Source organism: Zea mays, chromosome 7, assembly GCF_902167145.1.
Source record: "Zea mays cultivar B73 chromosome 7, Zm-B73-REFERENCE-NAM-5.0, whole genome shotgun sequence".
Taxonomy (NCBI): Eukaryota; Viridiplantae; Streptophyta; class Magnoliopsida; order Poales; family Poaceae; genus Zea; species Zea mays.
The window spans coordinates 18,502,515-18,574,603 of record NC_050102.1 but is presented as its reverse complement, the minus strand read 5'-3'; the positions used below and the strand labels follow the sequence as shown (position 1 = coordinate 18,574,603).

The 72,089-nt window shown below is 42.3% G+C and overlaps 2 long non-coding RNA genes across 3 annotated transcripts; both read right to left on the bottom strand.

Moving 5' to 3' along the window:
* Positions 1 to 43,422: 43,422 nt before the first annotated feature.
* Positions 43,423 to 46,788, bottom strand: LOC103632108 (uncharacterized). 2 transcript variants are annotated; one of them, XR_002263576.1, is made up of 4 exons: positions 46,413 to 46,788; positions 46,208 to 46,304; positions 44,843 to 45,692; positions 43,423 to 44,414 (listed from the first exon to the last, which is right to left on the bottom strand). It is a non-coding gene; the product is annotated as an uncharacterized lncRNA (long non-coding RNA). The 2 variants fall into 2 exon arrangements; XR_002263575.1 differs by having other exon boundaries at positions 43,423 to 45,692.
* Positions 46,789 to 48,652: 1,864 nt separating this feature from the next.
* On the bottom strand, positions 48,653 to 49,933 carry LOC109940991 (uncharacterized). Its single transcript, XR_002263816.2, has 3 exons — positions 49,235 to 49,933; positions 49,020 to 49,144; positions 48,653 to 48,902 (listed from the first exon to the last, which is right to left on the bottom strand). It is a non-coding gene; the product is annotated as an uncharacterized lncRNA (long non-coding RNA).
* Between the last annotated feature and the right edge of the window lie 22,156 nt (positions 49,934 to 72,089).

Here is a 72,089-nt window from a genome sequence, read left to right as displayed (position 1 = left end):
TGCTCTTGGATTCCCCTTCTTACCCTGAAAAAGCAGGGTCACTTTGTGTCCTTAAATCTATAACCATCTTTCGGCTAACCTAGCATCCTTCGTCCCTCCGTACCAACAAGGGGTAGTACAGGAATATTGACCTGTTATCCATCGACTACGCCTTTCGGCCTGATCTTAGGCCCTGACTCACCCTCTGTGGACGAACCTTGCGGAGGAAACCTTGGGTTTTCGGGGCATTGGATTCTCACCAATGTTTTCATTCCATTTTCCCATTGAGGATGAACCTCAGCCTGTGCTCGAGAGATAGCTCTCCATACACTGATAATGGATGTATGGATTCTCGAGAAGAGAGGAGCCGTGGTGGCCCCCCCCCCCCCCCGGACCGCCCGGATCCCACGAGTGAATAGAAAGTTCTATCTACATGGGATCTCACCTGAATCGCCCCATCTATCCTCCTGAGGAGAAGTTTGTTGGTTTCAAACTCCGATTCAAACAGGAAAAGTACGCCATGCTAATGTGCCTTGGATGATCCACATCTTCGGGTCAGGTTTATTTACAATTATAACTTCCACACCTATTCACTTATCATTTGGGATCATTTCCCATACAAAAAAAGAAAAAGAGTCAAAGAAAGGACAGGAGATGTTCCTCATGTCAAATCAAACAAAAAATGGACGTGAAAGATACCATAGCAATGTGGTATCAGGCTGCCTATCTCCTTGTAGTTGGATCTCCAACTTTTTGGAATGTTCCAAATTCCACTTGAGCACAGTTTAAGTTATGGAAAATTCATAATTCATCAGTTATTTTAGATAATACTAAAAACAAGATAGAGTGAGATACAGAAGTGTAAAAAAAGAGAAAATCGATTCATCAGACGGAACATGAGTCCCTAATTCCGAATCAAGAGATTTGTTGTGGAATCTGTCAGTTAAGTAAACTAATAATATTAAGAACTAGATCATCTAACCCCATTGAAAAATGAAATTGGATTTTCGGGAGAATTTTGGAGGTACAAACTATCAATTCTTTTTCGAAATCAGAATTATTTAAAGAAATCTACGAACTTATATGGATTCTACCCATTTTTAGCCTCCTACTGGGAATCACAATATAAGTACTCGTAATTGTGTGGTTAGAAAGAGAAATATCCACATCAATACAACAACGTATTGGTCCTGAATATGCTGGCCCCCTGGGACTGCTTCAAGCTATAGCAGATGGAACTAAAGTACTTTTAAAAGAGGATATCCTCCCATTTGAAGACAAGAGATTTGATTCAACGATGCCCCAACTGCTTTAGTTGATGTAGCATACGAGCCAGATCAGAACCAGAACTTGATTTGTCCTAGATAGGAGACTGAATGAACTATATGAAGACTTCCTTCCGGCATCCCTCATACGCCGATCTACTTTGATTGGTTTGCGGGCCCATTGATGTGCTGGTTGTGGGTGCTGTTCTTATTTTGCCCGAGGGATTCGAATTAGCGCCACCCGACCGTATTTCTCCTGAGTTGAAAGAAAAGATAGAAAATCTCTCTTTTTAGAGTTATCGTCCCAATAAAAAAATATTCTTGTGATAGGCCCTGTTCCTGGTAAGAAATATAGTGAAATTGTCTTTCCCATTCTTTCCCCGGATCCTGCTACAAAAAAGACGTCCATTTCTTAAAATATCCCATATATGTAGGGGGAGACCGAGGAAGGGGATAGATCTTTCCTGACGGTAGCAAGAGTAACAATACGGTCCATAATGCTACATCAACAGGTATAATAAAAAAATACTACGTAAAGAAAAGGGGATATGAAATATCCATAGTGGATGCATCGGATGGACGCCAAGTGATTGATATTTGAAAGTCGCCTAGAGGGGGGGGGTGAATAGGCGTAATCTGAAATTTACAACTTAAAACACAATCTACAAGCCGGGGTTAGCGTTAGAATAAAATCCGAGTCCACGAGAGAGGGGGAAAACAAATCAAAAGCAAATGAAGTGGATGACACAGTGATTTGTTTTACCGAGGTTCGGTTCTTGAGAACCTAGTCCCCGTTGAGGTGGTCACAAAGACCAGGTCTCTTTCAACCCTTTCCCTCTCTCAAACGATCACCTAGACCGAGTGAGCTTTCTTCTTAATCAAACGGGTCAATTAGACCCCTACAAGGACCACCACAACTTGGTGTCTCTTGCTTTGATTACAAATGTCTTGAGAACAAGAATGGGGAAGAAGAAAGCCAAGCCAAGCAAACAAGAGCACAAGAAAACACAAATGATTCTCTCACAAGTCTAAATGCGCTAGAGTGGATTTTGAGACTTTGAGCGGACCGATCTCTTGAATTGTGTCTTTGGAGTGGTGTCTATTGCTCTTGTATTGAATGTGAAGGAGTGAATGCTTGGATGGTTGGAGTGGAGGTGGTTGGGGGGTATTTATAGCCCCAACCACCAATTCAACCGTTAGGGAGGCTGTCTGTCGATGGGCGCACCGGACAGTTCGGTGCGCCACCGAACACTGCCCGGTGCGCCAGCCACGTCACCCAACTGTTAGAGTTCTGACGGTTTCGACCGCTGGAGCTCTGACTTCTTGGTGCATCGGACAAGTACTGTTCATTGTCCAGTGCGCCTTTTGGCGCTGCTCTAACTCTACGCGAACTGTCCGCGCACTGTTCACGTTTGTAGGCGACCGTATGAGTTGACCGTTGCGCTTCCCAGCCGTTGCTCCACTGGCACACCGGACATTCCGGTGAATTATAGCGGAGCGCGGCCTCAGAAACCCGAAGGTGAAGAGTTTGGAGTCGCTTGCCCCTGGTGCACTGGACAGGTACTGTTCACTGTCCGGTGCGCCTTCTGGCGCTGCTTTGACTCTGCGCGAACTGTCTGCAAACTGTTCACGTTTGCAAGCGACCGTTGGAGTTGACCGTTGCGCTGCCCAGCCGTTGCTCCGCTGGCACACCAGACAGTCCGGTGAATTATAGCGGAGCGAGGCCTCAGAAACCCAAAGGTGAAGAGTTTGGAGTCGCTTGCCCCTGGTGCACCGAACACTGTCTGGTGGCACACCGGACAGTCCGGTGCGCCAGACCAGGATGCTCTTCAGTTTCTTTTTGCTCCTTTCTTTTGAACCCTAACTTGAACTTTTTATTGGTTTGTGTTGAACCTTTAGCACCTGTAGAACATATAATCTAGAGCAAACTAGTTAGTCCAAATATTTGTGTTGGGCATTCAACCACCAAAATTATATCTAGGAAAAGGTTAAACCCTTTTTCCCTTTCAATCTCCTCCTTTTTGGTGATTGATGCCAACACAAACCAAAGCAAATATATACGTGCGGAATTGAACTAGTTTGCATAAGGTAAGTGCAAAGGTTACTTGGAATTAAACCAATTTATCATTTCAATAGATATGCATGGATTGCTTTCCTTTATATAACATTTTGGACCACGCTTGCACCACGATTTTGTTTTTTCAAATTCTTTTGGAAATTCTTTTGAAAGTCTTTTTGCAAATAGTCAAAGGGATATGAGTAAGATTGTAAGAAGCATTTTAAGATTTGAATTTTCTCCCCCTGTTTTAAATGCTTTTCCTTTGACTTTAAACAAAACTCCCCCTTAATTGAAATTCCCCTCTTAGTTTTCAAGAGGGTTTTGATAGATACCAATTGAAAATAACAAATACCAATTTGAAATATACCAATAAAAATTTTCGAAACATAATTTTAAAAATTAGGTGGTGGTGCGGTCCTTTTGCTTTGTGGTGGTGCAGTCCTTTTGCTTTGGGCTTAATATTTCTCCCCCTTTGGCATTAATCGCCAAAAACGGAGACTTTTATGAGCCCTTTAACATTTTTTCCCCCTTTGGTAAACAATATATGAGTGAAAGATTATACCAAATTGGAGTGATGTGAAGTAACGACGAAGTGTAAATGATACCGGTAGAGTGGAGTGGAAGCCTTGTCTTCGTCGAGTACTCCATTTCCCTTTCAATCTACGACTTAGCATATAAACACACATGGAAACACATTAGTCGTAGCAAATGAAAGAGATAAGATCAAAGGTATATAAATGAGCTATGTGTGCAATGTATCAATCAAAATTCCGAGAATCAAGAATATTTAGCTCATTCCTAAGTTTGCAAAAGGTCTTCTCATCTAATGGCTTGGTGAAGATATCAGCTAATTGATCTTTGGTGTTGATATAGGCTATCTCGATATCCCCCTTTGTTGGTGGTATCTCAAAAAGTGATACCGAATGTCTATGTGTTTAGTGCGGCTGTGTTCAACGGGATTCTCCGCCATGCGGATAGCACTCTCATTGTCACATAGGAGAGGGACTTTGCTCAATTTGTAGCCATAGTCCCTAAGGGTTTGCCTCATCCAAAGCAATTGCGCACAACAATGTCCTACGACAATGTACTCGGCTTCGGCGGTTGAAAGAGCTACGGAGTTTTGTTTCTTTGACGCCCAAGACACCAGGGATCTCCCTAGAAACTGACAAGTCCCTGATGTGCTCTTCCTATCAATTTTAAACCCTGCCCAATCGGCATCAGAATATCCTATTAAATCAAAGGATGATCCCCTGGGGTACCAAAGCCCAAACTTAGGAGTGTAAACTAAATATCTCATGATTCTTTTCACAGCCCTAAGATGAACTTCCTTAGGATCGACTTGGAACCTTGCACACATGCATACGGAAAGTATAATGTCCGGTCGAGATGCACATAAATAGAGTAAAGATCCTATCATCGATCGGTATACCTTTTGATCTACGGATTTACCTCCTGTGTCGAGGTCGAGATGCCCATTGGTTCCCCTGGGTGTCTTGATGGGCTTGGCATCCTTCATTCCAAACTTCTTAAGAATGTCTTGAATGTATTTGGTTTGGCTGATGAAGGTGCCATCTTGGAGTTGCATGATTTGAAATCCTAAGAAATATCTCAACTCCCCCATCATTGACATCTCGAATTTATGGATCATGATCCTACTAAACTCTTCACAAGTAGATTTGTTAGTAGACCCAAATATAATATCATCAACATAAATTTGGCATACAAACAAATCATTTGCAACAGTTTTAGTAAAGAGCGTAGGATCGGCTTTTCCGACTTTGAAGCCATTAGTGATAAGGAAATCTCGCAGGCATTCATACCATGCTCTTGGGACTTGCTTAAGCCCATATAGCGCCTTTGAGAGTTTATAAACATGGTTAGAATACTCACTATCTTCAAAGCTGGGAGGTTGCTCAACATAGATCTCTTCCTTGATTGGTCCATTGAGGAAGGCACTCTTCACGTCCATTTGATAAAGCTTGAAGCCATGGTAAGTAGCATAGGCAAGTAACATGCGAATTGACTCAAGCCTAGCTACGGGTGCATAAGTTTCATTGAAATCCAAACCTTCGATTTGTGAATAACCTTTGGCCACAAGTCGGGCTTTGTTCCTTATCACCACACCATGCTCATCTTGCTTGTTGTGGAATACCCATTTGGTACCTACAACATTTTGATTAGGACGTGGAACTAAATGACATACCTCATTCCTCATGAAGTTGTTGAGCTCCTCTTGCATTGCCAACACCCAATCCGAATCTCTTAGTGCATCCTCCACCTTGTATGGCTCAATAGAGGAGACAAAAGAGTAATGTTCACAAAAATGAGCAACACGAGATCTAGTGGTTACCCCCTTATGAATGTCGCCAAGGATGGAGTTCACGGGGTGATCTCGTTGGATTGCTTGGTGGACTCTTGGGTGTGGCGGTCTTTGACCCTAAATTTCTTGCTCATCTTCCTTGTCTTGATTATCTTCATCTCCCCCTTGATTATTGCCCTCTTCTTGAGGTGGCTCATCTTCTTGATCTTCTTCTTCATCACCTTGAGCATGTTCCTCATCTTGAGTTGCTGGAGATGCTTGTATGGAAGATGAAGGTTGATCTTGTGCTTGTGGAGGCTCTTTGGATTCTTTAGGACACACATCCCCAATGGACATGTTCCTTATCGCGACGCACATAGCCTCTTCATCATCTAATTCACCAAGGTCAACTTGCTCCACTTGGGAGCCATTAGTCTCATCAAACACAATGTCACAAGAAACCTCAACTAATCCAGTGAATTTGTTGAAGACTCTATATGCCCTTATGTTTGAGTCATAACCAAGTAAAAAGCCTTCTACAGCCTTAGGAGCAAATTTAGATTTTCTACCTCTTTTAACAAGAATAAAACATTTGCTACCAAAGACTCTAAAATATGAAACATTGGGCTTTTTACTGATGAGGAGTTCATAGGATGTCTTCTTGAGGATTCGGTGTAGATATAACCGGTTGATGGAGTAACAGGCGGTGTTAATCGCCTCGGCCCAAAACCGGTCTGGTGTGTTGTACTCATCAAGCATGGCCCTCGCCATGTCAAGTAGAGTTCTATTCTTCCTCTCCACTACACCATTTTGTTGAGGTGTGTAGGGAGAAGAGAACTCATGCTTGATGCCCTCCTCCTCAAGGAAGCCTTCAATTTGAGAGTTCTTGAACTCCGTCCCATTGTCGCTTCTAATCTTTTGGATCCTTGAGCCAAACTCATTTTGAGCTCATCTCAAGAATCCCTTTAATGTCTCTTGGGTTTGTGATTTATCCTGCAAAAAGAACACCCAAGTGAAGTGAGAATAATCATCCACAATTACTAGACAGTACTTACTCCCGCCGATGCTTATGTCCGTTGTCATGATGTTCTTGTGTGGATGATGGGCACCAACTTGCTTTCCTGCTTGACATGCGCTACAAACTTGTCTTTCTCAAAATGAACATTGGTTAGTCCTAAAATGTGCTCTCCCTTTAGAAGCTTGTGAAGATTCTTCATCCCAACATGGGCTAGTCGGCGATGCTAGAACCAACCCATATTAGTCTTAGCAATTAAGCAAGTGTCGAGTTCAGCTCTTTTGAAATCAACTAAGTATAGCTGACGCTCTAACACTCCCTTAAATGCTACTGAATCGTCACTTCTTCTAAAGACAGTAACACCTATATCCGTAAAAAGACAGTTGTAGCCCATATTGCATAATTGGGAAACTGAAAGCAAATTGTAATCTAAGGAGTCTACAAGTAAAACATTGGAAATGGAATGGTCAGGTGATATAGCAATTTTACCAAGTCCTTTGACCAAACCTTGATTTCCATCCCCGAATGTGATGGCTCTTTGGGAATCTTGGTTTTTCTCATAGGAGGAGAACATCCTTTTCTCCCCAGTCATATGGTTTGTGCATCCGCTATCAATGATCCAACTTGAGCCCCCGGATGCATAAACCCACAAAACAGTTTTAGGCCTTGTTTTTAGGTACCCAAACAATCTTGGGTCCTTTCATGTTAGAAACAAGCACCTTGGGTACCCAAACACAAGTCTTGGAGCCCTTGTGTTTGCCCCCAACATATTTGGCAACTACTTTGCCTGATTTGTTAGTTAATACATAAGAATCATCAAAAGTCTTAAATGAAATGTTAGATTCATTTGATGCAACAGGAGATTTCTTTTTAGGAAATTTAACATGTGTTGATTGCCTTGAACTAGATGCCTCATTCTTATACATAAAAGCATGATCAGATCTAGAATGAGACTTCCTAAAATGAATTCTCCTAATTTTATGCTCAGGATAACCAGTAGGATATAAAATGTAACCCTCGTTATCCTGAACCATGGGAGCTTTGCCCTTAACAAAGTTGGACAATTTCTTAGGGGCATTAAGCTTGACATTGCCTCCCTGTTGGAAGCCAATGACATCTTTAATGCCAGGGCGTCTTCCATTATAAAGCATGCTCCTAGCAAATTTAAAATTTTCATTTTATATTTCATGCTCATTAATTTTAGTAGTAAGTTGAGCTATGTGATCATTTTGTTGTTTAATCAAAGCTAGGTGATCATGGATAACATCAACATTAATATCTCTACATCTAGTACAAATAGATACATGATCGACAATAGATGTAGAGGGTTTGCAAGTGTTTAATTCATCAATCTTAGCATGTAACATAGCATTCTCACTTCTAAGACTGGAAATAGAATCATCGCAAACATTTAAATCTTTAGCCTTAGAAATTAATTTAGCATTCTTAGTTTTAAGACTAGAAAGAGATTCATTCAATTTATCAATCTTAGCATTTAAAATAACATTTTTATTTCTAAGATTGGTGATTGAATCATGGCAAACATTTTATTTTTCAACCTTAGCAATTAAATTAACATTCTCAGTTCTAAGGTTGGAAATAGTGTCATGGCATATGCTAAGCTCATTAGTCAATTTTTCACATTTTTCTATCTCCTGAGCATAAGCATTCTTTACCTTAACATGCTTCTTATTTTCCTTAATAAGGAATTCCTCTTGGCTATCCAAGAGTTCATCCTTCTCATGAATGGCTCCTACCAATTCATTTAATTTTTCCTTTTGTTGCATGTTAAGGTTCGCAAAAAGTGTGAGCAAATCATCCTCATCATCACTAGAGCTAGCCTCATCACTAGATGTTGTGTATTTTGTAGAGGCTCTAGATTTTACCTTCTTCCTTTTGCCGTCCTTTTCCATGAAGCACTTGTGGTCGATGTTGGGGAAGAGAAGTCCCTTGTTGACGGCGATGTTGGCGGCGTCCTCGTCGGAGGAGGAGTCGGTGGAGCTCTAATCGGAGTCCCATTCCCAACACACGTGGGCATCGTCGCCCTTCTTCTTGTAGTATCTATTCTTTTCCTTCCTCTTTCCCTTCTTGTCGTTGCCCCTATCACTATCACTAGATAATGGACATTTAGCAATAAAATGACCGGGCTTACCACATTTGTAGCACACCCTTTTGGAACGGGGCTTGTAGTCCTTCCCCTTCCTTTGTTTGAGGATTTGACAGAAACTCTTGATGATGAGTGCCATCTCCTCATTGTCAAGCTTGGAGGCATCGATGGGGATCCTACTTGGTGTAGAATCCTTCTTTTCTTCTTCTGTCACCTTGAATGCGACGGGTTGCACCTCGGGTGTGGAGGTGGCGCCTTGCTCCAAGTTGATGATTTGTTTGGAGTCTTTGATCATCAATTCAAAGCTCACAAATTTTCCTATCACTTCCTTGGGAGACATTAGGTTGTATCTAGGATCACCACGAATTAATTGAACTTGCGTAGGATTACAAAAAACGAGTGATCTTAGAATAACCTTGACCATTTCATGGTCATCCCATTTGGTGCTCCCGAGGTTGCGCACTTGGTTCACCAAGGTCTTGAGCCGGTTGTACATGGCTTGTGGCTGCTCTCCTTGGTTGAGGACGAATCGACCGAGCTCCCCCTCGATCGTCTCCCGCTTGGTGATCTTGGTCACCTCATCTCCCTCATGCGCGGTCTTTAGTACGTCCCAAATCTCCTTAGCACTTTTCAACCCTTGCACCTTATTATACTCCTCTCGACATAGAGAGGCGAGGAGTATAGTAGTTGCTTGGGAATCAAAGTGCTTGATTTGGGCGACCTCGTCCGAATCATAGCCTTCGTCCCCCGGTGATGGCACCTGCGCTCCAAACTCAACAATGTCCCATATGCTAGCATGGAGTGAGGTTAGGTGATGCCTCATTTTATCACTCCACATACAATAATCTTCACCATCAAAAACAGGTGGTTTGCCTAGTGGGACGGAAAGTAAAGGAGCGCGTCTAGAAATACGGGGATAACGAAGTGGCATCTTACTATACTTCTTGCGCTCATGGCGCTTAGAAGTGACGGATGGCGCGTCGGAGCCGGAGGTGGATGGCGACGAAGAGTCGGTCTCGTAGTAGACCACCTTCTTCATCTTCTTTTTCTTGTCGCCACTCTGATGCGATTTGTGAGGAGGTGATCCCTCCTTTAGCTTGTTGCCGGACTATCTTGATGGAGCCTTCCCGTGGCTTGTGGATTTGTCGCTGGTCACGATCTCCCTCTTGGTGTGATCTCCCGACATCACTTCGAGTGGTTAGACTCTAATGAAGTATCGGACTCTGATACCAATTGAAAGTCGCCTAGAGGGGGGGTTGAATAGGCGTAATCTGAAATTTACAACTTAAAACACAATCTACAAGCCGGGGTTAGCGTTAGAATAAAATCCGAGTCCGAGAGAGAGGGGGAAAACAAATCAAAAGCAAATGAAGCGGATGACACGGTGATTTGTTTTACCGAGGTTCAGTTCTTGAGAACCTAGTCCCCGTTGAGGTGGTCACAAAGACCGGGTCTCTTTCAACCCTTTCCCTCTCTCAAACGATCACCTAGACCGAGTGAGCTTTCTTCTTTATCAAACAGGTCACTTAGACCCCTACAAGGACCACCACAACTTGGTGTCTCTTTCTTTGATTACAAATGTCTTGAGAACAATAATGGGGAAGAAGAAAGCCAAGCCAAGCAAACAAGAGCACAAGAAAACACAAATGATCCTCTCACAAGTCTAAATGCGCTAGAGTGGATTTTGAGACTTTGAGCGGATCGATCCCTTGAATTGTGTCTTTGGAGTGGTGTCTATTGCTCTTGTATTGAATGTGAAGGAGTGAATGCTTGGATGGTTGGAGTGGAGGTGGTTGGGGGATATTTATAGCCCCAACCACCAATTCAACCGTTGGGGAGGCTGTCTGTCGATGGGCGCACCGGACAGTCCGGTGCGCCACCGAACACTGTCCGGTGCACCAGCCACGTCACCCAACCGTTAGGGTTTTGACGGTTTCGATCGTTGGAGCTCTGACTTCTTGGTGCATCGGACAGTCTGGTGCTGCACTGGACAGGTACTGTTCATTGTCCGGTGCGCCTTTTGGCGCTGCTCTAACTCTACGCGAACTGTCCGCACACTGTTCCCGTTTGCAGGCGACTGTTGGAGTTGACCGTTGCGCTTCCCAGCCGTTGCTCCGCTGGCAGACCGGACATTCCGGTGAATTATAGCGGAGCGCGGCCTCAGAAACCCGAAGGTGAAGAATTTGGAGTCGCTTGCCCCTGGTGCACCGGACACTGTCCGTGGTGCACCGGACAGTCCGGTGGTGCACCGGACAGTCCGGTGCGCCAGACCAGGATGCTCTTCAAGTTTATTTTTGCTCCTTTCTTTTGAACCCTAACTTGAACTTTTTATTGGTTTGTGTTGAATCTTTAGCACCTGTAGAACATATAATCTAGAACAAACTATTTAGTCCAAATATTTGTGTTGGGCATTCAACCACCAAAATTATATATAGGAAAAGGTTAAACCCTATTTTCCTTTCAATATTATACCTCCCGGGCCAGAACTTCTTGTTTCAGAGGGGGAATCAATCAAGCTTGATCAACCATTAACAAGCAATCCTAATGTTCTTAAGAACCTACCATTGGGAGGGGAACAACAACTGGAAACAGTTGCTAATACCCCGTAGGCTGAGGAGCAAAAGGAGAAATCCGCCCAAGGACGGGCTCGCGTCTGATTAGCTAGTTGGTGAGGCAATAGCTTACCAAGGCGATGATCAGTAGCTGGTCCGAGAGGATGATCAGCCACACTGGGACTGAGACACGGCCCAGACTCCTACGGGAGGCAGCAGTGGGGAATTTTCCGCAATGGGCAAAAGCCTGACGGAGCAATGCCACGTGGAGGTGGAAGGCCTACGAGTCGTCAACTTATTTTCTCGGAGAAGAAACAATGATGGTATCTGAGGAATAAGCATCGGCGTATTTCCTTAGACTTAGATCACGCAAGGCAAGAATTTTTCGCTATTTACGATTTCATATTCTTGTTACTAGATGTTCTATAGGAATAAGAAGAAATTGCAACTCTTTTCCGTTACACATAATAAATAAAGGGTTTCAAAAGTCAATTTTTCTTTTCAATATCTTTTTTTTCAGAATTCAATTTTTGTTCTTCCACCCATGCAATAGAGAGGAATGAGAAAAGAGGGGTTTTCCCTTAAAAATAGGCTTTGAAATAGAAATCATGGAATAATGCTGAATTCAAATGTTTATTTCTTTATTTCTTTTCTATAGTATAAGAAAAATGAATTAAATGAAATTTGTGGATTTAGCACGACCTGGGTCAAAGGGGCATTCCGATTTCGCTAGTACCATCTTTTGTGCCGTGCAAATCCAGATTGAGATTGAGGAAAGGGAGTAAATTAAGTTTTCGAATCACTGACTCATGCCCATTGTCGAATCCTACTCAGCAATTGTCGAATCCTACTCAGCCAAAAAAAGGGGGGTACTTATGTATGGCAGAACGGGCCAACCTGGTCTTTCATAATAAAGAGATAGACGAAACTGCTATGAAACGGCTTATTAGCAGATTAATAGATCATTTCGGAATGGGATATACATCCCATATACTGGATCAAAAAAAGACTCTGGGCTTCCATCAAGCCACTACTACATCAATTTCTTTAGGAATCGAGGATCTTTTAACAATACCCTCTAAAGGATGGTTAGTCCAAGACGCGGAACAACAGAGTTTTCTTTTGGAGAAACACTATTATTATGGAGTTATACACGCGATAGAAAAATTACGCCAATCCGTTGAGATATGGTATGCTACAAGTGAATATTTGAAACAAGAAATGAATTCGAATTTTCGAATAACGGATCCTTCTAATCCAGTCTATCTAATGTCTTTTTCAGGAGCCAGAGGAAATGCATCTCAGGTACACCAATTAGTAGGTATGAGAGGGTTAATGGCGGATCCTCAAGGACAAATGATTGATTTACCTATTCAAAGTAATTTACGCGAGGGACTTTCTTTGACAGAATATATAATTTCCTGCTACGGATCCCGAAAAGGGGTTGTAGATACTGTTGTACGAACAGCGGATGCTGGCTATCTTACATGTAGACTTGTTGAAGTAGTTCAACACATTATTGTGAGTAGAAGAGATTGTGGTACTATCCAAGGTATTTATGTGAGTCCTCAAAATGGGATGACGGAAAAACTTTTTGTCCAAACACTAATTGGTCGTGTATTAGCAAACGATATATAAATTGGTTCACAATGCATTGCTTCTCGAAATCAAGATATTGGAATTGGATTAGTCAATCAATTCATAACTGCCTTTCGAGCACAACCATTTCGAGAACAACCAATATATATTAGAACCCCCTTTACTTGCCGGAGCACATCTTGGATCTGTCAATTATGTTATGGGTGGAGTCCCACTCATGGGGATCTGGTCGAATTGGGGGAAGATGTAGGTATTATTGCGGGTCAATCAATTGGGGAGCCAGGGACTCAATTAACATTAAGAACTTTTCATACTGGTGGAGTATTCACAGGGGGTACTACCAACCTTATACGATCCCCCTCGAATTCATAAAAGCTAAATCTTGTAATCAATGGTGGGCCAATAATATTTTTTTGCATATGTATTAAGACGCTTGGGCTGATTTCGAAATTGTCCAAAGTTTTTTATGTTGTTTTCATTGCAAAATGATGGATCTCCTTCCGTAACTTTCAAATTACGAGTACGAGAATTGAAAGACATGAAAATTCTCAATTCTCTACAGCGTCTAGGAGATAGATCGACCCCACCAAACAGTCCGATTTTTCCTCCACGTCGATAGGGAGCTAAAAGATCGGCCACCTTAATACCTGTTTCAAAGATAGATAATTTCGTATCTAACTCGATAAAGGCAGGCGCAAATCTATGAATAGGAAATGTTGCACTAGTATCCACAGGACCCAAATTGTCAATAGGCTCCCCAAGAACGTTAAAAAGGGATCTATGAGATCGAGTATGGAATTCTGTCTACTCACTTTAAATTAAGTATCCGTTTCTCTCCTTTTCCCGCTAGGACCGGAAATCCTGTATTTTCCATATCCATACGATTGAGTCCTTAGGTTTCCGAAATAGTGTAATGGAAAAAGAAGTGCTCCGAATCATTGCTATTTGACTCGGACCTGTTCTGAAAAAGTCGAGGTATTTCGAATTGTTTGTTGACACGGACAAAGTAAGGGAGAACCTCCGAAAGAATTTCCATATTGACCTTGGACATATAAGAGTTCTGAATCGAATCTCTTTAGAAAGATCTTTTGCAATTGGTACTCAAAATACTTCAATCGGTACACGCAAGAAATAGGCCAATTCGGCAGCTTTTTGTTCAATTTCTCGTGAAGTAAAAAACTTCTCATCAGTACGAGTCAAGGGAATGACCCCCTGGCCCCGGATTTCCATATAAAGGATACGACGAGGATAAAGACCCTCTTTAACCTGAATTCTAAATGACTGGATATCCCGCACAAGGAATTGAAGGAAGATGCGACGTTTTATTCCAGGGAATCCCCAACGAAAAATGCACACTATTCCCTCTTTTCTATCGAATCGGTCATAACCACTGCCTACATTCCATAAAATAGTGCACCACAAATAGGAGCTAATGAACAGGCCCGCGATTCCGTAGAAAGACATCACGACCCCCTGTGGAAATTTTTTTTGTTGAGATGGAAGTACAGATATCATATTCTTACCAAGATAACTGGAAGCTCCAACCGCTAAGAATCCTAATGAACCTAGAAAAAGAATACAGGCCCAGAAAAAATTACCTCTTTTTCGAGAACCTTTTAGAAGTTCTATCCATATGTTTATGGTACAAAAGTTCCTATATCAATGGGAAATGCCCTACCTTTGAGTGTGGTTTGAACTATTGATTTACGTAATTGGAAGTAACCAATTAGGTTTACGACGAAACCTAGAAATCGATCACTGATCTAATTTGACTACCTCTACGGGATAGACCTCAACAGAAAACTGTTGAGTAACGACAGCAAGTGATTGAGTTCAGTAGTTCCTCATAGAAAATTGTTGACTCTAGAGATATGGTAATATGGAGAAGACAAAATTGTTTTAAACACGCACAGAACCGGAAGCGCCCCTTGTTTCAAAGAGAGGAGGATGGGTTATTCACATTTAATTTGATGTTCAGAGGCGAATTGAAAGTTAAGCAGTGGTAATTAAGACCCTCGGGTGAAAATAGGGATGTCTCCTACGTTATCCATAATATGTGGAAGTATCGACGTAATTTCATAGAGTCATTCGATCTGAGACGAGGGGTATAGTGGAGATGAATGGGAAGATAGAAAAATACGAATAAGAAAAGTTTTTTTGATTAGACGCATGCAATTGGCGAAACATTTTATTCAAACAAATGTAGAACCAGAATGGATGGTTTTGTGCTTATTACCGGTTCTTCCTCCTGAATTGAGACCCATTGTTTATAGATCTGGGGATAAAGTAGTGACTTCAGATATTAATGAACTTTATAAGAGAGTTATCCGTCGGAACAACAACCTTGCCTATCTATTAAAAAGAAGTGAATTAGCACCAACAGATTTAGTAATGTGCCAGGAAAATTGGTACAAGAAGCCGTGGATACACTTCTTGATAGTGGGTCCCGCGGGCAACCAACGAGGGATGGTCACAATAAAGTATACAAATCACTTTCAGATGTAATTGAGGGTAAAGAGGGGAGGTTTCGTGAGACTCTGCTTGGGAAATGGGTTGATTACTCGGGGCGTTCTGTCATTGTTGTGGGTCCTTCGCTTTCATTACATCAATGTGGATTACCTCGAACTCTCCATGAGATTCATAGTTGCATTACTTATAGCTTCCTTATTCGTAGACAAAGCGGATTCAGAATTGTCCTTCCTTCCAAGGATAACTTGTATCCATGCGCTTTAGATTATTAGCCTGGAGTTCTCCAACATCAGTATAGCCAACCCTACCCTATCACGTCAAAGAGAAAGAAACATACCTTTTTCATATATAGATTTAGAATATGTTCCCTATGCTAACTGGGTTCATTAGTTATGGTCAACAAACAATACGCGCCATAAGATACATTGGTCAAAGTTTCATAATTACCTTATCCCACACAAATCGTTTACCTATAACGATTCACTACCCTTATGAAAAATCAATTACATCGGAGCGTTTCTAGGGGCGAATACACTTTGAATTTGATAAATGCATTGCTTGTGAAGTATGTGTTCGCGTATGCCCGATAGATCTACCCCTTGTGGATTGGAGATTTGAAAAGGATATTAAAAGAAAACAATTGCTTAATTATAGTATTGATTTCCGAGTTTGTATATTTTGCGGTAACTGTGTTGAATACTGTCCCACAAATTGTTTATCAATGACTGAAGAATATGAACTTTCTACTTATGATCGTCATGAATTGAATTACAATCAAATTGCTTTGAGTCGGTTACCAATCTCCATAATGGGAGATTACACAATTCAAACAATTAGGAATTCGCCTTGAAGTAAAATAGACAAAGAAAAATCTTGGAATTCAAGAACGATTACAGATTACTAGGTATTAGGATTTTTTATTAGAAAAATCCATTTTTACTAACTCTAACAAAAAAAGAATAACTACTGCTTAACAACTTATATGTATATACAAAAAAATATCCTAATACTTTTTCCTTCCTTGAATCTTTTAGTTTTAGTCAGTTCATGAAAAAATTTATACTAGAAATTTCTTCTTATCCATAATGGATTTACCTCTGTCTTACCTCGGCTGCTGGCACAGAGTTAGCCGATGCTTATTCCTCAGATATCGTCATTGTTTCTTCTCCGAGAAAAGAAGTTGACGACCCGTAGGCCTTCCACCTCCACGCGGCATTACTCCGTCAGGCTTTCCCCCATTGCGGAAAATTCCCCACTGCTGCCTCCCGTAGGAGTCTGGGCCGTGTCTCAGCCCCAGTATATTAATATCAAGCAACCACTTTTGTACCCCTTGATGTTTTCCTTTCATATTGGAACCATTATCATAGCCTTGACCCCTTATATCATTAATATTTAGGCCAAATGACTTCATAGAATCAAGCAACACACTAAAAAGCCCCAAACCAGATGTGTCATTGACATTCAAGAACCCCAAAAAGTATTCCTCAAAATTTATTTTTCCATTAGACAAATTAACACAACGAACTAACAAAGTCATTTGTTCTTGATGACTGATATCAGGGGTACAATCTAGGATAACAGAGAAATACTTGGTCTCTTTAACAATTTTTATGATAGATCTTGTAATATTAGAAGACAAAAGAACTATCAACTCATTCTGAATCTTAGGACTGAGATAATGGTAATGAATTTCTTTGTTCTGAATACGCCTAAGATGGACTTGCATTACCAAATCAAATTATGCAATCATCTCAACATAGGCTAAGAAATTTCCATTACTATCACTATAAAGCTTCTCAATGCTTCCTCTAAAAGCCAAGTTGTGTTTACCAAGAAATTTCACAATTGCTATTATTCTTAGCAAAACTTGTCTCAAACGTTCTTTCTCTTTATTGATTTGCTTTTGCAAGTCTTTATCAATAGTTTCCTCTTTCTGCATTCTTGTCCTCAATTCATTCCACTCGTTCATGTTCTGAAAATGCTCAACACTATTTTCATGTTCTCTAAGCTTTGTACTAATATTCCTTCAATTTCTACATCCATTATGTGCTAGAGAACTCAAACTGTTGCTAGTGCTAGACTTTAAGATCTTACAACAAAAGCAAAAACTTTATCAACATGCTTTGAATAAACCAACCATTTTCTATCATATAACTCTCCATTGCTTAACTTTCTATAAAAATATAATAATGAACATATGAAAAATGTCTTGAGGCATCATCTAAAGGGAACTCGAGACCTTCCTCTCTTATATGTCCTTTCTCAATTAATATGTCTCTTGCTTTATAATCAAGATCATCCCAATTTCTTGGATCATAAATGTCAGGTTGTTCATCAACACTACCAAACTGTGCATGTGCATCTGATGAATTAGACATATTCTCATGGTCACTTACATTGTTATCATCGGCGTTGATATCAACATGTTCTTCTTCTCTAGAATTCTCATTAGTTGGTTCCTCTATCTCCACGGGAACTATTGCCAACACAAACACATCATTTGGATTCATCGAAGCACTAGCATTGCTCTTGAAAAACTTATCAATAACTCCTCTCTATGAGTCTATGAGATCATCCACACGTTTTTCCTTTTCCTTTTTTCACTTCTAGATTGATATCTTCTCGATGACATGATTATACAAAGCACTGAAAATAAAAAAGATATATATCACAAATTGAATGATAACATAAGAATGATTATACATATCTAAATAGTGCGGTTATTATTATTAACCAATTACCTTAAATTTGTCAATTAGATTAAGCCAACAATATGCAATAGCTTTCACCAATCAATTATTCATCACTGTCTCACTGATCTGGTTAGAATTCAGAAATTAAACTAGTGAAATAAATAAATAAAGGTACAATAAATATCTATATGACTATATCTTTTAGGTAAGAAAAATATACCTTCTAAGCTCAGCCTACAGGTCCAGGCGCGCAACGGTGGCAGGCGACCAGGCAACAGGCATCCACGTCGGCAGTCGGCCGGTCAGCGTGTTCAGCCGTTCACGTAATTACGATTCACACATGGATGGACGGACCTCACCCAGTCGCCCTCGCTGTCGTGCAGGTGCAGGCCGCAGGTGAGTAGACGACCAGGGACTGTCGGACTGGGAGGTAGGGAGGGATCGACGATCGTGATCGCCACACGCCAGGCGAATAGGCGGAGGCGGCTGGCGGCGTTGAGTCCTCACGATTGCTCCAACTTTCTGGTTGGCTGGTTCGTGCAGGGTCCGTGGAATAGAGATGTGGGGGCCACCGTTTTTTGATGGGGTGGGGGCCCACTAGCTATGGGGGGCCGGTGCAGTGGCACTCCCAAGGCCAGCCCTAGACATGTGTAGTAGCAACAAAATGTGTGGCTACATATCCTTGCCACGTGATCCGCTTATTGTGACTTATATTTGTATTAACAGCTTCACGTAAGCAGAGAAAAAGATCTCGCCAAAATGCAAACAGATATAGGAGTGCTTATATTTTTACACATTTTAATTAGGCTTTTTTTTCCTGAATTGTCGTCGTACAGATTCAAAGAAAGCAAAATATATATGATCCATCATTCCACTTCTGTGATGTGGTTCATGTATTCTATCCCCACAATATATTGCTCTTTATCACTCATTGTCATTACAAAATTCCCTCCCACTGAAATACACTTATATAACATGACAGTTCGTGTTCATCCCATCCAACAGAAATATTTATATGCACTAAAATACTCCTATATGCAATTACTGTTCATATTCATCCTCTCCTACTGAAATAGTTTTATAGTTTCATAAGGTATTGGAGAAAAACAAATCATGTCACTATTATATTGTCATGGAGAATCAGATGATAGCCAATTGTCTGTCAACACATGAGAAGTGCCAAGACTTCGTATGTAGCTCGAGATCACCATATCTCCAACAAGGAAGACAACCTCACCATCGGATGTCGACGGTCTCCCATGGAGCTCGCTCCACTTGTCCAACTTCGACATTGGCCACAATCCTCAAATTTGTCAACTTCCTCACGTCCCCTGCAGCTTGCTCTACCTCTCCGACTTCGACATTGGCTGTGATCCCCAAGTCTGTCACTTACTCATATAGGCTTCGACTTTCCCTACACGCGCTCGACAACACGCGAGGACTTCGCGGGCAAGCTTGCTTCTGTGCTAGCGTTGATTAATGATTTATGAATTTTGAATTCAAAATACGTGATATACCCGGTGAAATAAAATTCAACTATTTTTATGTTCATATAGCCCATTTTTATGTTTTGCAGCGGGGTAACAACCCACTCGTATGCGAGAAGCGGGGGAAGGGGAACACATCTACACACGGCACATGAATTCCTACCACTGAAATACTCTTACATATAATGACAGTTCATGTTCATCCCCTTCCACTAAAATATTTATCTACACTGAAATACTCTAATATGAAATGACCGTTCATATTCATCTCCTTCCACTAAAATACATTTATATTTCATAAGATATTGGAGACAAATAATTTAAGTCACTATTGTTGTGGAGAATCGGAGGATAGTCAATTGTTCGTCAACATATCAGAAGTGAGAAGATCTTGTATCATCTGCAGTTCGGGATCACCATCTACGACGAGGCTGACAACCTCCCCATGGTCATGGATGTCAATGACCTCCCATGCAGCTCGCTCCACTTGTCCAACTTCCACGTCGGTTACAATACTATTATGCCGTCGGTACTCATGCAGACCGTCGGATGTGGATGCTTTACATCCGACGGTAGTCATGTAGGCCATTGGACATAAGCCCATGGGCCCCACTTGTTGTATTGTTGACTATTACCGGTTTTAATGGCCAACGACCCCCTATGGCTGTCGAATATAATATATTTCTGACTACTGCTGTCGGAAATAGTCTTATTTCCGACGCTTTACAATCGAGGGACGATTATCGTCGGACATAAGACGAAGGCCGTCGGAAATAATCTATTTCCAATGATTTAGCCTTATTTCCGATGGTTTAAGCCATCGGACGTTTGCCTATTTCTTGTTGTGTCAAACGTATGTATGTACACATACTCAACTTGTCCCTACGCTGTGCGGCCATACCACGTATGTGATAATAGTCGGTACTCCCTCCATATCAAAATATAGTTCTTTCTAGCCCTGTTTTTTCCGTACACATTCGAATAAATGATAATGAATATAGACTATAACACCCTTAATTTAGGTTATAAAATTTCTTCTCCATTATCTACCAAATTCAGGTGTTACCCCTTGTTTCTCTCTATAGATTTCTTCTCTCTCCTTTTTATTAGAGATATATCTAGTTTGTAGGAGAGAAATTATTTCTTTACTATATCAAAACCTATGGGAGTCATGAAATGTTGCATCATGCTGAGCCTAGATTATTCTTTTGTTTGATGCACATGTTTGAATTATTTGAATTTTAATTTGGGGCATGTTTGAATTTGAATCCAAAAGAGAAAACAAAAGAAAAAGGAATTAGGAAATTCAGAATAAAAGAAAAAGGTAAAGAAGCCCGGAACCCCCTCCTTCCTGGCCTTTCGACCCATTAAGCCTAGTCCGTCCGCGTGCACTCGCACGTCCTCTCTCGTTGCCAGCTGGATCCCACCTGTCGGCGCCGCGCCTACGCCTCGCTCGCTCCCCCTCTCTTTGCTCTGTCGGGCCGCCCTATCAGCGCCTCTGCTCGTTGCGCACTCGCACGCCTGTGTCACTGCCCTGCGGGCCCCGCCTGCCAGCCCCTCCCCTTCCTTCAACCACCTGCCCGCTCGGACCGTGCGCATGCACGCCGAGACCGCTGTGCCCACGTCGCCTCTCCATGCAAAACCGCCATCCCGACCCCCCTTCAAGTCCCTACACGCGTCCACTTCCCCCTGCCTCATTCCACTTCCGTTTTTACACAGGTTAATTAGGCTTTTTCCTGAATTGTCGTCGTACATATTCAAAGAAAGCAAAATATATATGATCCATCATTCCACTTCTGTGATGTGGTTCATGTATTCTATCCCCACAATATATCGCTCTTTATCACTCATTGTCATTACATAACTCCCTCCCACTAAAATACACTTATATAACATGACAGTTCGTGTTCATCCCATCCCACCAAAATATTTATATGCCCTGAAATAATCTTATATGCAATTATAGTTCATATTCATACTCTCCCACTGAAATAGTTTTACAGTTTCATAAGGTATTGGAGAAAAACAAATCATGTCACTATTATATTGTCATGGAGAATCAGATGATAGCCAATTGTCCGTCAACACGTGAGAAGTGACAAAACCTTGTATGCAGCTCGAGATCACCATATATCTCCGACAAGGAAGACAACCTCACCATCGGATGTTGACAGCCTCCACTGCACTTCGCTCCACTTGTCTAACTTTGACATTGGCCATGATCCTCAAATTCGTCAACTACCTCATGCCCCCTGCAGCTTGCTCTAGCTCTTCGACTTCGACATTGACTGTGATCCCCAAGTCTGTCAACTTACTCATATAGCCTTCGACTTCCCCTGCACATGCTCGGCATCACGCGAGGACTTCGCGGGCAAGCTTGCTTCTGTGCTAGAGTTGATTAGTGATTTATGAATTCTGAATTCAAAATATGTGATATACTCGGTGAAATAAAATTTAACTATTTTTATGTTCATATAGCCCATTTTTATGTTTTGCAACGTGGTAATGACCCACTCGTATGCGAGAAGCGGGGGAAGGGGAACACATCTACGCACCACATACGAATTCCTACCACTGAAATACTCTTATATATAATGACAATTCATGTTCATCCCCTTCCACTGAAATATTTATCTGCACCGAAATACTCTTATATGCAATGGTCGTTCATATTCATCTCCTCCCACCGAAATACTTTTATAGTTTCATAAGATATTGGAGACAAACAAATTAAGTCACTATTGTCGTGGAGAATCGAATGATAGTCAACTGTCCGTCAACATATCAGAAGTGGGAAGATCATGTATCGTCTATAGTCCGGGATCACCATCTATAACGAGGAAGGCAAACTCTCCATGGTCATGGATGTCGACGACCTGCCCTGCAGCTTGCTCAACTTGTCCAACTTCCACGTCGGTCACAATCCTCTTATGTCCGACGGTACTCATGCAGACCATCGGACATAAGTCCGTGGGCCCCACTTGTTGTCGTGACGACCGTTACCGATTTTAATGGCCGACAGCTCCATGTGGCAGTCGGGCATAATATATTTTCGACGGCCGCCGTTGGAAATAGTCTTATTTCCAATGCTTTACAACCGAGGGATGTCTACCACCAGACATAAGACGAAGGTCATTAGAAATAATCTATTTTTGACGATTTAGGCCTTATTTCCGAAGGTTTAAGCTGTTGGACGTTTGCTAGTTTCTAGTTGTGTCAGACGTATGTGTGTACATATTCTCAACTAGTCCCTACGCTGTGCCTGCGTATCGCATATGTGATAATAGTCGACACTCCCTCTGCGCTAAAATATAGTTCTTTCTAGCCCTTTTTTCGTACACATTCAAATAAATGATAATGATATAGACACATATACAAACTAGCATAGATTAATTAACGAATGCATGTTTAGTCTAATACAAATTATATTTTAGGACGGAGGGAGTAACATTTAGAACAACCCTAATTAAACAACCAAAAATTATAAATGTTTTGGTGATTTTGAAAAAAAAACACCGGTCACACAATATAATATTAGAATAAAAAATAACAATTCTGATGACAACCTAATAACAAATAACAATTGCTTGCATGACAACAATAACTACTCCAACATAAAAATTGCTTGCATGACAATAATAACATTCTTACATAATAATCATACTAGGTGAGTGCCCGTGCGTTACAACGGAGACATATAATACCACAGTAACTTATATACAAAACGTGTGTTATATTGTTATGAGAAAATGTTTCATAATCCATTTGTGATTCTGGTCATACATAAATTTTGTTATTTTAATCTAGTTGTTTCACCACTACATTGCAACCATCAGTATCATACAGACTTCGATATATGCCACGATTTCCATGGTCTCATCATTGGAGAGCACGCCCCATGCCTGCCGGAAAAGTTTCCTCGTACATCGTCAGTCATCAGGCACACACCACCATACGCGCTTGCTCAAACAAAAAACAATTGTTTATGATTGCGAAGAGAATTGAAGGCAGACCAGCACAAAAAGCTACCCCGATAGTGGGAAGGATGACGGACTGATCATTGCTGTCGGTCCTCCTCTGCATCACCTCCGGCGCCGAGATGACGCCACAGTCCATGATATAGTAGACGCCGAACGCTTGTGACATATCAAGTACCGATGACTCTTGGCTGGGCTGGAGACGAAGTGCACCTCGGGCTCATTAGCAATGTAGTACACATGGCTGTTGCACCACCGGATGCGTTACTCCTCTACATACATCATGTTCGAGGACACTCACACAACGTTACCAACGACCGTCGTCCGAGCGCACAAGAATTCATGGCCGTTCAGTAGCGACTTACATGGCAGGTTGGACTTTAGATGGACGATGAGCTGGACGACGTTATGACGCCGTCGTTGGATGTGGTGCCCAGAACAACCCGAGAGTCGCCGACGTTGGCAACGACCATGAGGACCCCCTGCTTGACGATGGACAACGTGGTGCAGCAGCGCTGGACCGCGTCCAAGCGGTGGCTGCGTCGGAGCTTGTCATACACAGCGGCTCATGCGGCCACGTAGGACTGCTTCTAGAGGTCGAACTGGCAGCCATCAAGCTTCTTCTCGTCGTCGATGAGCGACGCCAAAGTGAGCGCCTCCTGCTAGTGGTGTTTGTTCGGGGTTTCCAAGCAAGAAACATGGATTCATCCTTGGCGTTGGTTTATGAAAATGGCTCACAAGTCAGATCCATGGAAAAAATATTATGGCGAATAAATGACACGCATGCAAAAAAGGAATTTAAGTTGAAAACATTATTCAAACAAAAGAAATTGCATGCAAGACTCTTCTTTAAATACTACTCCTTCCATCCAAAAATATAATTCAAGAATCTGAGTGATACTTATTTACTATTACGCATTGTGCAAGGGTAGTAGGGTAGGCTTGGGGACAGATGTAGTAGATGTTTTTCCTGTCATAGATGTAGACATAAACAAACATGTGGTGTAGCGGTAGCAACATTTCGCATTTGTCTGAGAGGTCACAGGTTCGAATCTCCTTGGGGTCATTTGTGTTTTTTAATTTTAGCTAGACGTGGGCTGTACGTGGGAATGAGCCCCGCTATGCAGGGAGGAGGGAATGAGAAAGACAGAACATAGAACGGGAATGGCAGAACCAGAAATGATGGTAGAACACGGAATGACAAACTACTCTTGCAGCCTTAATAAGTAGTAGAGATACACAACATATGAGAGGATTAAGTCACACAATTCTAGAAATATTACACACTAACATTCAAACTATATAGCCAATGAACAAATCTCAAATCTGGGTTGCTACTAATTTCTATTACATCCATACGTATTGCAACACATATAAGAGGGCAAACTTACTAATTTTCCCATAAATTATACAATCAACCATAAATATCAAGAAATCTAAAGAAAAGAACTATTCAACTCTATTATATAAGAGGATGAACTTGCTAGCCTTTTTTGTACTTAAATGAGTAAAATCTTCAACATTTTTTTTCGAAAAAATGAAGTGCACCTCCTGTCTTTTTAGCTTATGGCAAAACGAACAAAGAGCTCATTTGTGTTCTTGGCACCAACTCGAGGAAGGAGGGGGTTTATACAGTAGGAGTATTAGTACCAGCTAGTAATTCTAATCGATAATAATGTAAGGCTTAACGATGAGTGGTTTCATCTGGTACTAATAGTATTAATACCGATTTGCGTCTTCACTGAAGCCTTGCCATTAGTACTGATTGCAATATTGAAGCTCTGAGCAGTTAAAACAGGTACCGAAAACAGTTGACCGGGCTTTCTTTCCTTAAGTTTAGTACCGGTTCTTAGGAAACTGATCATGAAATTAGGGGACGGAAGCCTTGCTCCCTAGTAGTCGATGAAAATCAGTCATATTACATACTGAACCACTTCACTGTAACCGGAGGACCAAACATTTCTCTGCAACTGGAGAAGCACCAAACATGACGGCTACCATTAATGTAAACACAGCTGTGGTTCATTCATCCGGTCAACTCCCGATCACCAGGCTGCATGTAGGACAAAAAATTCATGTGTACCGATTCTAAGACAACAACACCTTCTATTATGTGTACCACACATAGTTGTTGGTAGGTCCTGATTGCATATATAATGATGGATAGCCTAATGTTAAATCCTGATTGCATATCTATTGGGTTTGGTTCCATGACAAGATATGCTGTCCATTTTAAGTGATTTTCACTTTATTTATATATAAAAAAAGACAAAGAGGGAGGCCTGCCAGGTGGGTCGTTACCAGGCCTGGTAGCCGAGCTAGCCCACTGGCCGGCTCATCCCTAGGGTAGAAGCAGCGGTGCTCGTAAGGGAGAGCGAGCAGAGAAAAGACAGGGGCTGGCGGCTGCGTTCTGCGAACTAGCAGTTCTGCGCTCGCCGATCTCCACGCCGCCCTTCTGCAACTGTTTCTCCCTCGGTTCCTTAGGTATGGAGACTTGCTCCCTGCTCAGGCTCTCGCAGAAAATCGCCAGCTCTCTCTTCTTCTTCCCCTCTCGGCTCCAGTCACGGTTTGAATCGATTTCGTCGATTCTTGGTGTTCTGGTGTTCATCTTGCTGGTGGAAGAAGGTGGAGTTGGCACTGCTCATGCGTAGTGAGGTTCTCCTGTGCTCCGTTAATTTTCCAGTGCACCTGTGTGGTCCTCTGTCTGTTCTGATCTCTGTTCTCCGTGGCCTGGTGCTTGGGCTCTCTGCTGCGCGGTGTTCCTCTTCTCGGGCTGGTGTCGTGGATGTCTCCCTCGGCTCCGGTAGCGGCTCTAGTATATCCGTCAACCTCCCACTGTGTAGGCCAGGACGTGGGCGGCGGAATTGGTTTTCTGGGACAGAACCTTGTGTTCGCTGAGCTGGTCTTCCCACGTAGACAATCTGCATGTTGTGAGTTGTTCGTTGTCTCACTTTATTTACTGTTTAATTTTGTGCAATCACCTAGTATTAAATACTTGGGTGTGATTGCACTATTGTGGGCAGAGTTGATTGCTCGATGATGATAGCGGTCTAGTGAGACGACGTGACAGTCTGGGTTTTAGTGTGTTGTTATTTTTCAGCATTGATATTATTTGTGCCTAATTATATCTCTATTTGTAGAGGCTGTTTACCTGTATTAAATTCTGTTATTTTATTTAGTACACAACTCCTTACTACTAGTATTTATACTTGATTATTAGGCTTATTACATCTGATCTAAGACCCTGATTTGGTAAGATAGGACTGTCACATTAGTCGAGGATCTTTGATCACCCTTTTGCGTTGGAGGGCTGTCTAGTGCAGCAACCCGCTATTTTGAGAACAATATTTTAAGATAAACAATAGTGTTTATGTGCAAATTCTTCCTTCTTCATCTGCAAGCCATGTTTAATTCTGAAATGGACCTGAGCAGCTATTTTACATGTTTACAAGTTCTAGAATTGTTACTGTCCGTTGCTGCTATAATTACATATGGTATTTATCTAAGTTATATGATTGTTTTATTCGGAATTAGGATATTTAATATATTTAAATATGAAGGAAGTATGTCACTTATTTCTCTAAGTTTACAACAATCCAGAAAACCAATTCGTATAATGGCCTCCAGTTGTGATGTCATTAAGCCTGAAGCGTTCGACGGCGCAAGCTTTAAGCGCTGGCAGATTAAGACTCGCATGTGGCTCACTGACCTAAAATTATTTTGGGTAGTGACGTCGGCTGTTCCTCGGGTTGCATCAGATGATTCTGATGATGCAGCGAAGGCCGCCGCACTAGCGAAGAAGGCCAAGAGGGATGAAGCCAATGAGGCATGCTTGTCTCATCTGCTGAACATCTTGTCGAACCGCTTATTTGACGTGTACTCTGGTTTTACCTTCGCTAAGGGTCTATGGACTGAACTTGAGAACGAGTTCTCTGAAGTTGACAATGACAATGAGTCATTCACAACGGAAAACTACCTCAACTATAAAATGGCTGAGGGAAGGTCTATTATGGAGCAGCTACAGGAGATTCAACTCCTTGTTAGGGACTTGGTCCAATATGGCTGCGTCCTACCAGACAGTTTTCAGGTGAATGCAATACTGGCAAAGCTCCCGCCTTCTTGGTGAGACTTTGTAACTTCACGCTGCCACATGAAGAAGCAAATGACTCTCACTGAGTTGTTAGCTGCGATAAATGTGGAAGAGCGTGCAAGGTCCAGTAACAAGCCATCCCAGCAACTCTAGGCTCATGTTGTTGAGAAGGGTGGAGATAGAAAATTCTAGAAGAAGAAGAAGAACTCTCCACAGAAGAATCTGAACCAACCTAAGTCCAAAAATATGAAGAAGAAAAAGGAGGATTTTATCTGCTACGTTTGTGGTGTCTCCGGGCATACAGCTCGGAGGTGCAAACTTAGGAAGGGAAAAGGTCCTCCACCTCAGCACAAAGAAGGGAATGTGGTGGTTAACTCCACCCCAGGGTATGCACCTCAGACCTTTATGGCAAGTCCATCAGATGACTGGTGGATGGATTCCGGTGCTACTGTTCATATTTGTGCTGATCGATCCATGTTCTCTTCATTCCAGGAATTCAGCAGCGCACCAGTCTTGACGGGAAATGGTGTTTCGGCAGCAGTTCGAGGTACTGGATAGGTCTACCTGAAGTTAACTTCAGGAAAGACGCTCGTGCTGAAGGACGTACTCTATGTGCCCTCGATGAGCCGGAACCTCATATCAGTGTCGCTGCTATGTCGATAGGGTCTCAAATTAGTGTTTGAGTCTAATAAAGTGGTACTATCTAAGTTTGGTACTTTTGTTGGAAAGTCATATGAGTCAGGCGGTTTGTTCCGTCTTTCTGTTTTGAATAATCATTCTTCTTACCATGTTAATGTGGTCTGCAATAAAGATTCCATTAATGATATATGGCATTCCCGTTTGTGTCATGTGAATTTTGAGGCCATTAAGAGATTAAATGACATGACTTTAATTCCTGAATATAAACATGTTAAAGGTGTAAAATGTGGTATTTGTGTGCAAGCTAAGCAGCCTAGAAAACTGTTTCATACGGTTGAAGGCAGAAGTACCACTCCTTTAGAACTAATTCACTCAGATATCTGTGAGATGAATGGTATAATCACAAAAGACGGTAAAAGATACTTTCTTACCTTGATAGATGATGCTACCAGATTCTGTTATATTTACTTACTCAGAACTAAAGATGAGGCACTAGAACACTTTAAGATCTATAAGACTGAAGTTGAAAACCAGCTAGACAAGAAAATTAAAAGGCTACGGTCTGATAGAGGAGGTGAATACCTTTCCAACCTTTTTGATGAGTACTGCAAAGAGTGTGGAATCATTCATGAAACCACCACTCCATATTCACTTCAGTCAAATGGGGTAGCTGAAAGGAAGAACCGAACAGTGTGTGACTTAGCTAATGCTTTGTTGCAAAGTTTGGGGATGCCTGACATCTGGTGGGGCGAGGCAGTACTCACGGTGTGCTATGTCCTAAATAGGGTACCACCTCGCAACCGTGAGGTCACACCCTATGAAGGATTTAAAGGAAGGAAGCCAGATCTTTCGCATCTTCGGACTTGGGGCTGCCTTGCAAAGGTGAATGTCCCGTTGCCGAAGAAGAGAAAGCTAGGCCCTAAGACCATAGACTGTGTCATCCTGGGTTATGCACATAACAGTGCAGCTTATAGATTTCTAGTGGTCCGTTCCGAGACGAGCGAAGTCGCTGTAAACGTAATAATGGAGTCTCGGAATGTGACATTCTTTGAGAGCATCTTCCCTATGTGAGATAAGGAAGTAGTAGCCCCAGATGGTCCATCTCGGACATATTCTCTGCCCTCGAGTGTCAATGACCAGACTCCAGATTTGGAGTTAAGGAGGAGTAAGAGACAAAGGACTGAAAAGTCTCTGGGTGATGATTATATTATTTATCTAGTGGATGAAGAACCACGCTCCCTCACAGAGGCATATACATCTCCGGATGCAGAGTACTGGAGGGAGGCTGTCCGTAGCGAGATGGATTCAATCATCTCGAACGGAACCTAGGAGATAACTGATCTCCCAGCTGGTTGCAAGCCTGTGGGCTGTAAATGGATCTTTAGGAGGAAGAGGAGACCCGATGGTACTATTGAAAAGTACAAGGCCCGTCTTGTGGCTAAGAGTTTTACTCAAAAGAAAGAGGAGGATTATTTTGATACTTATTCTCCGGTGGCTCGATTGCCCACAATCTATGTGCTCTTAGCGCTGGCGGCTGCTTATAAAGTTCTTGTCCATCAAATGGATGTAAAGACAGCATTCCTAAATGGAGAGCTGGAAGAGGAAATTTATATGCAGCAACCAGAAGGATTTATGGTTAAAGGACAAGAGAGCAAAGTGTGTCACTTGATTAAATCCGTATACGGTCTTAAGCAAGCTCCCAGACAATGGCATGAGAAGTTTAATAATACTCTGACCACTGCCGGGTTTTGTGTAAACGAAGCCGACAAGTGTGTGTATTATCGTTTCTCTGGGGGCAAAGGTGTTATCATGTGTTTATACGTTGATGACATATTGATATTTGGGACCGATTTGGAGGCTATCATGGAGACAAAAGTATTCCTCTCCAAGAACTTTGACATGAAGGACTTGGGTGAAGCTGATGTAATATTGAACATCAAGCTAATAAAGGGTGAGGATGGGATTACTTTGTCACAATACCATTATGTGGAAAAGGTCTTGACTCACTTTGGACATATGGACTGTAAACCAGTCACCACGCCCTATGATCCATCCTACACGCTCAGTAAACATGAAGGCGAGCCTGTGAACCAGCTACTATATTCGCAGATCATCGGATCTCTCATGTACTTGAGCAGTGCAACTAGACCAGATATCTCATATGCAGTATGCAGACTGGCTCGTTATTCGGCCAGTCCAGGAGATAGACACTGGGTAGCCTTGTACAGAGTGCTTCGGTATTTGAAGGGAGCGATGAATCTTGGTATTAAATATACCAGATTTCCGTCAGTACTTGAAGGATACAGTGATGCAAACTGGATCTCTGACTCAGATCAAATGAAGTCTACAAGTGGCTATGTGTTCACTTTAGCTGGTGGGGCCGTGTCATGGAGATCATCTAAACAATCAGTGTCGACACGTTCCACCAAGGAGGCTGAATTAGTTGCACTTGATTCAACAACATTGGAGGCTGAATGGTTGAGAGACCTGTTGCCAGACCTTCCAATGCTAGCAAAGCCGATACCGGCTGTCCTAGTATACTGTGACAACACTTCTGTGTTGCTGAAAGTGAACAGTAGAAAGGACAACCAAAAATCCTCGAGGCATATCAAAAGACGACTTGATTCATGTCGGCATGCTAGAGAGACGGGTGTAATAACCGTAGATTACATCAAGTCTGAAAGGAACCTTGCTGATCCTTTCACCAAAGGACTGGCTCAAAAGCCAATCCAAGCAGCGTGCATGGGAATGGGACTCGTACCCTCTTAGCGGTTTCAACTGCGGATAACTGTCCTGTGTGACCGGAGGTCCCGAGATCCAGGCTCTAGGAAACGAAGCACTGTGGAACCAAGAGCACAAAAGACAAAGAGTCTCATGAGCTGTTGTGCTCTGTCTATATGGCAGGTTGAGCGATATGCTCTTAATGAAGTCAATGCTATAAGCAGGGAAATTGTCCTACAGAATTTCCTTAATGATTTCACCTATATGAGCTGACTGTGGGGTCGTAGTCCGGGAGAGAATGGGGTTTTCTCTCTAGTGAGCTCATGAATAGATATTAAAGGGCATGACCGTAACGCCGTGCCCCGTAAGAGAAGCAGATAATCTGCCTAGTACTATGTGCCTTTTGTGCGAAGATTCTCACACTAGAGTTTGTGGATCAAGGCGTAGTCCTCCGCTTACTCGTGCAGGGTTGGAGTACACTGGGATAGGCTTTGGTTCAAACCTAACAAGTACCTCTGCCAAAAAGTAGTATATAAACAGTACGGGAGCTCAATGACATTGATCAGAAAATAAGAGTGAAAATTAAATGGTGGGGATTGCTGTCCATTTTAAGTGATTTTCACTTTATTTATATATAAAAAAAGACAAAGAGGGAGGCCAGCCAGGTGGGCCACTACCAAGCCTGGTAGCCGAGCTAGCCCACCGGTCGGCTCATCCCTAGGGTAGAAGCAGCGGTGCTCGTAACGGAGAGCGAGCAGAGAAAAGACAGGGGCTGGCGGCGGCGTTCTGCGAACTAGCAGTTCTGCGCTCACCGATCTCCACACCGCCCTTCTGCAACCGTTTCTCCCTCGGTTCCTTAAGTATGGAGACTTGCTCCCTGCTCAGGCTCTCGTAGAAAATCGCCAGCTCTCTGTTCTTCTTCCCCTCTCGCCTCCAGTCACGGTTTGAATCGATTTCGTCGATTCTTGGTGTTCTGGTGTTCATCTTGCTGGTGGAAGAAGATGGAGTTGGCACTGCTCGTGCGCAGTGAGGTTCTACTGTGCTCCGTTAATTTTCCAGTGCACCTGTGTGGTGCTCTGTCTGTTCTAATCTCTGTCCACCGTGGCCTGGTGCTTGGGCTCTCTGCTGCGCGGTGTTCCTCTTCTCGGGCTGGTGTCGTGGACGTCTCCCTCGGCTCCGGCAGCGGCTCTAGTATTTCCGTCAACCTCCCACCGTGCAGGCCCAGACGTGGGCGGCGAAATTGGTTTTTTGGGACAGAACCTTGTGTTCGCTGAGCTGGTCTTCCCACGTAGACAATCTGCATGATGTGAGTTGTTCGTTGTCTCACTTTATTTTCTATTTAATTTTGTGCAAGCTGCTAGTATTAAATACTTGGGTGTGATTGCACTATTGTGGGCAGAGTTGATTGCTCAATGATGATAGCGGTGTAGTGAGACGACGTGACAGTCTGGGTTTTAGTGTGTTGTTATTTTCAGCATTGATATTATTTGTGCCTAATTATATCTCTATTTATAGAGGCTGTTTACCTGTATTAAATTCTGTTATTTTATTTAGTACACAACTCCTTACTACTAGTATTTATACTTGATTATTAGGCTTATTATATCTGATCTAAGACCCTGATTTGGTAAGATAGGACTGTCACGTCAGTCGAGGATCTTTGATCACCCTTTTGCGTTGGAGGGCTGTCTAGTGCAGCAACCCACTATTTTGAGAGCAATATTTTAAGATAAACAATAGTGTTTATGTGCAAATTCTGCCTTCTTTATCTGCAAGCCATGTTTAATTCTGAAATGGACCTGAGCAGCTATTTTACATGTTTACATGTTCTAGAATTGTTACTGTCCATTGCTGCTATAATTACATATGGTATTTATCTGAGTTATATGATTGTTTTATTCGGAATTAGAATATTTAATATATTTAAATATGAAGGAAGTATGTCACTTATTTCTCTAAGTTTACAACAAGATATTGGGTTGGGTTTGCTTTCTCTTGGAGATTCAGAGTGAGCATGTCTTTGGCCTTATTCTTCACTTCAAGTGCTTGTATCCTTTCTTCCATACTCTTATTATTTGCATTTTTATTCTTGCTATCCTGCTTGGCTCTCCCAACCTAGCAGAACCATTAGATAGTTATGTTTTAGTAAACTTCAAAATTTGTATTATATTTGCACATACATATATCGGCATAATGCTATAATATACTATGAGCTTGTATCTTGACAATTCTCCAACATCGACTTGTTTTTTAGCCTGTCCAAGCTCTATGCTCCGTACTCTGCTCGTGAAGTTCATTGAACAAAGAGTTTCACCCACGTCGTGCTCGTTAGGACTGATTTAAACAAACATCAAAGTTTTCGAATCTCCACCTGTATTGTTTAAACATTGAATTATAAAAGTAATGTATAAGATTATAGCATTCTATAAACAAAAGACTACATACTTAGTGAGTCTTTTAGCAATTGTGTTAGCTTTGAATTCCTATAATTTAAAATAGCAACGACCTACAAGTGGTCAAAATTGAGTTACAAGACTAATAAAACTTAAATAAAGGACTCAAATTTAAATACCTAAAGGGTATATGTGAAGTCTTCGTTACAAGAGTGCATATGACATCACCAAGTGTAGAAAGTGAACTGTTTACGTTCTGTGCTTGTTTCAACCTTTCTCCCTGTGCATATGTCTTTGCTGACCATTCACTTCCAGCAAGGTCATTTAGCCATACTTTGATCTTTGTACATTCTCCATTCATCAAGTTTTCTCCTTTGACCATTACACAGTGTATACTGAAATTAAAATTCAATTAGTACATAACAGGTGCCTAGAGAATCATATATGCCATCCATCCGCCATCGGTGGTGGATGAAGAGGGCTCGTGTGTTTTATATTAAGCAAGTTCGTCACTGTAGGCAGGTCTTGTTTCTGTAGGTAGAGTTGGTTAGTACAAAATTGTAGTCGATAAAAATCTGGATAGAACAGTGCAGTGAAAACGGTCTCTTGTGTAATAGCCCAAAACAAAAATTATGGATGTAACATGTTTCTTTAGAAGTAATATTCAGTATGCAAACAACATGGATGAATCTAGTTTGTTAAAACAAATAAAGAATCTTCTTGGGGAAAAATTCTCAGTTTTGAGTGCACTCCACTGATCTGCACCTCCAACGATGCAAAATGGTAAGTACATATGATTGCATAAAACAAGATCACGACTACGCAAATAAACAAGAAAAAATAGCTATTTACACCATAGATCAAACCTCTGCCCATCAGCTAGTGAGAACTGAACTAATATCAGTAAAACAGTTGAATGATTGCTTGCTACAACATGCCTTATTTTGGACTTTAGAGTTATCGACTTACAGTGACTATTTGGTGAATACCTATATGGTTTTTAGTTATCTTAGTGGTAATTAATCTACTTGAGGATAAATAACAACTTGTGTTTCATCTAGTTTCTAAGTAAATTGAACTTTCAGGTTTTCAAGGAAAAAGAGAGAAGTGACCAACATGCAGTTGCATCTCCTAATTCTTTGGCAAAGGTAATATTTTGTTGACCAATGGCCACTACTTTACAGAAAAAGACAAGTACTCTAACCTATTATAAGGATAAGCGCAAAAACAAACATGATCAAGTAGTCAATGCGAACGACTCTAGATACTCCACCAGCAAGTTGGTGGCTTCTGCATGGCATCTGTAGTTTATGTATTGTCTGAATAAGTGTAACACCCGGGTTTTAGGGGTCCAAAGCCCGGGCGCGAACATAAACACCAGGTGTGCTGGGACCAAGTCTCACACATATGATGCATAGTGGCACAGGATCGAATGTCACATCTTTACTATATAACAGGAGTTCTATACAAAATAATTAGATAATTACATCATATGAGGAAACGATCCAGCAACCCAAAGTTGACTGGGAGACGACGGCCTAGACCACTCACGAACTTATCACAGCATCCTCCACGCGCCTCATCCTGTGGTACCTCCTCTTGACCTGTGGGGGGGTGTGAGACAGCAAGAGTGAGCTCACATACGTTCATCGCTCAACAAGTTGTGGGGAATAATGTGAATGAACTCGCCAAAGGTGGGAGTTCATGTGAAGTGTAAGGCTTACCAAAGAGGATGGTTAGAGCTGAGCTTTGCTTTTAAAGTTGGTCAAAATTTTATTAGCAATTACTAAGTATAAGTAAATACCAACCCAATTAAATAGTAGAACAGAAGTAACGACATCACCTGCGATGCAATGCATATGACAAATTGAATTTAAGTTCCATAAATGAATCATGTGAGGGTCCGAGCTGCTCATGACCGTGAGCACGGCTAGTATACCAGTTTTACACTCTGCAGAGGTGGCGCATCTTTACCCACAAGTCATGTTACCCATCTGCCAAGGGATCGCGACTTCCCATACACCTCTACCGAGGAGGCGAGGCAGGGTAACACTACGAGGCCTTTACAAAGTTCCACTAGCTTCAGAAAACCCGCTACAGTTTATAGGAAGCTCCAATGCAGGAATCCCTTGCAGGACCGCCATCGCAGCAAAATCCTCCCGAGGGCCTCCCTACACTGACCACTCCCCTACTGCCCTTGCCCCTTTCGGGTAAGGTAGTCCTCCACTAGCTTTCCTAATTAATCAGCCAAGGGCGTCCCATTATACCCTTGTGGTAGCACTGTTTTCCCGGGTGGTCGCTCCATGTTCCAATTAACATAATGATCTTATCATGAACGATAAATAACAACGGATAACAAAAGTATAATCATGAGTAATGTATCTTCATACCCAAAACCACATAAAGCACTAGCAAGTACTACCCAAAAAGTTCAGTGGTAACAAGGTATAAAGATAATCAAACTAGGGTAACCTATTGGGTCCCATCAAAATTAACCTATGCAGATCATTATGATTAATCAGAACATGGCTGGGTAAAAAGAAGTGATCAAGGGCACAACTTGCCTGGGACTTGAGATTCCAGGTACCAACTTGCTCTTCTGATGACACGTGTCCTCACGCTAGTCGTAGCATTACAAACAAACAGTGTATAAACAAAATTAACATTACACCAAACATATATGCAAAATACATATTAATAATCTACATATTGAAATAAGATCACAGGAACAGAAATTATTAATTTTGGAGTTATAGATTTTAAGTTATGGATTTCCAAAGATTCTAGGTGTTTTGTACAAGATTAATTAGCATATCAATTTTAATATGGCTTTTATGTCAAAATAGTGGCACTAAATGATAAAAAATAATATTAAAAAATTATAGGAACTGGAATGGGTTAATTCGGAGTTAGAATGAATTAAACATGAATTAAACAAGTTTATGAATTTATTTTTTTTATATAAAAATCAATTTCCCTATTTATTTCTCTATTTTTCTCTCCCTCTGAACTGCGCGTCAATTTCTGGAAAGTGCAGGGGCTAGCTCGCAAGTTTTCCCAGACTCAGTGAACACCTAGAGAGGACTGGGGGTTTATACCGAGAAAGGTAGGGGCACTTTAGTAAAACCGACATGGCGAAGGGGTATGGGCCATCTGCAGCCGTCAGATCACAAATCAAGGATGCAGATTAGAAGTCCTGGCTCCGAACCGGTACGTACTACTGGCCGCCAGATCCTGGATCAACGGTCGATATTTAATGTAACGTGATCCAATATGGGCCATCCGATCTGCCCAACGGTTCGGATCAAATCGCCGAAAGGGTATCTCCTCATCTAATCACCGCCGTCCGGACGAGATCCAACGACCCCGAGACTTCTTCCCCAACCGAGAACCCAGAGCGGCAGCGCAGTCCTGGTCGCGGCGGAGGTCTCGCCGGAGGGTGGCATTGCCACACCTGTCGTGATCCAAACACCAATCCAATGCCCGCAACACGAGGAACAGGCCATGGCGAACACAGGAAAGGGATGCTTACCGGCGCTGTTGCGGTGGTGAGGCCGGTCGACGGACCCAGGCGGAAGGGTGATTACCGGCGTACGGTTCCGGAAGCGCAGAGCGCGATTCCAGCCAGGCGAAGCCACATACGTATTTGTCGCGGCATGGCGAGCCAAACGGAGGCGTTCTCCCCGGAGGTTCGGGCACCAGTATCCCGGTCGTCGATGCGGAGCGCCATGGCGATGGTGACGCAGCACCGATGAACAATTCTTGTCCACGAGATGACTCCGGGTTTACCCTGCCAGTGCGCGAGCTCCCATAGCCCCCCAGCATTCACCCGTGACCAAGAATTCCAGGCGGATTCATAGGGAGATGAGCATGGCGCGCAGCAGATTCCAAGGCTCCCTGCACCCGCATCTCTTTCTCTTTGTTTTCCTCTCTGTTCGACCGGTGTTGACGCAGCAGAAACCATCGGCTATGGAGGTGCTGCCGCGAGGTGGTGGTAGAGGCGAATTCAATGGGCGATGAACGCAGAGGAGAGGCTTCGGGTTTATTTTATACTCGTAGATCCACGAGAATCACGGAGGATTTGTGGGGAATTAGTTGGGGAGCCCCCCCGCGCACAGCTCGGACGCAGAGAAGAGATAGGGAGGAGAAGAGGATGGTCGAGCAGAGAGCTTCAAGCGCGAGGTTAACCACCCCCGGCAGAAACGGTGCGCATGGTTAGAGATCCGATCTCCGCGGCCGAGCTCGAAGGCGTTGTTGATCGGCGGAAGTGGGGCTGGTGCGTGCGCAGTTGTTGTTGATCCCGCTTATGGCGGCGATGAACTAGGGACGGCCGCACAAGACCCGGCATGGTTGCGGCAACAGGGAAGGTCGGCGCGGGTTCACAGGCCGGTGGAGGCACGCGCGGATACCAGTCGAGGGGACTAGCTGACTAGGTCGTGCGATGGTTGCGGGGGAATCTCCACCGAACAAACCCGATAACGGCGGCCGCGAACGGAGGCAAAAAGAGGAAGAAGATACCGACACGAGGGTCCCACCTGTCATCCACTGTTCGGAAGCAAACGTGTGCACAGGCAAGGATTGGAGCGCGGGCCCGCATGGCAGCACCGGGCACCATCCAGCGCGCGGTGATTTGAGGCATAGCTGGGCCGAAATGGAGTAGGAGGCCCAGCTAGGTAGAGTTTTCCTTTTTTTATTTTTATGTTCCAAATTCAAGGATTCAAACTATGTCTAATTTCTTATTTTAAATTTCAGATTTCAATGATCAACAAATTATGATGTGAATCATACTCCTACAACCTGCAATGACATTATTTATTTATTGTTATTATTATTTATTATTCTCCCTATTGCTTAGTTAGGGAAGAAAGGAATGACTTTATTAAACCCCCTTTTATATATTTTCATTTATAAGTTGAGGTCAATTTAAATTATGATTCCTTGATTCAAATAAAATCCATCACAGAAATGACATCAGCATGAGATGCACACTTTCTTTCTTTATTTATTTGTTATTTGCATAATTTAATGCCATTAGTTGAGTATGCCAAGAAAAATAAGAAGGAATTCAAGGAATCCCCAAAACACCCACTTATAAATTTATTTATTTATTCATTTTTTTTCTTATACCAATTTTGGGCTTTACAAATCCTACCCCCCTTAACAGAAATCTCGTCCTCGAGATTTGTAAGAAAAGGGATACAATAAGTTTGGTCTAGAATTTTAGTTTCTCATTTGGTTTTGGGAATCAAAGTTTTGTTTAAATTTTTTTTATATGGATATGTATGTCTAGCCATTTATTATGTCAGATGAGGTACGGTTATGGCAAGTATAGGTTGTGGCAAGGTAGAGTATAATAAGGAAAGACTTCATCCAGAACTGTGGATCTTGATTCATCTGGTGATCCCGCTTGATCCTTGATGCTTATCCTTCTTTGACGTGGTTGGTCTTCTTTGGCCTTTCTTCTTGGAGTTGCCATCCGAGTTAAGGACATATAGTTAGGATAGCTGGGGTACACGAGGTGGGTAGGTTTGAAGAGAGTTTTTACTTTGCTTTTTGAACAAATGGATTAGGCAACCTATGATGTAGGTTAGGTTGTTGTTTATGGGCGAGTTAGTCCAAGGTATTAATTTAGGGTAAGATATGTTTATAGAATTATGGCCTAACTTTTTTTTGTCGCCAACATTATCTAACTTATTTAAGTAACTCAATTTGGATTAGATAATGTTAGATTAGGTAGGATCTAGATCAAATTGGAATAAGATAAAATCTTTTGAAGATAAGATGAATCTATTAAGATAAGAGAGAATCTTTAAAGCCAAGATGGATCTATGAGTGCAAGATAGAATCTTTCAAGATGAGATGAATATTGCTAGGCTAGATACTTTAATGAGGGATAATCTAGTTTGTCTAGTTAGTTTTATAAGCATTATGTATATGCAGATGTAATTGTGGACATTACTCCACAACTCATCACACTCAATCAAAGATCCAAATCATACAAGTATCATAAGAACAAAACATTCAAATTCATAGATATATATAAAAATAGTTTTATTTTTGTTCCTAAGAGTAGGTCTCCTATTCCTAAAAGTCACTTTAAGCACAGGATTTCAAAGTGTGAAATCCACATTTGTCTTTAGAAGAAAAAGGTAAGAATAATCAGAGTGAAGCGGAAATAGATGAGAAAAGATTAAGAAAAGTTTAGAAAAGAATCAGAGTAGCAAAGGTAAGTAGATAATGGTTATCTAGTTCTATCTAGGTTTCGTCCTACAGTCAACATTCCTCTGATACCACTTCTGTAACACACGGGTTTTAGGGGTCCAAAGCCCGGGCGCGAACATAAACACCAGGTGTGCTGGGACCAAGTCTCACACATATGATGCATAGTGGCACAGGATCGAATGTCACATATTTACTATATAACAGGAGTTCTATACAAAATAATTAGATAATTACATCATATGAGGAAACGATCCAGCAACCCAAAGTTGACTGGGCGACGACGGCCTAGACCACTCACGAACTTAACACAGCATCCTCCACGCGCCTCATCCTGTGGTACCTGCTCTTGACCTGTGGGGGGGTGTGAGACAGCAAGAGTGAGCTCACATACGTTCATCGCTCAACAAGTTGTGGGGAATAATGTGAATGAACTCGCCAAAGGTGGGAGTTCATGTGAAGTGTAAGGCTTACCAAAGAGGATGGTTAGAGCTGAGCATTGCTTTTAAAGTTGGTCAAAATTTTATTAGCAATTACTAAGTATAAGTAAATACCAACCCAATTAAATAGTAGAACAGAAGTAACGACATCACCTGCGATGCAATGCATATGACAAATTGAATTTAAGTTCCATAAATTAATCATGTGAGGGTCCGAGCTGCTCATGACCGTGAGCACGGCTAGTATACCAGTTTTACACTCTGCAGAGGTGGCGCATCTTTACCCACAAGTCATGTTACCCATCTGCCAAGGGATCGCGACTTCCCATACACCTCTACCGAGGAGGCGAGGCAGGGTAACACTACGAGGCCTTTACAAAGTTCCACTAGCTTCAGAAAACCCGCTACAGTTTATAGGAAGCTCCAATGCAGGAATCCCTTGCAGGACCGCCATCGCAGCAAAATCCTCCCGAGGGCCTCCCTACACTGACCACTCCCCTACTGCCCTTGCCCCTTTCGGGTAAGGTAGTCCTCCACTAGCTTTCCTAATTAATCAGCCAAGGGCGTCCCATTATACCCTTGTGGTAGCACTGTTTTCCCGGGTGGTCGCTCCATGTTCCAATTAACATAATGATCTTATCATGAACGATAAATAACAACGGATAACAAAAGTATAATCATGAGTAATGTATCTTCATACCCAAAACCACATAAAGCACTAGCAAGTACTACCCAAAAAGTTCAGTGGTAACAAGGTATAAAGATAATCAAACTAGGGTAACCTATTGGGTCCCATCAAAATTAACCTATGCAGATCATTATGATTAATCAGAACATGGCTGGGTAAAAAGAAGTGATCAAGGGCACAACTTGCCTGGGACTTGAGATTCCAGGTACCAACTTGCTCTTCTGATGACACGTGTCCTCACGCTAGTCGTAGCATTACAAACAAACAGTGTATAAACAAAATTAACATTACACCAAACATATATGCAAAATACATATTAATAATCTACATATTGAAATAAGATCACAGGAACAGAAATTATTAATTTTGGAGTTATAGATTTTAAGTTATGGATTTCCAAAGATTCTAGGTGTTTTGTACAAGATTAATTAGCATATCAATTTTAATATGGCTTTTATGTCAAAATAGTGGCACTAAATGATAAAAAATAATATTAAAAAATTATAGGAACTGGAATGGGTTAATTCGGAGTTAGAATGAATTAAACATGAATTAAACAAGTTTATGAATTTATTTTTTTATATAAAAATCAATTTCCCTATTTATTTCTCTATTTTTCTCTCCCTCTGAACTGCGCGTCAATTTCTGGAAAGTGCAGGGGCTAGCTCACAAGTTTTCCCAGACTCAGTGAACACCTAGAGAGGACTGGGGGTTTATACCGAGAAAGGTAGGGGCTCTTTAGTAAAACCGACATGGCGAAGGGGTATGGGCCATCTGCAGCCGTCAGATCACAAATCAAGGATGCAGATTAGAAGTCCTGGCTCCGAACCGGTACGTACTACTGGCCGCCAGATCCTGGATCAACGGTCGATATTTAATGTAACGTGATCCAATATGGGCCATCCGATCTGCCCAACGGTTCGGATCAAATCGCCGAAAGGGTATCTCCTCATCTAATCACCGCCGTCTGGACGAGATCCAACGACCCCGAGACTTCTTCCCCAACCGAGAACCCAGAGCGGCAGCGCAGTCCTGGTCGCGGCGGAGGTCTCGCCGGAGGGTGGCATTGCCACACCTGTCGTGATCCAAACACCAATCCAATGCCCGCAACACGAGGAACAGGCCATGGCGAACACAGGAAAGGGATGCTTACCGGCGCTGTTGCGGTGGTGAGGCCGGTCGACGGACCCAGGCGGAAGGGTGATTACCGGCGTACGGTTCCGGAAGCGCAGAGCGCGATTCCAGCCAGGCGAAGCCACATACGTATTTGTCGCGGCATGGCGAGCCAAACGGAGGCGTTCTCCCCGGAGGTTCGGGCACCAGTATCCCGGTCGTCGATGCGGAGCGCCATGGCGATGGTGACGCAGCACCGATGAACAATTCTTGTCCACGAGATGACTCCGGGTTTACCCTGCCAGTGCGCGAGCTCCCATAGCCCCCCAGCATTCACCCGTGACCAAGAATTCCAGGCGGATTCATAGGGAGATGAGCATGGCGCGCAGCAGATTCCAAGGCTCCCTGCACCCGCATCTCTTTCTCTTTGTTTTCCTCTCTGTTCGACCGGTGTTGACGCAGCAGAAACCATCGGCTATGGAGGTGCTGCCGCGAGGTGGTGGTAGAGGCGAATTCAATGGGCGATGAACGCAGAGGAGAGGCTTCGGGTTTATTTTATACTCGTAGATCCACGAGAATCACGGAGGATTTGTGGGGAATTAGTTGGGGAGCCCCCCCGCGCACAGCTCGGACGCAGAGAAGAGATAGGGAGGAGAAGAGGATGGTCGAGCAGAGAGCTTCAAGCGCGAGGTTAACCACCCCCGGCAGAAACGGTGCGCATGGTTAGAGATCCGATCTCCGCGGCCGAGCTCGAAGGCGTTGTTGATCGGCGGAAGTGGGGCTGGTGCGTGCGCAGTTGTTGTTGATCCCGCTTATGGCGGCGATGAACTAGGGACGGCCGCACAAGACCCGGCATGGTTGCGGCAACAGGGAAGGTCGGCGCGGGTTCACAGGCCGGTGGAGGCACGCGCGGATACCGGTCGAGGGGACTAGCTGACTAGGTCGTGCGATGGTTGCGGGGGAATCTCCACCGAACAAACCCGATAACGGCGGCCGCGAACGGAGGCAAAAAGAGGAAGAAGATACCGACATGAGGGTCCCACCTGTCATCCACTGTTCGGAAGCAAACGTGTGCACAGGCAAGGATTGGAGCGCGGGCCCGCATGGCAGCACCGGGCACCATCCAGCGCGCGGTGATTTGAGGCATAGCTGGGCAGAAATGGAGTAGGAGGCCCAGCTAGGTAGAGTTTTCCTTTTTTTATTTTTATGTTCCAAATTCAAGGATTCAAACTATGTCTAATTTCTTATTTTAAATTTCAGATTTCAATGATCAACAAATTATGATGTGAATCATACTCCTACAACCTGCAATGACATTATTTATTTATTGTTATTATTATTTATTATTCTCCCTATTGCTTAGTTAGGGAAGAAAGGAATGACTTTATTAAACCCCCTTTTATATATTTTCATTTATAAGTTGAGGTCAATTTAAATTATGATTCCTTGATTCAAATAAAATCCATCACAGAAATGACATCAGCATGAGATGCACACTTTCTTTCTTTATTTATTTGTTATTTGCATAATTTAATGCCATTAGTTGAGTATGCCAAGAAAAATAAGAAGGAATTCAAGGAATCCCCAAAACACCCACTTATAAATTTATTTATTTATTCATTTTTTTTCTTATACCAATTTTGGGCTTTACAATAAGGCAGTAGGATATGCCTCTTTCCGAGACATGTGCCATGAAATCTTATTCTCTGCCTTGTTAGCCTGAATGCAAAGTGTAGCAGCCAAACCAAAGGTCGATCAACACTATTATATAAAAAAGTTAGGTGCCCATGCGTCGCTACAAATTCTATTGTATAGGCTCTCCTCTCCCGCTCTCCTCCCCTAGCCACAGTAAACTTGTATCCTCCTCTCCCCCACTGCTGTCAGTGAGAGCTTCGAGCACCTCGACCACTCCCTCCCATCACCGCGGCAGAGCTCAGCCCTCCCCTCTGACCCACTGCCGCAGGGATCTCTCGCGCATCCGGGATGGAGAACGACATCGTCGCCACCGTCGTGGTCGGCTAAAGATGAAGTTGTGCTTCTTTATTTGCAGACTTTCAGGTGGCTGCAGACTTTCAGCCAATGTTCAGGTGATTGTAGACTTTCAGAATTATAGAAGATCAGACTAAACACGAATTTCACAATTTCACAATTTTAGACTTAATAGAAATTTTAGAATAATCTGTAGGTTTCAGAAGTTCATAAGTTCAGACTTTGTGCTTTCTTTTTTTATTTTTCTTTTTCTTTGTTGTTCCATGCTCTTTCAGAACAACACATATCTGTTAAACACATACCTTCTATAGCGAGGAGGGTGGGCTTCTTCAGCGAGCGATCTGCTTAGAGTTAGCAAACAAAAATAGAAAATAGGGCTTCTTCATAGGCTCCGTTGCTGCACTAAAATAAACAAACAACAGTAGAAAGCAATGACAAGGAGTTGGCAAAATGAAGAAAATCATCCATCTAGAGCTAGGAGGCAGAAAATTCACATAACTTCCAACACAGAGCAGGATGACTAATCCGTTCTAGGCCCTGCCATCGCCTCCGCCACATCGTCGCGCCAGAAAAGTAGCAAAAATATGAACTCCAGACCACATACTATATTTGGCTGATTACCTGGAAATCAAACAAAAGTCACAGATTGTTTACATCACAAGTGTAATGCCCCAACATTGTCATATGAATTAGGCACACATAAACCTGAAAGGGCGTCCATAAAAACACAGAATTTTTTTCTCTAGTCCGAGCGATTGGGTGACATCGACGCGGATTGGTCGACGGGAGACGGAGGCGGGGGCATGGAACCAAGGACGACACGGTTGGGTGACATCGACGAGCTACGCCCCCGCGGAGGTGTGGAGGTGGGGTCAGGCAGAAATGCGGTGGATGGAGCGGTGGGTGCAGCGGAGGGATGAGCGGCCATTGCGTGGGGAGCAAGCGTGGTTTAGGGGTTGGGGTGTCGCAGGGGCGGAGGCAGGCGGGGGCACGGTGAAGCATTTTGGACACCCACAATAGGTCCTTATAGAGTAGTAGAGATTACTTACCACGTAGAACTTATCATTTTGGATCTACACCTGGCAAGGGGTCTCCCCTCATGGAGCGGGTTTTTGGATCATAGTATGTAGAGTTGACATTGGGATTCAAAAGATATTTTGTGTGTCTTCTCTGATACACAAATTCATGCGGAAACATAAAAATTTACCATCAAAGTTTAAATTGGTCACTAATACATCCTTGACATTCTAGAAGGAATGCAATCTATTTTCTGAGCAGTAGTGCAGTAGTTACCTAACAGTACCAGGCTTCCACCACCGATAGTGCGCACATGCTTCTCTACCTTACCAAAGTCTATATGGGCATTGTGGTCTTTATTTAATTCAGTAGGAACTAATAGAATGATGCAGGATATTATTAAATCCATGTGTAACCGATGACACACCTTATGAGGAGGAACCCACCTGGCCGTCTCAGATCAGCAACAAAAGATCACTGGAGAGATTAGTTCAGCAGGATACATGGGGACTGAATAGTATATAATTCATGAATAAGTTATTTGGATTTTTCCCATTATAGTTACAGCTGCAAGTTAGTCGGCTTGTCGAACGGTTTTACGAATGAAGTTTTTAAGGAATGGTTACCAAAAAACAAATGATTTCTTTTGAAACAACTTTACATTCCACAAACCCCTTATTGATGGAAGACACGGGACATCATTTGCAACTATTTTAAAAGATGGCGGAAGAGGAAATACCTCACTTGTAGGCTATGCCATAAACATAAATGCTAATGATGTAGGCATTTGACACTCGGACACTGTACAGGCTCAGATCTGTCGGCTACAAATTTGCTGCGAGGGATCAAGCGCACCTTGAACCAAGCGGAGCAATGTATCATCTGTGTCACAGAAAAAAGAAACATCAAATCAGTAATGCCCAACTCGTTGATGATGCTTCTATGCTCTTGTAAAAATAAACATAAAAAATAAAAAAGCGACATTAGGAGTAGAGTGGTAAGAGTATCTCCGTTTACTGGTTATTAATCTTGAATACCTGGTGCGGCGACATGTTCAATGAGCACGTAGAGACCATTGGACTTTAGGACTCGCTTTATTTCAATATAGAAACATGGCTCTTAGTTGTTAAAATGAGAAAATGTTGAGCACGTGCAATGCAGATAGAAATACAAGAATTCATTACATTTAGTACTACTGTAAAGAATCAAGAATTGAGTGTATGTTAATTTTGTAGAAAATAGCCACAACGAGATATAATGTGTTGCATTTTATCTGTATTTATGTATTACCAAAATCAAAATGAGACCCCATACATTTTGGTGTGATTCGAACGATCTGTCATCATAAAAAAAGAAAATAGTCATTATTTTCCCGGCTAATAAAGTTTAACCATTACCTCTCAGTGCCATGTCGATGTTATTTACAGAACAAAATACCAGTGTGCTGATCACCACATCTATGGAATTGTCTTCTGCCGGCAAGGCTTCAACAACCTAATAACATTGTGCATCAAATGCAGTTGTTATATTTAAATTGGAAACAAAGTTAACAATGTGAAAAGGGACAACACCAATACCAAAGGTTGGACAAAGACAATACACCTCTTCTGAATGTGAAGCTTGATGATGGGAGTCCAGCAGACACAATAGCAGTCCTTGCCTAGTTTTCCATGTGCTTGTTAGAGTCCACTCCAATTACATTAACCCATATTCGCTTGCATAGTATTTGAAGTTAGGCCATGTCCCAACACCAAGTTCCAGTATGTTCTTTCCAGCAGGCGACAATTGAGAAAAGGGCTGACACATGGGGGCTGAATAGTATAGAATTCATGACTAATCTATGTGGATTTTCCCCCAGTGCAATTACAACATCCAATGAATCCACTAAAAACCATCCACATTAGACTCTCCAAAGCAAACAAGGAAACAACCGAAAAGAATTTCCATGTCTCGAATCTTGTTCCCGGTCTACCAAGGTGAGGTCTAGGGATGGCAACGGGTACATACCCGTCGGGTAGTACCATTCCATACCCGTACCCATAAAAACAAATCTACCCGTCGGGTTACCCATATATACTCGCGGGTATAAAATCTTACCCATACCCGTACCCGCGCGGGTATTTTTACCCGTCGGGTAACCCGTACCCGCTAGGAAAGTCTTAAATTCCAATATACCAATCACTCAAAATATTAAATAAACATATAAAAACAACTTCAATTTCACATATAACAAATCATATGATTACATAACTTGGTATCTAGACAAATGATAGCTAGAGAAGGGTTTTATTTTAGCTAATATGAGCTCTATGAGATGGTTATAGTTGTATTGATGCGGGTATATTTTACCCTTGGGTAGACGGGTATGGGTAGTTCCAACCCGTACACGTACCCGTCTACCCAACGGGTAGAGGTTTTTACCCATTAACATACCCGCGGGTAGAGAAATCATTCCGTACCCGCCTTCATATCGGGTAAAACCCGTCGGGTATTCGGGTTTCGGGTACCCATTGCCATCTCTAGTGAGGTCACCGTACCTCTGGAAATGAAGCGCGACACTTTGCCGAACCGGTCGCGACTGGTGAGACACCACGTGCAGGCTGCAGAATGTTGAGAGGGAGGGAGACGGACCATTTGGGCTTGTTGCCGAGGTCGACGAGCTTCACCTCGTAGGGGTTCTTCTCCTCCACCATGAGCAACACCCTCTGCGAGAATGGGCCTGCCGGCAACAGGATCCAATTCCAGTTCCATCCATACCAGACCAAAGCAAAGCAAAGCAAACCACGGTCAGTGAAATGGCTAGGGATCCGAGCGGAATTGTCCGACGGAGGTGTGGGGTGGGTAGCACTCATAGTCGCCGAGCGTGTCGGGCTTCCCCGAGGTGGCCTTCACACACACCTCCACAACGGCACGGGCAGGGGTTTGGGGAAGGGCGCGTTTGGTGGGGAGGAATTTGGGGTGCGGCTGCCGGCGTTGAAGGCGGGCGAGGATTTGGGGCGAGATCCGGCGTTGAAGGCGGGATGGGCTCGGGCTCTAGCTCCGTTGGCGCTCGCGTCGTAGAAAGCAGCATGGGCTCGGGCTCCGTTGGGGCGAGATCCACCGTTGGGGAAGCGCGTTGGCGTTCGCAGCCGTTGGGGAAGGGCGTTCGTAGCCATTGGGGAAGCGCGTTGGCGTTCACAGCCGTTGGGGAATGGTGCCATTGGTGGGGAGAAAACAACACGTGGGGAGGAATTTGTGGTGCGGCCGCCGGCGTTGAAGGCGGGCGAAGATTTGGGGCGAGGGTGGCAGCCGCAGCATGTGCATCTCGGCAGCCGTTGGGGAAGGGTGTCGTTGGTGGGGAGAAAGCAGCACGTGGGGAGGAATTTGGGGTGCGGCCGCCAGCGTTGAAAGCAGCATGTGGGGGGAGGAAGCCGTGCGTGGGGAGACAAGCGGGGGCGCGTTGGGGAAGGGCGTCGTTGCTTCACCTAGAACACATAGCTTTGAGCTCAGTCGTACTCTGGTCAGATCGTTTCTTCAGGTGATTTTTTCTGGTGTTAACTCGTAGCCTCCTCGTATACTCTAGGCAGGGTAAGGTGGTTACTTTGTACGAGATTATTTTTTGGAATAAGGTTGGGTTCCCCAAAAAGATGACTAAAACTATAAAGGCATCAATCTCCTAAGAGCTTCAATGCTTTACCATTTTAAAGTGTTGTGACAAAAAACTTAGAATTATTAACAATGTTATAGTCTTCTTATCATTAATTTTAGGGAACATGTAAATATATTTTTCTTACGTTTAGAGCAAGGTAGTGCCCATGACTGAACTTTTCATAGGTAGATTTGTAAATACATTTAACACTAAGGACACCCAAAACTTACCTTTCTTATTATGTAGTTGAAGATAATTTGGAACAGATCGCAGAAACTTGCATGTACCATTGATTGGACACTCATGGCCTCTCTGTTTTCATGCTTGCAACACATTTAGATATGCGACTGGTGACTCAATGTCATGCAAACGCCTCAGCCATTAAGTGTGCTAAGTGAACTAACATTAGAGAAACAGACAGCACCCTGCGCCCAGTGATCATCTGAAACTTCAGTTATGTGTTTCTAAAAAGACAGAGAGACAAACTGTTATTCATCAGGTAGCCAAAAATGCAAAGGAGCAGGGCCTCACGCATAAGTGGTTGCAAGGAGAAAATTTGGATTTACCAAGAAAACACATACCAATTTGGATTGACTGGAGTCTATGGCCCTCGGAAGATGAATCCACAATTACTTGTATGGTGCATAGAACAAAACAAGTTTGTGTAACCTCCAACCATGATCGGCAGAACCATCTCTTTATCACTCTGCATTACCAAAGCAGAGCCAAAATAATTATCAAGACAAGAATTCAAGTGTTTAGCACACGCATGATGTAAACTTCTTCATGGTAGTACCTTAGCTGAAATGACCTGCATCGCAATCAAATCAAATCAAATCAAAGGGCGGTGGAGCAGAGCAGGCAACTGGTGGAAGCACGAGGAGATAGAGAGCGTGGGCCCATCGAAGAACTCTGCATCGACGACGACGGCGAGGTCGAGCGCGCTGGCTGATGGCAGGACCAGGCCACATCGGGGACGCCTGCGCCGGTGGCCACCAGCATGCTTTTGGCCAGGGCCAAACACCCAACGCGTCGACAATAGGTGAGAGGCGAGAGGTGGCCTTACATGGAGCAGAGAAGGCCGCACAAGGTCGTCGGGCTCCACCGTCGCGTCGGACGTAGGTGCGAGGGAGAGGAGAGTAGGGTTTGCATGAGGAGGAGCGAGGAGGGAGGAAGCAGTTGTGTGGCAGTTCAAATCGTGTGGGGCAACGATGGGGAAGGCGGTGGTTGTCTCGACGGCGTTGGGGGAGGCCAAATCAGTGGCAGTTTCACGTGAGCGGGGCGGGGAAGACGACGGATGTTTCTTCGGCAATGGATCTCAGGGTCGGGGTTGGTGGGGGCGCGTCCGCCATCACAGAGGGCAGCGCCGTCGAGGGCGAGGGTGAGGGTGAGGGGCGCGTGGGAGGGAGCAGTTCGCGGGGCAGGGGAGGAGCAGTTCGCGGCGCGGGGTGTGCGGGATGCAGGGAGGAAGGAGGAAGACACGTGCGGCGGCGGGCATCACGGGCGGGGGCGTGGTGAGGCCTGTGGACGCCCTCCGTCCACCCTTAAGTAATAATCATATAATTAACAGTTTTCAATATTATTCCAGTTGTGACATGCTTTAATTCTCAATTGCTGTATATAATTTTCCATCTTAATTTAGAGTGTCCTCTTTTGCACCTTACCCGCACTTGTGTTAGACATAATTATTCCTGTTTATATTAGGTCTAAGAAAACCGAGACATTTTTTATTTTATTTATCATACTTCTATAGGCTTAATACAACTACTTTATCTACTTTTCCATCCGCATTTATATTGCATCACACCTTCATTTGGGTTTGCATTGAAGTCTGTTTAGTTGATTCTCATATGCTTATATTCTTTGACAATACTCGTATTAACATTTTCTTATCACAATTTGCAATTACTTTGTATGCCTTTTTGTGCCCCTTCATATTTTCACCTTTTATAGACTGACCTTAGCTATATATATTCTGCTTGAAAATCGATATGCTCATCACTTCCTGTACATACATATATGCATAGCGACACCATGCCAGAAATGTGTAAGACTGTCTCCAGCAGCGTCCCCTAAATTCCATCCCCTAAATAAATATTCCATGTCCTTTGCATCAAACTCTAAAAGATTATATCCTCTATATCTTCTCAGTCTCCAATAACGCCCCCTAAATTCGGTCCTCTAAAGCTATAGTGTTAACAGATTTCCTTTTTCCATCCATTTAGTTTTTTTGTTTTCTTTCCATTACACGCAATAAAATGGATTCGCAAAATAGTATATTTAATTAATTTTCAATTAATATATTTCAAAATAATGCGTGACTAATAATTAGAAATTGCAAATATTAATTACCACTCGAAGTGATTTTTTGGGTAATTGTTTTCGACAATATGTTTCCAAAAACACTAGCTTGCACTGTAAGCCACGACACTTCTTCAACAAGCCATCGACTAGCTTCGTCTGCACGACAACACGATGGCTTGTCTCTGAAGCCTATTCGTTCTATAAATAAGCACTCACGCTTCAACACTTCACTCCCACTTCACATACAGTGCTCCACAACAATGAACCCGTACCTAGATTCCAATGTTCCTCTTAGGATGGCGCAAGAAATGAAGGGGAAGAAAAAGAGTTGGAGGTTGCGACGTACCTGCATCTTAGGAGGCGTCGTGCACATAACGAGAGTCGGTATGCTGGTTCCATTTCCGGTCGTGTTCGGATCCACCGTGACCATATGAGTGGCGATGCAAGAATCCGAGCAGACTACTTTTGCGCCCAACCGGTGTACACGGATGCTCAATTCCGGAGGAGGTATTTCTTTTCGTACGCACATCTATTCTTACGTTCATAAAACGTGCTTGAGACTTGTACTCACTGTATTTTCCATTTTAGGTTTCGCATGCATTGCCATGTGTTTGAGCGCCTCGTTGATGCTGTGCAACAAGTCGATCCCTACTTCGTTCAGCAGCCAAACTGTGTCGGTGAGCTTGGTCTCTCTGCTCTGCAGAAAGTTGCTGCACCTGTTCGTATCCTTGCATACGGTGTTCCTGCCGATGCCATCGACGAATACGTACGCATTGGTGAATCCACAACACATGAGGCTCTGAAACACTTTTGCACTGCCATTCAAACCGCATTTGGGGGGGTACTATCTCAGGACACCTACTCCTGCTGATATCGCACGACTCCTCCAAGTTGGAGAGTCACGCGACTTCCCTGGTATGCTTGGTAGTGTCGATTGCATGCATTGGGAGTGGCGTAACTGCCCAACTGCATGAAAGGGAATGTTTACCGGTCGCGGTAAACACCCAACCATGATCCTTGAAGCAGTTGCCACATATGACCTATGGATTTGGCATGCATACTTTGGCATGCCCGGTAGCTGTAACGACATCAACGTTCTTCAACGTTCATGTGATACCCCAATTTTCTGAAAAGAAGTTAAACTTATTTTTCACTTTTCTTTGATGTTCTGTGGCATTGGGGTTTGGAGTTTCAGGAGGCATTCCTTAGAAAACAGTAGATCTTTTGGCATTTTTTTCCACTAGGGTTGGGAGCTCAAAGGGGAGAGCGAGTTTGGGCCATTGATCTGGATCCGGTGGATGGGAGCCCCCCTCTCCTCCCCAACCCTAGCCGCCCCCTCTCCTTCTCCCCAATTGGGTTGCAGCCGCACCCTCCCTCTCTTGCTCTCCTCCCCATTGGCAGTCGCCCCCTACCCTCTCCATGGCTCCCTCCTCCCTCTAGATCCCCCCACGCAGCAAGGATCGAGAAGAGGAGGAGCACGTTGGATTGAAGAGGAAGAGAGGATCAAGGAGATGTTCTTCCCCATCTCTTCTTGAAGATTTTCTTGGGGAAAACCCTAGGTGGCTACACTCCAGATCATGCCTAGTACATTTCTTCTTCTTCGATGAAGGCAAGTGAATGTAGCGGTGGTTGCTTCCGTTCTGACCTGTTATTTCTATTGCTTACACTCTAATATTCAGAAGTATTGGATTCTTTCATAATTGGACTCTATGGTGATGCTTTACTTGCTTGCATTATACTGATGCTCAATCATATATTGATGATGATTATGATTCGAGTATGACTCATGAGATTAATTCACACCCTTGAAGGTAAATGAAGTATTATTTGAGGTTGGTATTGTATCTGAAGGTAAATGAAGTATTATTTGAGGTTGGTATTGTATCTGAAGGTAAATGAAGTATTATTTGAGGTTGTATTGTATGTGAAGGAAGTGAAGTATATTGATAAATGCAGCATGCCATATACATTGCATGATTCACTTGCATCTGAAGTTGGGTCGTGACCTATGGTCCGACCGTACCGGTACAACTTAGCATCATACGTTGCCCGAGGAGGGGTACGATGTGGCTTCATACCCTTAGAGGTATGAAGGCAGATGACATATGCATTGCATTCATATGCATTCATTGAAGTGATATTTGCAGATGATGTGGTTTTATACCTTCAGAGGTATGAAGACAGAGTACCTACAGTTTGCATTCCTATGCATACATTGAAGTGATATTTGCAGGTTTTGTTGACGCAGAGAAGTGTTATAGAACCTATGGTGGTTGTTCGAGGAAATGAGATGGTATTGGTTATATTGGGACTACTAAGTTCTATATCTACAAGTATTTCTGATCTTAATTGTGATTCTTTTAAAATGTTGATTAATTCAATTTGTGGTTTAAATATCTCGTAAAAACAATTCGCTTGCTGAGATGTTTCATCTCACTCTTGCATTACTCAATGCAGGTGCTTGTTGCTCATCCAGGGAAGTGGGAAGTAGCAGCACATCCACCTTCACTCTCATAATAACGCTGCTTAGGCGCAGTCATGATTTAATTAGAAGCTTCTTGCCAAAGGATGTTTGTTTCTAACTAGTTGTGCGCATTGGTTAATTTAGTTCATGCCGTTATGGTTGTCTTCCCATTACTAGCAGATTATTAATGTCGATTATGTTTTCTTATCATGATATCTATTTATACTTTGTTGCTTCCCCGTTTATGCAATTTTCAAAGGAGATGATGTCGAAATTTTATATACGAATGTTAGAGGTGTAGTTTAGTAGCATTCTGGGGTGTTTGTGGATCCCGGAGTGTTACAGTTGGTATCAAAGCACAGGATTTAGATTCTTGGCAATTTGAAGATAAATTTGACACACTTGCACATATAGGAAGGGTATGGGTTCAAATATCTTTGATATATGTTAATGTTTTTGAAGTGCAGATGAAATAATTTCACCCTCCCTAATCCTTTATGGTGATGTGGTAAGTTGTTTATGACTTAATGCCTGATATGATTCATTTCTAAATTTTGATATTGTTTTTATTAATGCGATTGATATCGCTGGTCTTTTGTGAGATTGAAGTTGCTATTATGCTGGTGATATACAGGTATGCCTATGTTGTTTTCAACATGTTTTTCATGGTTGAGTTTTATTATAATAATATTGTTATATATGCTTGATTGAGGATGTTTCTAAGAGGAGTGTGAATTGCGTGTTTTGGGTTACAAGGTAACCATTAATTTGAATTTAATTTGTTGGGCGGTTGGCGGATAGCTCCAACTATCTTTGCAAAGAATGATTGTTTATGTCGAGAAACCAGTTCTGAAAGAAATGAATATTGGTACTTTTATATGGATTTTGGGGGAAGTCTTTACATAGCCAGAATGTCTTACATGTCTCCCTTCTATCGTGTGTTTTAGTAGCCACAAACCTAGATGTGGTTTAAAGTGGTTGCATGTTAGTCATGCTAATTGTAGAATAAAATCTTTGATTTTCTTGATCCATTGATTATGTATTAATACGTTGAGGATCTGATGGTTCTCTCCCCGATGCATGTTTGTGGAGCCATTGTTGGACCACTTATCTGTTGGTTTGAATGAAGTCATTGCCTAGCCTAGAGTTGGTTGTGTGTGGTTAGTCACCTATTCCTAAATGCTGGGTTTTTTACATCAGCTTGAGATGGTTGCCAAATGTGTGAAGGATTACGGGGTTAGTATTGACCCTTTAGGTCTGGTACTTTGAGTGCATCATATGATAGAATGAAATGTAAGTTTCTGAACTATAGTAGATGAAGACTTATATTATGTGTAGGTTAACCTTACTAGTTGGATATTTTTCTTAGTTGAGATGTTGAATGAAGTATAGTGACATGGGTTAAGCAAGTATTGTGTTGTTGTTGGGCTGTCGGTGCCCTATGTAGAGTTTTTGGCATTTCTTCGATGAACTGTGCCACACAAGATGTTATTGGCTTCTTGTTCGGCTTTATTGCTCCATTAGTTCTATAGAGTTTCTCCCTTTTGGTGGGGTGCAAAGTATGTTAGATTACATGATTATCTTTTCATTATGTCAAGAACAAGGTTTAGGAAGATTAGGAGTTTTGTTTCAATAGAACTACTTGTTCCGTGGTGCTGTGAGGTGAGGTGTTTGATCTTCTTATACATTCATCTGGTGTGGATGTTTCACCATTGAATTAAAATGAATTGTTAAAGTTGGTAAAGGTTGTGCTTAGTGCGTATTACCCATTCATAAAAGTGTTGTTTTAAGACATTGATGCTGATGTATGGCTGCATCCAAATTCGATGTTGTGAAATCGTAGTGTTGATTGCATCTATGACTTGGTTTGAGCTTCATTACATGTTGGTTTATGGTTGATGTTAGGTGCTGTAGTTTCCTTAGACAATTAGTCGATGTAGAAGTTCTTGTGTTAATTAAGACCAATAATGGACCCATGTTTTGCATGGTGCTGCTATATGGGGTACCTTGGATGTTTTGTTGGAGTGGTCGAATTCGAGGATGCATTCTTTTTAAAGGGGGTAGAGTGTGATACCCCAATTTTCTGAAAAGAAGTTAAACTTATTTTTCTCATTTCTTTGATGTTCTATGGCATTGGGGTTTGGAGTTTCAGGAGGCATTCCTCAGAAAACAATAGATCTTTTAGCATTTTTTTCCGCTGGGGTCGGGAGCTCAAAGGGGAGAGCGAGTTTGGGCCATTGATCTGGATCCGGTGGATGGGAGCCCCCCTCTCCTCCCCAACACTAGCCACCCCCCTCTCCTTCTCCCCAATTGGGTTGCAGCCGCCCCCTCCCTCTCTTGCTCTCCTCCTCATTGGTAGCCGCCCCCTACCCTCTCCATGGCTCCCTCCTCCCTCTAGATCCCCCCACGCAGCAAGGATCGAGAAGAGGAGGAACACGTTGGATTGAAGAGGAATAGAGGATCAAGGAGATGTTCTTCCCCATCTCTTCTTGAAGATTTTCTTGGGGAAAACCCTAGGTGGCTACACTCTAGATCATGCCTAGTACATTTCTTCTTCTTCGATGAAGGCAAGTGAATGTAGCGGTGGTTGCTTCCGTTCTGACCTGTTATTTCTATTGCTTACACTCTAATATTCAGAAGTATTGGATTCTTTCATAATTGGACTCTATGGTGATGCTTTACTTGCTTGCATTATACTGATGCTCAATCATATATTGATGATGATTATGATTCGAGTATGACTCATTAGATTAATTTACACCCCTGAAGGTAAATGAAGTATTATTTGAGGTTGTATTGTATGTGAAGGAAGTGAAGTATATTGATAAATGCAGCATGTCATATACATTGCATGATTCACTTGCATCTGAAGTTGGGTCGTGACCTATGGTCCGACCGTACCGGTACAACTTAGCATCGTACGTTTCCCGAGGAGGGGTACGATGCGGCTTCATACCCTTAGAGGTATGAAGGCAGATGACATATGCATTGCATTCATATGCATTCATTAAAGTGATATTTGCAGATGATGTGGTTTTATACCTTCAGAGGTATGAAGACAGAGTACCTACACTTTGCATTCCTATGCATACATTGAAGTGATATTTGCAGGTTTTGTTGACGTAGAGAAGTGTTATAGAACCTATGGTGGTTGTTCGAGGAAATGAGATGGTATTGGTTATATTGGGACTACTAAGTTCTATATCTACAAGTATTTCTGATCTTAATTGTGATTCTTTTAAAATGTTGATTAATTCAATTTGTGGTTTAAATATCTCGTAAAAACAATTCGCTTGCTGAGATGTTTCATCTCACTCTTGCATTACTCAATGCAGGTGCTTGTTGCTCATCCAGGGAAGTGGGAAGTAGCAGCACATCCACCTTCACTCTCATAATAATGCTGCTTAGGCGCAGTCATGATTTAATTAGAAGCTTCTTGCCAAAGGATGTTTGTTTCTAACTAGTTGTGCGCACTGGTTAATTTAGTTCATGCTGTTATGGTTGTCTTCCCATTACTAGCAGATTATTAATGTCGATTATGTTTTCTTATCATGATGTAATATCCCAAAAAAAATGTTGCCAAAGGTTTATCTTCGGTGCGTGGATGTGGGGAAAGAGTTGTGGGCCGTTGGATGCAAAGTCAAGAGACATTTGAGGCGTCGTTTCTTTCTCCCACAAAACCCTAGTGGTCGCCCCCCTATTTTTCCCTTTTCTTGGCCGCCAACCCCCCCTTTTCCCCACCCTTGGCCGCCCCTCCCCCTTCCCCTTGCAGCCACCCTCCACTACTTCCTCCTCCCTCTAGATCTCCCCCCACGCAGCAAGGATCGAGAAGAGGAGGAGCAGGATGGATTGAAGAGGAAGAGAGGATCAAGGAGATGTTCTACCCCCATCTCTTGCAGATTTTCTTGGGGAAACCCTAGGTAAGGATAGGATCCTTGTTCCTCCATATAATTATATGCTTTTAGAGGTTGTGGATCATGTGGATTGAAGGATTAGAGGTTGGATTAGATGTGGGATTAGGTTTTAATCTCGAATTTAATTTCTGCAGAATGGCAGATTCGACAGTTTCTGTTCATGTCAGTTTTCCGTGGTCTTAGTGGCCTCAAAAAAATAAAAAGTCTATATATGAGTCGTAGATAATTTGTAGATCTTTCCGTGGCCATGAAGAACACCTCAATCGGACATCAGAACAGAAAGTTATTGCAGTTTGATTATAGCAGTTTTTCAGTCTCATAATTCTGTGCAGAATCTGTTCTCTTAAGAGTTAGGCAATTTTATCAACAGAATTAAACTGTGGGTTGGTAAAAGAAGTTGTAGATAATTTCATAAGCTTTCCATATTGTTAAAGAGTGTATTCATATGATTTATAAAACTCTAGTTATGTTTGTTTTACTGTGGCTGTTCCTGTTTGCCTGACAAAAATGAGTGGGTCTGTTCACTGGTGGGTTTCATCTAGTAAATGGCCGAATTGGCTCTTCCAACTGTGGAGACTTTTGTAGAGGGATAAAAGTTCTTACTGCTAGAAGAATTTCATAATTTTGGGTTCAGCAGTTTGGGAGATATCGAATTTTGAAGTTAACTAGGCTGCTGTCTAAAACATATTCAGTCAGTTATCTTGTCAGATGTTTTAGAATATATTGATGGCAGATTTTAATTATCCATTGAATACCGAAGTTGTAGATTGTTTTGTGTAGATACTCTTAGAGTATTTGTTTGATATCACCAATGTTTTAATTTTAAAGATACAAAATTAACAAACAGCGCTGCTGCTGTATAGCATGTGGTTCAGGGTGGGAGTCTTTCCACTAGGTCTTGGTTTCAAGTGTAGGAGTGTTTTGTTGATTGTTGGCAAAGGTTTGTGAAATATCTGTACTAAGTTTTATGCCCGCTAGCAGGTGGCTACACTCCAGATCATGCCTAGTACATTTTTCTTCTTCGATGAAGGCAAGTGAATGTAGCGGTGGTTGCTATCGTTTTGACTTGTTATTTCTATCACCTACACTCTAATATGCAGAATTATTGGATTCTTTCATAATTGAACTCTATGATGATGTTTTACTGGATTGTATTATGTTGATGCTCTATCATATATTGATGATTATTATGGTTCAAGTATGACCCATGAGATTAATTCACACCCCTGAAGGCAGATGAAGTCTTATTTGAGGTTTGCATTGTATCTAAAGGCATACGAAGTATTATTTGAGGATTGCATTGTATCTGAAGGCAGATAAAGTATTATTTGAGGTTTGTATTGTATCTAAAGGAAGTGAAATTTATTGATAAATGCAGCATGCCATATACATTGCATGACTCATTTGCATCTGAAGTTTTGTCGTGACCTATGGTCCGACCGTACCGGTACAACTTAGCATCGTACATTGCCCGAGAAGGGGTACGATGCGGCTTCATACCCTTAGAGGTATGAAGGCAGAGGACATATGCATTGCATTCATATGCATACATTGAAGTGATATTTGCAGATGATGTGGTTTTATACCCTCAGAGGTATGAAGATAGAGGACCTACACATTGCATTCCTATGCATACATTGAAGTGATATTTGCAGGTATTGTTGATGCAGGGAAGTGTTATACAACCTATTGTGGTTGTTCGAGGAAATGAGATGATATTGGTTATATTGTGACTACTGAGTTCTATATCTACAAGTATTTCTGATCTTGATTGTGATTCTTTTAAAATGTTGATTAATTCAATGTGGTTTAAATATCTCGTCAAAACAATTAGCTTGCTGAGATGTTTCATCTCACTCTTGCATTACTCAATGCAGGTGCTTGTTGCTCATCAAGGGGAGTGGGAAGTAGCAGCACATACACCTTCACTCTCATAATAACGCTGCCCAGGCGCAGTCATGATTTAATTAGAAACTTCTTGTCAAAGGATGTTTGTTTTTAACTAGTCGTGCGCACTGGTTAATTCAGTTCATGTCGTTATGGTCGTCTTCTCATTGCTAGCAGATTATTAATGTCTATTATGTTTTCTTATCATGATATCTATTTATACTTTGTTGCTTCCCCGTTTATGCAATTTTCAAAGGAGACACTGTCGAAATTTTATATATGAATGTTAGATGTGTAGTTTAGTAGCATTCTGGGGTGTTTGTGGATCCCGGGGTGTTACAGTTGGTATCAAAGCTTAGGCTTTAGATTCTTGGCAATTTGAAGATAAATTTGACACACTTGCACATACAGGAAGGGTATGGGTTCAAGTATCTTTGATATATATCAGTGACTTTGAAGTGCAGATGACAATAATTTCACCCCTCCCGATTCCTTTACGGTGATGTGGTAAGTTGTTTATGGCTTAATGCTTGATATAATTTATTTCTGAAATTTTGATATCGTTTTATTAATGCGGTAGATATCGCTGGTCATTTGTGAGAATGAAGTTGTTATTATGCTTGTGATATACAAGTATGCCTATGTTGTTTTCACTATGTTTTTCATGGTTGAGTTTTATTACAATAATATTGTTATATATGCTTGACTGAGGATGTTTCTAAGAGGAGTGTGAATTGCGTGTTTTGGGGTACAAGGTAATCATCAATTTGAATTTAAGTTGTTGAGCGGTTGGTGGATAGCTCCAACTATCTTTGCAAAGAATGATTGTTTATGTTGAGAAACCAGTTCTGAAAGAAATGAATATTGGTACTTGTATATGGATTTTGGGGGAAGTCTTTACATAGCCAGAATGGCTTACATGTCTCTCTTCTATCGTGTGTTTTAGTAGCCACAAAGCCTAGATGTGGTTTAAAGTGGTTGCATGTTAGTCATGATAATTGTAGAATAAATCTTTGATTTTTCTTGATCCATTGATTATGTATTAATACGTTGAGGATTTGATGGTTCTCTTCCCGATGCATGTTTGTGGAGCCATTGTTGGACCACTTATCTATTGGTTTGAATGAAGTCATTGCCTAGCCTAGAGTTGGTTGTGTGTGGTTATTCACCTATTCCTAAATGATGTGGTTTTTACATCAGCTTGGGATGTTTGCCAAATGTGTGAAGGATTACGGGGTTAGTATTGGCCCTTTATGTCTGGTACTCTGAGTGCATCATATGATAGAATGAAATGTAAGTTTCTGAACTACAATAGATGAAGACTCATATTATGTGTAGGTTAACTTTAGTAGTTGGATATTTTTCTTAGTTGAGATGCTGAATGAAGTATAGTGACATGGGTTAAGCAAGTATTGTGTTGTTGTTGGGCTGTCAGTGCTCTATGTAGAGTTTTTGACATTTCTTCGATGAACTGTGCCGCGCAAGATTTTATTGGCTTCTTGTCGGCTTTATTGCTCCATTAGTTCTATAGATTTTCTCCCTTTTGGTGGGGTGCAAAGTATGTTAGATTACATGATTATCTTTTCAATATGGCAAGAACAAGGTTTAGGAAGATTAGGAGTTTTGTTTCAATAGAACTACTTGTTTCCTGGTGCTGTGAGGTGAGGTGTTTGATCTTCTTATACATTCATCTGTGTGGATGTTTCACCATTGAATTAAAATGAATTGTTGAAGTTGGTAAAGGTTGTGCTTAGTGCATATTACCCCTTCATAAAAGAGTGTCGTTTTAAGACATTGATGCTGATGTATGGCTGCATCCAAATTCGATGTTGTGAAATCGTAGTGTTGATTGCATCTATGACTTGGTTTGAGCTTCATTACATGTTGGTTCATGCTTGATGTCAGGTTGTGTAGTTTCCTTAGACAATTAGTCCAAGGTAGAAGTTCTTGTGTTAATTAAGACCAATAATGGACCCATGTTTCGAATGGTGGTGCTATATGGGGTACCTTGGGTGTTTTGCTTGGAGTGGTCGAATTCGAGGACGAATTCTTTTTAAGGGGGGTAGAGTGTAATATCCCAAAAAAATGTTGCCAAAGGTTTATCTTCGGTGCGTGGATGTGGGGAAAGAGTTGTGGGCCGTTGGATGCAAAGTCAAGAGACATTTGAGGCGTCGTTTCTTTCTCCCACAAAACCCTAGTGGTCGCCCCCTATTTTTCCCTTTTCTTGGCCGCCAACCCCCCCTTTTCCCCACCCTTGGCCGCCCCTCCCCCTTCCCCTTGCAGCCACCCTCCACTACTTCCTCCTCCCTCTAGATCTCCCCCACGCAGCAAGGATCAAGAAGAGGAGGAGCAAGATGGATTGAAGAGGAAGAGAGGATCAAGGAGATGTTCTACCCCCATCTCTTGCAGATTTTCTTGGGGAAACCCTAGGTAAGGATAGGATCCTTGTTCCTCCCTATAATTATATGCTTTTGGAGGTTGTGGATCATGTGGATTGAAGGATTAGAGGTTGGATTAGATGTGGGATTAGGTTTTGATCTCGAATTTAATTTCTGCAGAATGGCAGATTCGACAGTTTCTGTTCATGTCAGTTTTCCGTGGTCTTAGTGGCCTCAAAAAAATAAAAAGTCTATATATGAGTCGTAGATAATTTGTAGATCTTTCCGTGGCCATGAAGAACACCTCAATCGGACATCAGAACAGAAAGTTATTGCAGTTTGATTATAGCAGTTTTTCAGTCTCATAATTCTGTGCAGAATCTGTTCTCTTAAGAGTTAGGCAATTTTATCAACAGAATTAAACTGTGGGTTGGTAAAAGAAGTTGTAGATAATTTCATAAGCTTTCCAGATTGTTAAAGAGTGTATTCATATGATTTATAAAACTCCAGTTATGTTTGTTTTACTGTGGCTGTTCCTGTTTGCCTGACAAAAATGAGTGGGTCTGTTCACTGGTGGGTTTCATCTAGTAAATGGCCGAATTGGCTCTTCCAACTGTTGAGACTTTTGTAGAGGGATAAAAGTTCTTACTGCTAGCAGAATTTCATAATTTTGGGTTCAGCAGTTTGAGAGATATCGAATTTTGAAGTTAACTAGGCTGCTGTCTAAAACAGATTCAGTCAGTTATCTTGTCAGATGTTTTAGAATATATTGATGGCAGATTTTAATTATCCATTGAATACCGAAGTTGTAGATTGTTTTGTGTAGATACTCTTAGAGTATTTGTTTGATATCACCAATGTTTTAATTTTAAAGATACAAAATTAACAAACAGCGCTGCTGCTGTATAGCATGTGGTTCAGGGTGGGAGTCTTTCCACTAGGTCTTGGTTTCAAGTGTAGGAGTGTTTTGTTGATTGTTGGCAAAGGTTTGTGAAATATCTGTACTAAGTTTTATGCCCGCTAGCAGGTGGCTACACTCCAGATCATGCCTAGTACATTTTTCTTCTTCGATGAAATTTATTAATAAATGCAGCATGCCATATACATTGCATGACTCATTTGCATCTGAAGTTTTGTCGTGACCTATGGTCCGACCGTACCGGTACAACTTAGCATCGTACGTTGCCCGAGAAGGGGTATGATGCGGCTTCATACCCTTAGAGGTATGAAGGCAGAGGACATATGCATTGCATTCATATGCATACATTGAAGTGATATTTGCAGATGATGTGGTTTTATACCCTCAGAGGTATGAAGATAGAGGACCTACACATTGCATTCCTATGCATACATTGAAGTGATATTTGCAGGTATTGTTGATGCAGGGAAGTGTTATACAACCTATTGTGGTTGTTCGAGGAAATGAGATGATATTGGTTATATTGTGACTACTGAGTTCTATATCTACAAGTATTTCTGATCTTGATTGTGATTCTTTTAAAATGTTGATTAATTCAATGTGGTTTAAATATCTCGTCAAAACAATTAGCTTGCTGAGATGTTTCATCTCACTCTTGCATTACTCAATGCAGGTGCTTGTTGCTCATCAAGGGGAGTGGGAAGTAGCAGCACATACACCTTCACTCTCATAATAACGCTGCCCATGCGCAGTCATGATTTAATTAGAAACTTCTTGTCAAAGGATGTTTGTTTTTAACTAGTCGTGCGCACTGGTTAATTCAGTTCATGTCGTTATGGTCGTCTTCCCATTGCTAGCAGATTATTAATGTCTATTATGTTTTCTTATCATGATATCTATTTATACTTTGTTGCTTCCCCGTTTATGCAATTTTCAAAGGAGACACTGTCGAAATTTTATATATGAATGTTAGATGTGTAGTTTAGTAGCATTCTGGGGTGTTTGTGGATCCCGGGGTGTTACACATGATATCTATTTATACTTTGTTGCTTTCCCATTTATGCAATTTTCAAAGGAGATGGTGTCGAAATTTTATATACGAATGTTAGAGGTGTAGTTTAGTAGCATTCTGGGGTGTTTGTGGATCCCGGGGTGTTACAGTTCAAACCTTTTTGGTTCCCATCTGACCGGTGAAAGTCCACCAGAAACTTTCTCTGTCAATGGACACAAGTACAACATGGGATATTACCTAGCAGATGGTATTTATCCAGACTGACCAGTGTTTGTGAAGACAATCCGTCATCCATGTGATGTTAGGACCCAACACTTTGCCACTATTCAATAGTCCGCTAGAAAATACATCGAACAAACTTTTGGAGTGTTGCAGAAGCGATGGGCTGTAGTCCATGGTCCTGCATATGGTTGGTCTCCAGAACACATTAGGGACATAATGAAAACTTACATCATCTTGGACAACATGATAGTAGAAGACGAAGATCCTTCGTCTTTGAACACAAGCTTCAACAACATCGGAGTTTTGGTGGACACTACTCATGGTTCCATGGCCGAGCGCAATGAGTACATCAACAATAGGTACGAGAAACTGCATGATCCCGTCAAAAATACTCAGTTGCAGGTTGATCTTATCCAACACCACTTGGCGCGCCTTGGATCTGGAGCTGCTTAAGTTTGAAGTTTATGTTTGCATCAACAATAAAATGACGACATTTTATGAAATGTCGTAGTGTCAGGTGTAATGTGTCATGTCGTAGTTTCAGTTTGTGGCAAGCTTCATTGTGTAATGTGTCATGTGTGTCAAAGAAGAGTAATATGTCGATGTGTCATGCTGAAAGTTTGTAATAAAATAACAAGTCCAGTATCATCAACCAACATTACATTGTTCAAGCATGACAGTACTGAAAAATGTCAAGTTCGCAAACAACTAGGAATAACAAGAACAAAAATATGGTTCAGAAACATGAAGTTTTCTCGAAAACAAATAACATGACTTCGTCAACCACTAACATGACTTCCTCAACCATTCACTTGCTTGTTCCAGTAACCCTTGCCAATATCTCCTGTTGCTTAGCCTTGTAGTATTGTCAAAGTAGGGGGTTACATTTACTCAGATCCATGCTCAATATCATGACCTCCTCTTTCTTGTCCTCCTTCAATTTCTTCCATTCCATCTTAAGTTTCTCTAAGTTTAGCTTCTTCCTCTCCAAGATGAGTTTCTGCCTCTCGTTTTTGTTCATGGACTCCAACTTCCTCTCCTCATATGAAGCTACCGATTTGTACATAGATAACCGTTCCAAAGAAAGTTCACCCATCCATGTGAGGTACTCAAAATCAGTGGATGATGTGTCAATAGACCTTTGCTTCTTTGCCTTTTCCTTGGATGAATCACGACCAAGCGTCCTCTTAGAAGTAAAGGTTAATGGACCAGAGTCTCCAGCAGTGTCTAAGTCGATAGTATTTGATTGGGTACCGATTGGGTTGGGTGGTGGATTTTGGTTACCCATGTGCTGGTCATCCATTTTGGTTGATCCTTCAATATTGCCCAACAATGTAAGAAATGGAAGGGCTTCTTTTCAACAGCAGCAAACCTAGTTGCTGCAAGAGAAGTCTACACAAAAAAGGCATTATTAGCTAAAGTTCATTCAAGAACACAAGCATAAGTATAGACACATACCTTATCTGCATCAGTAAGGCCACTTTGGTTTTATCGAAGCACATCAGTCATGTAACCAGAAAAGGTAGAGCACTGAGTTTTGATACTATCCCACCTGCTCATCAGAGGTTTGGTAGACCTTTCTGGCATTAATCCTCTTCTAGAGTTGTATGCCTCAGTAATCCGATTCCAAAAACCTTGACGCTTCTGACCTGTGTTTACTATGGGGTCACAACTCACAACCAGCCAAGCATGACAAACCCACATATCCTCCTCAGACGTGAAGTTTGCTAGCTTTGTGCGTTGACCACCCTTCTTCACTGGAGGTGCAGGTGCTGACCCCTGTGTGGGTATATCAGGTTGAGGAGGAGCAAAACCAATGTTCTGAAACTGAGTGCCATCTTCCTCGGATAGGAAACTGTCATATTGTGCCATTACTTGGTTCCAGTCGGTACCCATGTTGTACATTGAAGGTATGCACATCAAATAAGTCATGAAAATCCAAAACTGTTGTACTATCAGCCAAACATTTCAAACAAATAAAACCATGGTTGATTAGTCAATAGGACAACCAAAACAATGGCAAAAGTACTGAATACTACATATATTGCAAAGTTCTTAACATTAAAGATACCACATCAACATGAACACCACATGGACGATAGGAGGAACTTGTGGCACACAACCTAGGTGTTTTCTTCACATACAAAAGAGTACTACCACTTCTAGAAACCTAAAACATCATTGGTTGCGTCGTGCTAACACTTTATTTAGGTCCATGCTAATCTAGTAGGGATAGGTGTCGTCGGTAGAGTAGTCACGTCCGTCGTCGTAGCCAGCTATATCATCATTGTTCAACTCTGAATCATAGTCAATCAGAAGCTTATCCTCCGTATGTGATGATTTGGCATTTTCTGAACGGTCCATGTGCTCCACCTCCCAGTCTTTTTCTAGTGCTAGGTGATCAAGGTCCTTCGCGAGGTCCTCGATCTAAACTAAAGCACGATTCATTTCATTGATGACTGGTGAGCTAACTAGTTGGAAGGCACCATGGACGACATCGACGATGTCGGCACAACGCTGCTCCACAACTCTGATTAAATGAGCGAGTGCTTTTCGGAGCTTTTTGTTCTCCAAATCCATGGTCTACATAAAATAGATGGTTCAGTTAGTTACCTAATCCTAGTTGGTAAAATCTAGACACCTAAAAAACAGGCTCGGAACCAGCTACTAGTCGCAATAGGGACTTCACAATGTAAAAATTTCATGAAGATTACTAAACGTAAACCGAGGGAACAATGAATCAGATTGAGTATACATGTTTACTTACCAGCAAAGAACACAAACATATGGTCTGCGATAGTATAACAACTATAGATCCTTTTGCACATACAGTTGTTCAACAACTCTTGGTAACCAAACATGTTCATGTACAAATACATTGATGCATTTTTAATTTCAACTACTCTTGGTAACCAAATGTCAAAAACATTGTAATGCAAACCCTAAACCCTAGATCTGAACGATTTGCAACATATGAAGTACATAAACCCTAAAACCATGGATCCGCAAACACAATCCAAGTTTTACCTTGTTCTCTTTGGATCTGGAGCAGCCGAATGAATGGAAGACGATGACGATGGCGACGACGAGCTGCGCTTGCGTTTCTCCGCACCAACCTTCTTCTCTGGCGTCGACCTTCTCAGCCTCTTCGCGATGGCGGTTCGATGTTGACCAACACCAACGTTGCCACCAAACTCCTGGATCTTGCTCTCCACGTCGCCCACCTCCTTGCTTCCAGTCACCGAGAGCGGTCTGCCGCCGGACCCGCCCACGCACGCCCTCTTCGAGCCTAGCCTGGCCGCCTCCTCCGACGACCCTTGCCGTGAGGCCCCCTTGCCAACAGGGATCGAAGTCGCCAGCGTCGGGAGAACCGAGCGTGCAGAAATTTCACCCCCGCGGGAGCCCGATCCCTCGCCTCGATAGTGGACGCTCGGAAGTCTCCACATTTAGGTTGCGTGTGGCATCCTCTAAATTTTAGAGTACCATTTACGGTCTATTGCTGGGCGCGTAGAGTTCAACTGCGAGCACTATATTTAGAGTACAGAACGTTATAGCGACCCTTGTTGGAGACAGCCTAACACCGTGAACCTATGTAAATGCATTCATGATGCTGTTGTATAATGTTTTTGGTTGAGAAAATGTTTGCAAATGTGTCTCATATTGTTTATCTCACTATGGTGTTTTTCTCAATCTTTTCGAGGGACACACATTTTCCTTTTTCCCTAAGTCAAGGCCTTAGTGTTCGAAGTTCATCACAATCTTTCTTTGATCTCTAACCATTTTATTTGATCTTATTAGTCCAAAACATTTTTATGATTTTCCTGGTTTTCGTTGGGATTTCTGAAATCTTTTTTTAGGGCTAAAACATTTTTCTGAACTTTTTTAGGGCTAAATCTTTTTGTGTCGGTCCAAAACTGACTATATATATTTAATATGATCAGCACCATGAGCCTATTCCAAAGCCACCACCCTTTTCATTGGGATCTAAACCTAGCCGCCACAAACCACCAAAAGAACTCTCAATCTTCTCTAACTTTGACAAGAAACAATTCAACACCTGTCTATATCTATCTCCATTGGAAGGTATCTCTATAGGTATATCTATCTCCATTGGAAGGTATCTCTGTAGGTAGCCACTACCACTAGAAGTAAGAATGACTGACTCTATCGCGTAGAATGTACTAATTAATTAGAAATAAAGTGTGAGCTATTGTAATGTATTGGTGTATGTTTGACTAATTGTCTACCTTGTTTGTGAGCGGCGTTCTCAAGCAGAGTGGATTCAAATTAGGATATCACAACAAGGTATTTAAGAAAATCCTTCTTCCAACTCGTGTGTAACACCCAAAAATCTAATTTTAAATAAAAACATCTCATAATATTTATTTAAATTGGAGAACTTTTATATGGATTATACATTTAAAAGGGTATTTTCATAAATAAATATTTTTTCGTGCATTGCATGGTGGAGCATTATTTTTGCTTGTGTGAATTTAATCAAAATTTTGAATTGAGATTTAAACTCTTTTCTAGAAATTCATAAAGTTTTCTATCTTTCTTTAGTTCGTAGACTGATTTCCTGACCCTAGTCTTTAGAACCGTCTTCTCTGAGTTTGATCGATTAGGACTTTGTTTCTTGTCTGCGCAAGCACCAAGTCCTAGCAAAAATCATAGCAACTGACGTGTTGGGCCCACTCATCGGAGTCGTCTCCTACCTAGTGTCCCTAGACTAAGTTGTCATGATTATTAGGAGGTCTAATGTGAGTAGGACTCTAGAAGTACAAATATGGCAAAGATATTATTGGAATAGGAGAGACAAGTTAGAATTCTAAACAGATAGGACAATATCCCAAAATACAAGATAGTGTCCTAAGTAGGTAGCATAGGAGTCTAACGGGTAAGGAAAGCACACTTGTAATTATAGAGAGTTGGATTCTCATATGACTAGATTACGAGATTAGATCTATCATGTGGCCTACTTGTAATCACCCATATAACCACCCACCTCCTTAGACTATGAGGAGAGGTGGGGGAGCCCTGAGAGAGAGCAGGCACATAACAAATCAATAGAAACCAAAACACTAGGCCTAGGGTATTATCTCACAATGAGAGCCCTAATACCCACAACGAGGGCCCAAACCTTCCTAAATCTGACCTACCACCATAAATTCACTGTGCGGGGGCGAAGCGGGGATCCTCGATAAAGGGATTTGAACCCTAACCTACAGAAGAAGCTAAGCAATAGGAGTTTACTAAAGAAGACAAGTGTGTCCTTGATCACGTTATTTGACCTAATAATCTTTACTGTTATATTCTCAACTATGCATAGTTAGGTTAACTTGATGGGACCTGATAGGTTACCTAGATTTGTTTTTCCTATACATTGTTTATACCCGGATTACTTATTATTGGGTATTTTTGTTATTTCTCTATTTGGTCTTGGGCTAATGATACATATGTAACATTGATCATAATTTATTATTGCTAGTTTACTTATTATGCATGACAAGATCACTGTGTTTAATTAGAACATGGATCGACCATCGAGAAAACAGTGCAACCACAAGACTATAATGGCTCTAGTTTTGGCTAATTAATTAGGGAAACTAGTGTGTGAGGATCTTACCCGGTTAGGGGCAAGCAGTGAAGTGTCGCTCAAGTATATTGATAAGGTTGATTATGCTGCGATGGCTTTTCATACCACCGAATGATCTATGCTATCTCATATTGAATCTGTAGTGGTTTTTTATGCTAGTGAAACTTTGTAAAGACTTCATAGTGAATTCCTATCGATTTACCTCGGAAGTGTATGCATGCCTTGCAAACCCAAGCTAGAAGGGATACACGACTTGTGGATAAAGTGTGCAACCTTTGTAGAGTGTAAAACTGATATATCAGTTATGCTCACGGTTATAACCGATTCATGCCCTTACATGAGTAAATTATGAATTTAAATTAAACCGAACATGCATTTTATTCTTGGTATTGCATTTATGATTAATTATTTAATGAAGATAGTATATACTTATACTTAATAATTTCTAATAAAATTTTGATCAGCAAAATTAAAAGTTAATGCTCAGCCTCAACCATATTTCATTAAGTATATATGTTTCCCTCGTTCCTCCTCTCAGCATCCAAATGATCATCACGTTCATGCCCATGCATGTCCCCCGAACTCTTGGACATGTACTCTCAATATGCAAGGACGCGCGTCTTTGAAATATTCACATTCATGCCCACATTGCCACCCTTGGTAACCGGTTTTACACCACTGTCTCTCCTTCCTTGTCAACTTCGTTCAGCAGCAAGATGGCGTTGCGGCCTCTATGTGGCGTCACAGTCATCCTGATTGGTTACTATGCCGCACTCGCGCAGGCTTGAGCGATGCATTGACCGCGCTCAAGCGCGTGTTCGGTTGCCTGCGTCTTCGTCCATGGCCCTGCACGCGCGTATGCAGTTCAACCCATTTTTCACTGTCTTGCCTGCACGTCTGGAAATGTGGAAAATGAACTTCCCTAGAGGCACTACCGGAATCCACGCCTTTGCCGAGTACCGAAGGCTTTGCCGAGTGCTTTTTATCGGGCACTCGGCAGAGCAGACTTTGCCGAGTACCGCCCTCGGCAAAGTTCTGCGCTCGGTAAAGAGCTGGTTTACCGAGTGTAGTACACTCGGCCCATCCAAGCACTCGGCAAAAACTTTTTTGCCGAGTGCTGATGCCAAGGCACTCGGCAAAGATACTGGCAAAGGGGCCGACTGGAGGGTTCTTTGCCGAGTGCCAGTGCATTCGGCACTCGGCAAAGAAGCTTCCTGTGCCGAGTGTCTACTAGAGCTCTCGGCACAGGGACTGGCGGTGGGGCCCACTGGACCAGTCTTTGCCGAGGGCCTCACACTCGGCAAAATTGGCCTCTTTGCCGAGTGCCACAGAACGCACTCGGCAAAGGATCCGTCACTTGGCACCGTGACGGTGACTTTTCTTTGCCGAGTGCCAAATGGCACTCGGCAAAGTCTTTGCCGAGTGCCCGACAAAAAGTACTCGGCAAAGAGGCTGTTGCCGATGTACAATTCGTCGAGCGTTCTTTGCCGAGTGTGACACTCGGCAAAGGCTTCGCCGAGTGTACAATAGCCTTTGCCGTGTGTCTGAGACACACGGCAAAGACGCTGATTCCGGTAGTGAGGTCCAGGTCCGTTCGAGCCATGCGCGCGCCAGCCGGGGAACCAATCAGGCTGAGTCTGACTAGAGCTGTCTACACCGCCTCTTAATATCGCGCCATGCTCATACAACAAGATGATAAATTCACAGTATTGGACACCTCAGATTGCTGCCCGATCAGCTTCGCCAAGTTGGGCGATTCTTCGTAGATATAATATTCAGCCCTCTGTTCAGTGTTGTCGGTCAATCCGATTTTTTTTCTCAAGTTATTCTTGATCAAAACAAACTTACGAAATATATACGAACCCCTAAATAGTCAATAATGGCTAGACGCATCTGCATAACTGTGCTATTTTTCTGTAACCTTCTTGGGTTTCATGGCGTTTTAGTTCATGTACTCTACAATTTGATAAAGGCCAGTAGGGGCTCGTCCCTTCCATTTCGTTGAAAAATATAGAGCGCGCTGCCGTCCAGACCCTTTGGACGGTCCCAGTTTCTCAATTCCCTCCACACTTCTGAACTAAATTGTCCACAAACAAATTAAACAAAAAACTACTTAATTTGGAAGTCTAATTTCAAAGCAATATACACACGTCCTCTCCAACCAGGATCATGTTACAAAATTAACACGACCTACGAACAGTTTGATAATGTAGCGTACAATGTAAATTCCAGATCTACTAACAACCAACTCAAGAATAATAAGGCATAGGGCGGGAATAAAATAAGAACAGATCTAAACAAGAGATCAACATCATTTAATCAAAAGAAATTATTTATTTACTTACCATACTTCCCGTGAGTGATGGTGAGAAACACGAGCGGACGTATGCGTAGCACTTCCCTGGTTCGCCGACACTGGCCCGTGTAGGTCTTCAGATCATTGGTGTCGGTTTGAAGACACTGCTATCCCTTGACACTAGTAGAAAAGAGCTCATAGCCTGCGGCACCCATAAATTATCACTGCCGGTTTCAGTTATCGCGCGCTAGTAAAAAAAACGAGGTGGGCCCGGCTTGGGAACCGCCAGTGGAAACCTATTTCCACTGGCGGTTATCTTAACACAACTGCCAGTGGAAATAGGATGTTTCCACTGGCGGTTGGTGTAACATAACCGCCAGTGGAAACCAATTTCCACTGGCGGTTGGTGTAACAGAACCGCCAGTGGAAATACCCTATTTCCACTGGCGGTTGTGTTAAGATAACCGCCAGTGGAAATTGGTTTCCACTGGCGGTTTTTCAAGCCAACCGCCAGTGAACTGTCTGTTATAAATACCCATCTTCTTCCCCCCGACAGTGAACTGTATGCTCGCAGCCAGCTTCCATTGGAGGCGATTTTGGAGGTCCAGATTTCACAAAAATATAAGGGCGGGAGGTTTTGGTCTTCATTTCTTGGAAGA